Genomic DNA, 71,459 nt, shown 5'->3' with positions numbered 1-71,459 from the left:
CGCATCAAGATCCTCAACACAAGATCAGATACACTGAACCTCACAGAAGAGAAAATAGGAAGTGTGCTTGAACACTCTGGCACAGGAGACAACATCCTAAACAGAACATTGGTAGGGCAGACACTAAGAATGACAATAAATGGGACCTCATGAAACTGAAAAGCAAAGGACACCTACAAAACTGGAAAAGATTTTTCAACAACTACATATTTAATAGAAGGTTAGTATGTACTATACAGAGAATTCATAAAACTAGATATCAACAAAGCAAATTGCCCGGTTAAAAATGGAGTGCAAACCTAAATAGAGAAATCTAGGCCAAGACCCAGCTATATGACTCTCAATTCTTCCACGAGGACACTTGCCAAACTATGTTCATGACAGCTTCTTAATATCAAGAATCTGGAAACAACATAGTTACTCCTCAAATAATGGATGGGAGAAGAAAGCGTGGTACATTTACACGATAGAGTATTACTACTCAGCTCATAAAAAAATTCATCAGCAAATTTACTGGCAAATGAATATAATTAGAAAAAAAATCATCTTTGGTTACCTCAAGGCAGCCCAGACACAGAAAGACAAACATGTTATGCACTCACTTAAAATTGGCTATAGTGAATAACAATCAGACTACAAGAGAGGTGGGAAGAGCTCCACAGGCAGGTCCTGCAGAGCAGAGATGCTCAAGGCTTCGTCCTTCAGCAGGCTTCTTCTCCCCAGCTGCAGAAGCATGGGTGGGGTCTCGAAGCTTATCATGACTTTCCGGTAGGGAGATGTTGATTGGGACACTGGTGAAAGGTCTCTGAATCCAGGCAAGGAAAGGCTCTGACTCCAGGCACCAAGACTCTGAGGTATTCTCTGGATGCTGTGACTTTTTGTTCTGAAATTGTTCTCAATATGAACTGAAGCATCTGTGCTAGTCTTGGCAATGACTGCTTTCTTCACTTTTGACAATATTCCTTTGGCTAGTACTAGGCTAAGATGAAATGAGATAAAGTGATGCAATGTGCCCACTTCCCTCACTCCCATTCACACAAACTCATACTGGGTACTCAAGTCTCCTCACATCCATTCTCAAAAACTCACCATGGTGTAACAGACAAATTCACACTCCTTCTGTGTCCTTGCAGTTTGTTTAAATGATGTGGGAATAAAATCTCAGACCAAAATTTGTTCCCTCTGCCTCAGTAGGAAATAAAACTTTATCAAACAATAAAATCCCCACCCAACTCTTCAAAAAGAGCTGGTCTGCTTACACAGTGCCAGAATTTGTTTTGCTTCGGTTTTTAAAGCCTGGTGGTTAGCATGCTTGCCTGGGCCAGCCTCGTCCCTCCCCTTATCTTGCCAGGTTTTCTGTCTATGCAAGACTTTGAATACAGAACTGTGCTCTAACAGATGTGAGCCTCCCTTTATTTATCCAAGGACACAAATTCCAAAAGCAAGGCCACACGTTATACATCTACTTAGTTAAAAACAATTACTTCTGAGTTAAAAAGTGGTAATGATGTTGTGCAACAAAGACAATACCATATGACAGAGAAAAGCCTATATACTTCAAAGGCAGGGTGCTGGCATTGCCCACTCTTGTCAACTTCATACAAGCTGGCGTTATTGGAGAATACAGAACCTCAGCTGAAGAACTGTCTTCATCAGAGTGGCCTGCAGGTAAGCTTATGGTGCATGTTCTTGATTAATTATTGATGTAAAATAGCCCAGCCAACTAGGATGTGCCACTGTAGGCAGATGGTCTTGGGGTATGTAAGAAAACAGCTGAAGCAAGCCATGAGAAACAAGACAGCAAACAGTTGTTTCTCCTTGGTCTTGGCTTCAGTTCCTGCCTCTGGGTTCCTGCATTGAGTTCCTGCCCTAACTCCTTGAAAGTGTTGAATTTTTTATACACCCCCAAGTGCTGAAATTTTTAAAGGCTATGGGACTTTTAAAGTTATACAATATTTATGTTGTGATCCCAACATGAGATCTTAAGGAAAACCAAGAAAGAAGACATTGTGGTTTAATAGTGATATGTTTGTGTGTTAATTTGACAAGGGATCCATTATAGGAGTTTTTTGTTGTTGTTGTTGTTTGTTTGGTTGGTTGGTTTGGTTTGGTTTGGTTTGGTTTGGTTTGGTTTGGTTTGGTTTGGTTTGGTTTGATTTGGTTTGATTTGGTTTGGTCAACTTGACATAGGCTGGATGTATCTGGAAAAATGGAGATTCAAGCGAGAATCTGCTGCTGGTAGATCAGCCTGTGGGCAAGCCTGTGGGGCATACTCTTAATTGATGTTTGATGTGGGAAGACCCATCCCATTGTGGGCAATACCATCCCTAGGCAGGTGGTCCTTGGGTATAATAGAAAGCAGGTTGAGTATGGTGGGGAACAAGCCAGAAAACAGCATTCTTCCATGGTCTTGGTTTCAATTTCTACCTCTGGGATTCTGCCTTGAGTTCCTGTCCTGGCTTCCCTTCAGTGATGAACTGTAAGCTATAAGATGAAATCATTTCTTTTCTCACCAAATTGCTTTGGGTCCTGTTATTTATCACAACAATAGGAAGCAAACTAGGACACTATCTGTACACCTCCATAGTCCTCATCTATAAAATTCTACAATATACTTGTGATGGTTTGTATATGCTTGGCCCAGGGAGTGGCACTATTAGACACTGTGGCTTTGTTGGAGGAAGTGTGTCACCCTAGGAGTGGGCTTGGATACTTTCCTCCTAGCTGCCTGAAGATACTCAGTCTGTTCCTGGCTTCCTTTGGATGAATATGTAGAACTCTCAGCTCCTCCTGCACCATGACTGCCTGGATGCTGCCATGTTCCCACCTTGATGATACTGGACTGAACCTCTGAACCTGTAAACCTGCCCCAATTAAATGTTGTCCTTTATAAAACTTGCATTGGTCATGGTGTCTGTTCACAGCAACAAAATCCTAACTAAGACAATACTTTTAATAGAAATTAAATAATATATTGCAGGCTGAGCTCCAGACCACTACAATGAAGTGTCACAATAAAGAAAGTCACATGAGTCTTTGGTTTCCCAACACATGAATGTCATTTGGAACTTATAGTATAATCTACATAAGGTTGCATTATGTCTAAAAAGAATGTACATAGCTTAAAGATACTTTACTACCTAACAACAGTGAAGACAGTAATCTGGGCTCTCTGTGAATCATGAACTCTTTGTAAAGTGCCTCCCCTCAGTGTTGGGGTCACTGACTATCCAAATGGCAATGGCCAAATATTAGGCATGCTTGGCAATTTCTTAGAATAAGAAGCTACTGAGGAAAGCTGGGAGTTGGAGAGGTGGTCTTCCCCAGGAAAGAGCATACCAAATGGTTGTTCAGTGCCAAGCGGTCAGCCTTGAAAATAAAGACACAAAGAACACTATGTGAACCGAATAGGTTATATTTAGGATTCAATATGTATAGATATATGTGCATGAAATAACAATTATCAAAACAAGAGACCAAGAATTTGACAAGGAGTAAGGAGGGGTACATCAGAGGGTCTAGAGAAGGAAAACAGGAGGGAGGAAAGTAATTATATTATATTCTCAATATAAAAATAAAAATTAAAAGTAGGGCAACAGTGACATTTGCCACATAAGTTCCTTTCATGGACTGTCTCTCTATGGCAGCCGGTCCATCTGAGGACTGTCTTACCATGGTGGAACTGCCTCCAACGTGTGGTCCATCCTCCCTATGCCCTCCTGTCCCTTGTGATATTCTGAAGCTCTGATATCATCGATACCATCTCACTAGTGTTCAAAGAATCTCCTCCAGGCAGTTCCCATCATAGGAAACATTTCTTCTAGCTCTTTCCCTATTTCCACCACGAGTACAGCTACTTCTTCCACCGAAGTCTTGAATCCCCCATTCACCCATAAGGCCTGAGACCATCCTTTAAGGCCTTGCACAGTTGAACCTTTGAACTTCTTCCAGGAAGCTGTGGTTTTATTAATGGCATCTAGAATGGTGACTCCTTCCTAGAGAGTCTCGCCTGACTTTCCTCAGAACCATCAGAAGAATCTCATCTATGGATCCTATAACTCTGTGCACTATGATTTTCCATAATTCGGCTTGCAGCTCAGAATCCTTGCAGAGTGGGTGTGCCAGTAGCCCATGAAACCATTGTTCTCACTGGACATCTCCATCAGTGCCCTGGGTAGTAGATTCATGAATGAGAAGCGATGCTTGGAAGGATTCTTTCCTTTCTGAGCTTTGGGCCTCAACAGTAAGATTACCATGTTCAGCAGAAGACATCCTACCTAAACGTGCTGCCACCAGGCTTTGCTGCTGCATCTTCCAGCACTGGCTCCTGAATTGATTTCTGATTGGTGGGTGAGCACTGGCATCTTCTAAGCTACCTACCGGCTGTGCTGACTCCGGAAGAGAGCATGCACCTTCAGGCACTGAATGCAGGTACTGGCTCTTCCTCTGTGGTATTTAACACTAGAGGACTTTCTGAAGAGCCTTTTGAAGATTTCTTCAGTGGCTCCCTGCCCCTCAGCCCCCATCAGTGTGCTCAGCTAGATTGTCTGGATAACTTATGGCAGCTTTGACATCAGCTCTGGCTGCTTTACCTTGCACTCTGGAGATTCTCATGGACCAGCCTCTGCTATCTACAAGCCTTCCTGCTGCAGAGTCTTTATTTCTCTCTCCTTCCCAAGTGAAGAGGTAAGACCCTGTTCTGGGTTACTGGGTTAAACTTTGCCTAAGGAAATATTATGGCTGCTGTGATTTTTCTTTTCATACCATTGGAACTCTCCAATGAGATGAGTTCCTGTCATGTTATTTATATATTCCTAGGAATACTAGAACCTTCTGCTTCCTCTAAGAGACGTTCCCTTTGATTTCATAACACAGGTGTTGAGCATAGGACCAGACTGTCTTCCTCACTAGACTTAGTCATTTCTACAATTTAAAATGAGAAAGTCTTCTTTTAAGTTGAATGCTTGGAGAACATTTGAAGGCTCTCATGTGACCCGATTTCAGTCTTTCTATGTATCAGGGAAGAGGGCAAACCAAAAAGGAAAGCAGCTGGCCAGAGGCACAATGAGAACACACACGGTGCTGATCAAGTTAATCATCTTAAATAGTATAGCATTGGACTCTAGGACAACTACAATGGCCACATCAAAGACCACACTGACAGATACAACAATAATAAATAATATGGTAAGTATTGTGAAAAACACCAAATTGGAAAAGATAGGAAGTGAGCACAAGCAGTTGTTTTTTTTTTTTTAAATGACTTTATTTTGCAAAACAAAGATAAATGTAAAGATTTTAAACATTTTTTGCTTAAAATTATACATTTTTGTCAGTACTGTTTTTTCAGACATTAAAATAAATTTTACATAAAACCATGTGAATATGTTTTTTAGTCAATACTTGATTTTTTTCAAGGGCTTGACAGTATGCATTGAAAACGTACTAGTTGCAATAAGCGTAAAGTACATGCAAAACAAAACGCAACATGGAAATAGTCAAAGTCTTCTTGTTTTGTGAATATATGTATATTTTTTGTTTTCTTTATTTCTTGTACTTCATACAGTCTGTGAGTTGTTTCTGGGGGAGTGCAAGCCTCTGGGGTTAGCATCCCACTATCAGTGACTGCATATTATGTCTGTTCTTTTGTGACTGGGTTATCTCACTCAGGATGATCTTCTCTAGATGCAGCCATGTTCTTAAGAATTTGGTTAAGTCATTGTTTCTGGTGGCTGAGTAGTATTCCATTGTGTATATGTACCACAATTTTTGTATCCATTCGTCTTCTGAAGGACATCTGGGTTCCTTCCAGCTTCTGGCTATTATAAATAGAGCCGCTATGAACATTGTGGTGCATATATCTTTGTTGTGTATTAAAGTGTCTCTGGGGTATATGCCCAGAAGTGGAATAGCTGGGTCTTCAGGTAGTACTATATCCAATTTTCTGAGGTATCGCCAGACAGATTTCCAGAGTGGTTGTATTAGCTTGCAACCCCACCAACAGTGGAGAAGTGTTCCTATTTCTCCGCAGCCTCGCCAGCATCTGCTGTCATCTGAGTTTTGGATCTTGGCCAATCTGACTGGTGTGAGGTGGAATCTTAGGGTTGTTTTGATTTGCATTTCCCTGATGGCTAAGGATGTCGAAAACTTCCTCAGATGTTTTTCGGCCATTCGTTGTTCCTCAACTGAAAATGATTTGTTTAGCTCTGTACCCCATTTTTTAATAGGGTTATTTGATTCTCTGGTGTCTAGCTTTTTGAGTTCCTTGTACACCTTGGATATTAGGCCTCTATCTGATGTGGTGTTGGTAAAGATCTTTTCCCATTCTGTTGGTTGCCGTTTTCTTTTCTTGACGATGTCCTTAGCCTTACAGAAACTTTGCAATCTCATTAAGTCCCATTTGTTAATCTTTGACCTTAGAGCTTGAGCCATTGGTGTTTTGTTCAGGAAATTTTCTCCTGTGCCTATGTGTTCTAAGGTTTTCCCTACTTTCTCATCTAATAGTTCCAGTGTATCTGGTTTAATGTGGAGATCTTTAATCCACTTACACTTGAGCTTTGTACAAGGAGATAAGAACGGGTCTATTTTCATTCTTTTGCATGTTGAGTGCCAGTTGGACCAGCACCATTTGTTGAATAGGCTGTCCTTTTTCCATTGAATGTTTACTGCTCCTTTGTCAAAAATCAGGTGACCATATACATGAGGGCTCATTTCTGGATCTTCTATTCTATTCCATTGATCCACTTGCCTATTTCTGTACCAGTACCATGCAGTTTTCAGCACAATTGCCTTGTAATATAGCTTGAGGTCAGGGATAGTGATTCCCGCAGATGTTTTTTTGTTGTTGAGGATGGATTTCGCTATTCTAGGTCTTTTGTTATTCCATATGAAATTGCACATTGATCTTTCCAATTCCATGAAGAACTGGGTTGGAATTTTGATGGGGATTGCATTGAATCTGTAGATTGCTTTTGGTAGGATGGCCATTTTTAAGATGTTGATCTTTCCAATCCATGAGCATGGGAGATCTTTCCATTTTCTGAGATCCTCCTCAATTTTTTTCTTTAGAGGTTTGAAGTTCTTGTCATACAGGTCCTTCACTTCCTGAGTTAGAGTCACACCAAGGTATTTCATAGTTTTTGTAACTATTGTGAAGGGTACCTTTTCCCTAATTTCTTTCTCCACATGTTTGTCCTTTGAGTATAGGAAGGCTACTGATTTGTTTGAGTTAATTTTGTATCCGGCCACTTTGCTGAACTTGTTTATCAGCTGTAGGAGTTCTCTGGTGGAATTTTTGGGGTCACTCAAGTACACTATCATGTCATCGGCAAAGAGTGATGTTTTTATCTCTTCCTTTCCGATTTGTATCCCCTTGATCTCCTTTTGCTGTCTAATTGCTCCAGCCAGGACTTCCAGTACTATGTTGAATAGGTAGGGAGAGAGTGGGCAGCCTTGTCGAGTCCCTGATTTTAGTGGGATTGCTTCAAGTTTCTCGCCATTAAGTTTGATGTTGGCTGTTGGTTTGCTGTATATTGCTTTTATTATGTTTAAATATGGGCCTTGGATTCCTGTTCTTTCCAGGACTTTTAACATAAAGGGTTGTTAGATTTTGTCAAATGCTTTCTCAGCGTCTAGTGAGATGACCATGTGATTTTGGTCTTTAAGTTTGTTCATATGGTGGATTACATTGATGGATTTCCTGATGTTAAACCATCCCTGCATCCCAGGGATGAAGCCTACTTGGTCATGATGAATGATGGTTTTGATGTGTTCTTGGATTCGGTTTGCAAGGATTTTGTTGAGTATTTTTGCATCAATGTTCATAAGTGAGATTGGTCTGAAGTTCTCTTTCCTTGTAGGGTCTTTGTGTGGCTTAGGTACAAGGGTTATTGTAGCCTCAAAAAATGAGTTGGGTAATATTCCATCTGATTCTATCTTTTGGAATAGTTTGGCGAATATTGGTGTTATATCCCCAATAAATGTCTGATAAAATTCTGCACTGAACCCGTCTGGACCTGGGCTTTTTTTGGTTGGGAGGCTTTTGATGACTTCTTCTATTTCTTTAGGTGTTATAGGGTTATTTAGATGGTTTACTTGGTCCTGGTTAAACTTTGGGACCTTGTATCTGTCTAGGAATTCGTCCATTTCCTCCAGATTTTCCAATTTTGGAGCACAAGCAGTTGGAATGGTAATGAACTTGCTCAACTCTATAGAAATCGCCCATTAAAATGAAACACGGTGAAATACGGTATGCCTCCACTTACATTACATAGGAAGTTTCAAGAAACCAAAAACAAGGGCATCAAAATTGTACAGATGGGATAATCTCACCTATAAAGAAGAAAAATCCATAAAGACTAGAATAAAATGTCTCTAATTAAGAAAGGCATCTGAGGTAACTCATCAACTCAATTCTGGCCCTGTGAAATTGGAGTTAAGTCGAACTTCATAAGCCTCCCCCCAGTTCAGATGCCAGCCGGGAGATCCAATTCCCCCAATCTTCACTTCTGATGACTAAAATACCAGAGTTTCCACATCCCTCTGATGTTTAAAATTTATTACAATAACTCATCAGAATAAAATGTATTATAGTAACTCATAATCTAAAAGTGTACTTCTTGTGATTATACATTTGTTACACACACACATACACAAATACAAGTATATTAGGGCCAGTTGAAAGAAGGGATCTGGGCAGGTCCCAAATTCGAAGCTCCCTACGCCAGGACACATCATGCTCAAGGCTCCTTAACATGTTATCACCAACCCAGAGATCAGCTGGACTGTGGGCTAGAAGTTTGACTCAAATATCAAGTTCCAGTCATGATTGATTGTGTCTGTGGATTCCAATCTCCCTACAGGTTGAACAGATGTCACACAGCCCAATGCCATAAGTCACCATCCACTGTGTTAGACTTTCTGACATGACCAGGTCCCCAAACTGGAGCAAATGTGGGTGCTTACCATGAGCTAAGTTATTAGTACATGTTCTGATATTCTCCCAAAATAATAGAGGCACGTGTCCCTTAGAAGAGTCTTAGGCTGCTTCCCATAAACAAAACCATAAATGAGACAGAAGTTTTGTTAAACAACAGTTTCTAGAACACTGTTTCTAATTTATCCTTTCTCGGACTTTCCTCAATGTTTCACATAAGCATGAATTATCTGTAATTAGGAAAAACTAAGTGAAGCTTCAAAAAAATACATCTATAAGCATCAGATGGAACATGGTTGTAAATGACAAGGAACTGTAAAAAGCCCTCTCTGACAAATTGTGTAAGAAAATTCTAAGGTAAAAAGGAGGATCTGGAGAGACATCTCAGCAGGTTATATGCTGTTTGTACAAGCATGAAAGACTGTGTCCAATCTTCACACCCCCCAAAAAAATACATATGAAGCAGTGCACATCCATAGTCCCCGTAGCTCTGGTGAGGCAGGGACAAGAGGAGACAAGGCCTGCTGGTGAGACAATCTAGCCAAATTGGTGAATTTCAGCTCCAGAAAGAGACATTGTCTCAAAATAAAGTGCACAGCACAAGCAAGGAAGACACCTGATGCCACTCTCATGGCCACCAAATGTGTAGAGTGACAGTTGAATCATTAGCCCTAGAGAAGACACTTACATGCCACCTAAGACCCAAGGAACACAGCAGAAGAGGGAATGGAAGAAGCCTAAGAGCGAGTAGGTGGGGAGAAAGTGTTCAGTGCCATCTTCAGAGCATAACTCAGCCACAGCAAACAGAACCCAAAGCAGCCATGGTTACGTGGACAAGGCTGTACCAGACTGGGTCTATTAACAGCCAGCCATAGATGGAGGGGGGTCTCATAGGGTCCCACCCCTCCCTGTTGAATTATTGACTACAGATGGATTTTTGAGGGGAATAGTCATTGTCTTCTGTCACGTAGTGACAGGGAGCCCACCAGGCTTCAAAGGATACTTCCAAACCTGTAGTCACACACAAGGCCCTGGTTAAACTCAGTGAGTAGTCACAGAACAAGTCAGAAATGTGGGAAAGAGACTCGTAGGGAGATGATAGGAGGAGGGATAAAGGAGGTGTCAGTGACAGTACACAGAACTCAGTGCATACATATATGTCAAAGAATGAATTCAATCAATAAGGAAGAAGCAGGCAAACATTAAGGGGGATTAAATAGAATAAAACCATTTTTAAAAAAACCAAACATTAAAGCTGTAAAGAACAAAAGATCAAGGGGGGAAAAAAGAAAAACCTAAAAGGCTGGGAGGGTGGGAATAATACATCACCTAAAATGGAACACAGCTGTGAATGGTTGAGAATTTCTGGAGATGGGGGGAAGCAGGGGAATTAGAGGCAAGCAGAGGCAGGTTAGAAAGACAATCACAGATTGGAAATGCTTCCAAGCCATCCCAATGTCTGCATGCATCATGTGGAACATATTCGCCCATGGCTTGTCACTAATGGGAAAAGCAGAACTCAAAGTTATTCTGCCATAAGTATTAGAAATTAGACTTCTTCCTTGGCACTTGAAAGCCAGAGGCTTCAGATAGACAGACAGACAATATGGCTCTCTCTCGGTATGATGAAGTTAGGAGGTGAAGACTTGCATCATGAACATGTCCAGGCTGAGGCCAAGTGCCCTTCACAGGCTGTGGTCTCAAAGGAGATGGTCACGCAATCATCACTGACAACACTATCAGTCCGAGACTTTGAAGCACCAGCAGCTTTTATACTGGACACCCAGTGGCCTCTCTATAAATGTATCCTAAGACTCACTTATTGTTAGAAAGCCAAGTAGGCTACCCAAAACCCTTCTCTCTCTCTCTCTCTCTCTCTCTCTCTCTCTCTCTCTCTCTCTCTCTCTCTCTCTCTCTCTGTGTGTGTGTGTGTGTGTGTGTGTGTGTATGCTTTCCTAGATGAAATCCCTAAGTCTTGTCCCTAGTGCTACTACAGATCAAAAGCAGTACCCCCTCCCCCTGCCCATATCTTGTGACACCATGCCTTTCTAACTTCCCTCTCTCATTGCTGTATCCAAGCCTCCAACACCAGCAAGCATTCCCTGTGAGCAGCTGAGAAGGCCAGTTAAATAAGTAACACACAGCCATCACACTCCCTGAAAATGCAAAGAGGAAAAAAAAGTAAGGTACAGAATATTTACCCACAAAAAAACAACCCAGAAGTCATCACCTATACCTATAATCATCGCAAACCTGAATGCCTAGGTACCATCATAAGGCATATCAAATATCAGCCAGGGAAATATGTCTTCACTAGAGCCCAACTGTCCTACTTAAGTAGACCCTAATATATTTCAGTATAGCTGAATCACAAGAAAAATACCTCAAAACCAACTAATTATGAAGATGGTAGATCTTTCCTTATAGATGAAATGAATAAACCCCTTAAAGGAATCCAGAAAAACATAAACAAAAAATACAGAAGAAGCAAATAAATTTCTTAAATAAAACCAACAAAATACAAACAGTTGAAAGAAACGATAAAACTGTTCAATTCCTGAAAATGGCATCATAGCAAAAACAAAAAAAAAGAAAACCTGGGGGGATTCTAGGAATGAAAATTTTAGGAATGTGGACAGGAAGTGCAAAGGCAAGCTTCACCAACAGAATGCAAGAGATGGAAGAGAGAATCTCAGATGTAGAAGATACTATAGAAGAATCTACACAATAATCAAAGAAAACATTAAATCTAAAAAAAATTCCTGACACAAAATATCCAGGAAATCTGGGACATTATGAAAAGATCAAACCTAAGAATAGTAAGAGTAAAAGAAGAATCCCAGCTCAAGGCACAAAAAATATCTTCAACAAAATCCTAGGAAACCAATTTCTAACCCAAAGAAGGAGATAACTATCAAGGTAGAAAAGGCATACCCAACACCGAATAGACTGACTAGAAAAAAAAACCCACTTAATATACAGAATAAAGAAATAATATTAAAAGCTACAAAGTAGAAAGGCAAAGTAACTTATGAAAGCAGGCCAATTAGAACTGCACCCAAATTTTCCATGGAGACTCTAAAAGCCAGAAGAGATTGGACAATGTTCTACAGACTCTAAGAGAACACATATGCCAATCCAGAATACTATACTTAGAAAAACATTCAGTCAACATAGGTGAAAATAAAATAGTCCATGATAAAGCTAATCAATATCTATCTACAAATCCAGCTCTATAGAAGTTGTTAGAAATAAAGCTCCAACCTAAAGAGCCTAACTACACCCAAGAAATCACAGGAATAAATAATCCAAGAGAGGAAACACACACACACACACACACACACACACACACATACTAGCACAACATCAAAATAACAAGAATCAACAAACACTGCTCATTGACATCTCTCAACATCGATGGTCTCAACTTCTCATTAAAAAGAACCAGACTAAAAGATGAATGTAAAACCAGGATCTATCCTCTGTTGCATCCAAGAAACACACCTTAAAATCAAGGATAGACATCCCTTAGGGTAAAAAGTTAGAAAAATTATCCAACCAAATAGACCTAAGAAGCAAGCTGGTGTAGCCATTCTAATATCTGACAAAATAGACTTCAACCCAAAGTTTGTCAGAATATATAGGGAAGTACAGTAAAACTGATCAAAGGAAAAAACTAAGAAGGCATTTTGGTTCTTAACATCTATATACCAAATACAGGGTCACCCAAGTTTGTACAAGAAAAACTACTACAGCTTAAATAGTATATTGAACCTCATACACTAATTATGGTAGACTGGTAGACTTTATACCCATTCTCACCAATAGATGGGTCATCCAGACATAAATAAATAAATAAATAAATAAATAATGTATGAATGAATGAATAAATAAATAAACAAACAAACAAACAGAAAAACTCTGGACCTAACTATCATCATAAACCAAATTACTAACAGATATTTACAGAGCATTCATACAAGCACAAATGAACATGCCTTCTTTCCGGCACTTCATAGAATTTTCTTCAAAACTGATCACATACTCAGACACACAATAAAGTCTAAATAGATGCAAGAAAACTGAAATAGTACCCTTTCTCATATTTGAGCACCACAGATAAAACTGGGTATCAACAAAAACAGGGAAAAAAACAGAAAGATTTCAAATTTGTAGAAATGAGCAACTTACTGGTGAATAAAAATCAGGTCAAGAAAGAAATTTTAAAATTTCTAGAATTTGATGGAAATGAATGCAGAAAACTGGGAATTGATTTATCCCAAGACTCAGCTATACTACTCTTGGGAATATATCCAAAAGATTTTCCATCAAACCACATTTTGTTCACCCATATTCATTATTGCTTTATATATAATATCCAGAAACAACCCAGACTGATGCTAAGATAAAGGGTTGCTCTCCACAAACTGACAGTGGGGTCCCACTGCCAAAGACAATATCCACACAACTCACTGAACATGGCCTATGTAGAGCCTCCACCCCCTTTGTTCTAGTCTCTTTGGTGTGGGAAGATATTCTGTAATCTTTTGAAAAAGAAATGTAGACAGCAACCCAGCCACGAGACCTTTGACCTACAACCTGTCCTGTCTGTAATACATGCTAAGACAATACTGACACAAAACTTGTGGGAATAATAAAAAAAAAATGTCTAATTTGAATTAAGGCTCACTGAACACTGCTTGAACCAGAGAACCAAACACAACTGGTCTGAAAATTTTAATTTATTTCTCATGATATTCTGCTATACTCATAGATCAGTACCTTATCCATTCATTATCAGAGATGCACAGCTAGACGTTATGAAGAGCTAAAACCTAAATTGAAGGTTACTATCAAATCCCTTCATTCAGGGCTTAACCATCCTGCAAAAGAAAGCATAAAGATTGTAAGAGTCAGAGGGATAAAGGGTCAGGAGAACATGGTTCACTGACTCAACCAAGCCAGGCACATGTGAGTACACAGAAACTGAAGCTGCAAGCACAGAGATAACGTAGATCCATACCAGGTCCTCTGAATATGTATCATAGCTACTAGCTTTCTGTTCTTAGGGAAGCCCTGACTATGAGAACAAGTGAGTCTGTGACTCATTGGCCTGCTCTCGAGACTCTTTCCTCCTGTTGTGTTACTGTGTTCAATTTTGACATGAATGATTTTGCTTCATCTTGTTATATTTTATCTTGTGTTTGGCTGCTATCTCTTAGGAGCCTCTTCTTTTCTAGTGAGAAACAAAAAGGGAATGGATGAGGATGAGAGGGCAGGTAGGGAGGATCGGAGTAGAAGGGGGAATTAGAATATATTAGAGGAGAAAAGAATCTATTTCTAATTTTAAAAATATAACAGAAAGAAATCTCATACAGACAAACCATTTACAGGTTATTGTTACTGTTTTGATTATGAGAAAGGCTGTCACTAGAACTGTCAATGTAGCCCAGGCTGGCCTCAAATTCATAACCTTTCTGCCTCAGTGCTATGGTTACAGGTATACTCTACCACATCTGGTAGGTTATCTTTATATCTCTCTGTCTCTCTGTGTCTCTATGTCTCTGTCTGACTCTCTCTGTCTCTCTCTGTCTTTGTCTCACCCTCGCTCCTTCCCTCCCTCCCCCCTCGCAACTCTCTCCCTCTCTCTCCCTCTACAGATCAGGATGTAACTCCCAGTACCTTCTCTAGCTCCATACCTGCTGTAATGCTTCCTGCCATGAGAGCAATGAACTAAGCCTCTGAAATATCACCAATTAAATTAGAGTGGGCTTGGTCATGGTGCCTCTTCCAGCAATAAAACCGTTACTAAGACAACTGTCTGAAATAATTTTGCAATGTTCTGTGCAAAAGAGGCACGTTGAATATGTAAGTATATGCTGAAATAATGCACTATGCATAAACAACATACAACTAACAAAAAGAAGTCAACGTAGACTTACTTACTGCCATAGAGAATAGATATTAAAGCCAAAGAAGAAATAAAGATCAATATTGCTGCTTTAAAAAGACCAACAAGTTGATGAGCTGGAAAGGCACTAAATCTGTATGTATTTAATCACAGGACCTAAATATAATAAAACAAAACACATCCAAAGCTTGAGAAGCAATATGATAGCTCCAATATTAAAAATAGCTTGCTTTCTGCTGTTTTCATGATGCTGGAAATTGAACTCAGTGTCTCAAGTAAGGGAGATGAATTCTTTATCAACGAACTACAGCCCCAAACCAAGCTCTTTTATCAATAAGATAAAAAGAACATGAACATCGTATTATGTTTTTTAATTTTAAAATAAAATTAAACAACCTCTACACACTTGAAGATAAAAGATCTAGCTGATTTGGAATCACTGGGACTACTCATCTCAGCACAGCATACTTATACTAGAAATAAATAACAAATGGATATTTAGCCATGCTTCATAGTCATAAAATTTTTAAATATATTTCTAAATATCATATGGGTCAAAGAAAAAAGCATAAGGGATAAGACTGAAAGTGTGCTTTATAAAAACTTGACTACTATTTACAAGATCTCTTAGCTGGAAATGAAACTTATCTTAAATGTTTGTGTTAGAAAGAACAACTAAAAATTAACATTTCATTTTCCCTTTAAAAATTTCTGGTTAAGTCTATAAATGAACATTTTACTTTGGTATTATTTTATATATAAACTATATTGCTATACATAAAAATTAAAGTATGTTTTTAAATAAAGATAAATAAAAATTTACATTCTAGACATCTATCTCCAAAGCTTTTAAAGTACAATAAAGTAAGTTTTTTTATAAAGGAAATAGTAAAATGAGAACATAGACTAATAAAATAGCAAAAAACAACAGAACAATAGCTCACCACATCCCTAAAAAATAAATAGTTGGTCTTGGAAAAACTGACAAAACTTACGAACCACAAGCAAGACTGTTCACCAGAGAAGAGGAGAAAAAAATAACAAATGTCACAAAAAAAAAAAAAAAAAAAAAAAAAAAGGCTATAATAACAAACCTGTCCAAGGAAGATGATAAGAATATCATAAGCAAATTTATGAATGAACATGAAACTGACTCATAAGACTTTCAAAAAGTCAATTGATAACTAAAAATATTCTAACAAAACAGAATCTAAAAGTTCCTCGGTGATTTCAGAAACATTCAAATGGATCTAATGACTCTAGGCTTACACTAACTCTTGCAGACTAAATAAAAAATAAAAAGATGATACAGTCACTGATTTATTTGATGGAGCTGGCTCAAGTTTAATAAAGGTCAGCCAGTGAACCCCCTACCCAGCACCATGATAATAAGTCATGTTGATGTCATGATGTGATTTGTGATGAGGCACGAATACTCAATAAGATGCAACAAGAGGTATCCTTAACCTCACTCTACAAAAGAATCATCACATATACGTAATGCACTTCAAAACATGTGATGACTAAACAGACAAGCCAGGCTCCGTGACATGTGCATTCAGAATCAAAGATGGAATGTGCCCCATTCTCATACAATAGCAAGTGAGTGCTATATAATAAAGGGTACAGTGAGCTTTCACAATTACACTGAAAAGACAAATAGACTTAGGACATATTTGTGATCAAGGGAAAACATTCATTCTAGGTCAGGTTCAAGATGAAGCCACAGGTGTGTGCTATGATAAAGCAGGGCTATGTGAAACTGTTGCTTTGAACTTATAATGAGCTTATGAAATGAAACATTGCTTTGAACTTACTCTCAACATTTTTCCATAACTTCCCTTTTTGTGTAACATTTCATCTACGAGGTAATTTTATAAAGAACTTTTGTCTAAGAAGGTATCAAAAAGGCCATAGAGAAGAAATAAAGTGTGGCTTTTGGGGCTCTGCTCCAACCAACAAATGTATATATGTATCTGTCTGTCTATATGTATGTACATATATATGTGTGGTGGTATATGTGTATTATGTAAGTATGCATAAACATTTGTAGAAATGATGAAACAGATGGTCAGGCACAGCCAAAGTATGTGTCTAAGTATCTATATGTCTACTTTCTCTCTTTCATTATTTTCTTTTCTCTCTGGCTCACAAAGAGTTAAATAACTCCAAGCCTCTCACCTGGCCAGTGAGAGGCCCTTGAGCTAGGGAGACACCATGACCACTGCACCTCTTATAAAAAAAAACAAAAACATTTAATTGTGGCTGGCTTACAGTTCAGAGGTTTATCCATTATTCCATGGAAAAAAGCATTGTGGGATATTGGCTTAAAATAGATGTGGGAGAAGAAGCCAAGGGCTCTACATCTGGACCAACAGGCATCAGGAAAGAGAAAGAGCCACTGGGCCTGGCTTGAGCTTCTGAGACCTCAAAGCCCACCCCAAGTGACAGACATACTTCTTCCAGCAAGGCCAGACATACTCCAGCAAGCCTGTGGGGCCATTTTCTTTATTTTATTATTGCTATTATCATTATTATATTAACTTATTTATTCACCATCTGATTGTAGCTTTCTCTCCCTCTTCTCCTCCAAGTCCCTCCGTCTCACCTCACTCCTCAAATCCATCCCTCCTCCCCTTCTTCTCAGAAAAAGGGAGGCCTCCCAAGGATATCAACCTGCCTTAGCATTGCAAGTTGCAGTAAGACTGGGGGCCTCACCTACTGAGGCAGACAAGGCAGCCCAGTGGGGGAAAGGAAAACAAAGACAGGAAATGATTTCAGAGACAGCCCCTGCTCCTGCTTTAGAAATTCCACATTAAGACCCAGCTGTGGAGGCTTGAGAGATGGCCCAGTGCTTAAAGGCAATGACTGTTCTTCCAGAGGACCTGGGTTCAAATCCTGGCATACCACAATTGTCTGTAACTCTCACACAGACATATGTGCAGAAAACCACCACAACCTCCAAACTGTCAAACTGTCCCCAACCTCCTTCCAATACCACCTACTCCCAGGTACACCTGACAAGGTCAATACTGTCATGCTTCTCTATGTCCCTTCTGCTGAGGCTCAAATCCCAGCAACACTGCTCTGAAGTTTGTTCTGACCACCTGAACAGGTTTCCTCTTCCTCTGCTGGGACAGCAGCACACTCGTGAAGTGCCTCTGCTCTCTCTGTGGCTACACAACACATGATCCTTTGGTCTCTTGTTGATTTCCTCTGGACAGCCTGTATCTGGCTTTAGCGGTGCTTTTTGGGTATGTTACCTGCAGTGCTATTAACGATGACTTTTGGCAGTTAATGGTCCCTATAAAGTCTGGAATATGTAACTCTGGGAGGTTCAGTCAGCAGATGTCCTGAAGGAGGGAAGATGAAGCTCCCTGAAACCACCTTACCCTGGAGGGAAATCTTAATTAAGCTTTAGGCTGAGTCACACTGAGTCCTGGGAACTAGATCTTGAACATCACCTGCCCCTGGGAGTCTGGACCGTCTAACCAAAGGCCAGTAATGGTCAGGAGGAATAAGTCACATTCCTAGGGGTATGTGGAGCTAATGGCTGCTGTCCACAGTGCTAAGGACTTGAGGCTCTCTACTTGACTGGCCAGCTCTGAGCAGAAAAGGAAAGATCAATATGGTAAACAAAGGTGAGATTCCGACCCACTGTCATTCGTCAATTGAATGCCAAGTGCCATCATAGGGGAGCCCATCTTCCCCACTATATGTGCTACATCCATAACCACAAACACCAGTTTTAAAGTTTGACATCATTAACCATCATGTCAGCATAAAATTTATGTTTTCCTCCCATCTAAATCTTTCTTGAAATAATTATTTGGGTGGGGGGAAAGGGTGCCCTGAAGCTCTGTCAAAAGAAAGCAGCTAAAATGTTAAAGCAAAGGTCTCCTCGTGTCCGTGCCATGGGTGTACGTGGCTGGGGCAAGATTTCGTGATAAACGGGATGACAGTCGATATAAAACACAGAAACCCATCCTGTGCAACCTCTAAGACGCTAGTAAACGCTGGTGGAGGCCCGGCGCTTTGGCGCCCCCTAGGAGTCCCACCTGGAACAAGCGCCCATTTCTCAAACTGCAAAGGAAGAACAGGAAGGGCTCAGTTTATTGTGAAGAGACCCAAGGCGATTTATCTTCTCCAAGAAGCTATTCCCTCTAGACGTTCCCCAGTCTCCTAGCCTGATGATAAAGCTGAGTAAAAGTGCTAGACTGGTTCTGTGTGTAACATTGTATCGAACAGAGAAAGACCTGCCACATCTAGAATCACTTTTGATACTGAACCTTGTTCTAATTGTGGACTCAAGGCCTCTGTGGCTATTTTAAGAACAAGTGTAACCCTGGGGGATTTTTTTTTTCTTTCAGTTTTCTTTCAATTTTTCACTGAAATCCGAGGCTCCCTTTTTGAGCCTTAGTCCTTAGGAGAAAAGAAGGAACAACTGGGACACTTTCTGTGTAAACTCTAGCCACGACCTAAGCTCTATGGGGAAGAAATAATGCAAAAATGGGGGTGCTGTGCCTTGGCCGGCTACCATGTAGCCCTGGCCTTCATGTGTTTGATCTTTTTTTTTTTTTTTTTTTTCCTTTGTAAAGGTCTAAATTTTATCATTCTTATTGATAGTACCAAATAATGGAGAACTAATTTTAAGTAAAATTAAGACATAATTTTTAAAGGGAATATACTATATGGGACGAGAGCCACAGATACGGGAAGATATAAAGACACATGGGTGGATGAATGTCAGCTTCACCAGAAGCCACAGGATAGACGGAGGGATATATGGGAGGGGATCGCCTTTTTTGCTTCCTGCATAAAATTCTGAAGGTCTTCCCAAAGACAATCTCTCCGGCCCCTATGGTAACCAACAATTCAAAGATATCCAGGAAAGTCTCCTTCTAAGTTGGTCTCTCAAGTTCCCACAGCTCATCTACGAATTGTTTAAAAATGAATAAGCCACGAAGTTCAGTCAGTTCAATTCTAGACCAGCAGCGTCCTCTGTTGGTCACCAAGAGGAGGAGCGCGCAGACTTTGGAGAGATGGCACAAGAGAACTCAGCAGCGCTATTTATTGCACCTGGATTTCACCTCTTCCAGGCGTTCAGAAAGAGCAGATTTGCAAGAATTCCAGTCTACACTGGAGCGCATCAGAAGTTAGTACAGGGGTCCAACGGTGACTAAAAATGATTGTGAACAGTGTCCATGTTAGGGCTGCTTGGCTATTAATCACACTTCAGTGGCACCCTCTTCAGTGTCTCAGTAGTTATTTTAACGCAGTTGTATCCTCTAACTAAGAAGATCTACCAAACGCTAACTAGTGGAACTTCTCGCTTAAAAAAAAAAAAAAAAAAAAAAAAAAAAAAAAAAAAAAAACAAAACTGCCTTCACTGCCCGTTGCCCATTCTGCTAACTGAGAAAGGACAAGTAGTATTTAAGTATCCGAGTCCCGACCGCTTTGAAAAGCAAATCCTCTGAACCTGTATGTGTCAACGTGCGATTGAGCGGTGTGAGACTCTGGTATTTCAAGTGGCCCAAGGTGCAGATTTAAAACTCGAGCGCCAAGGTTCTCCAATGTGATCTGCGCGTTCTCGCTGGGAAATGACTGCTGCAACATACCCTACAAGAGGAATTCCATTGCAGAAACTTTGCAAAGTACACAGGAGTTGAATGGGCCCGCCACAGCTTTCCAGACTTAAACCAGCCCGGGAAAGGCCAGCTTAGCCAGGCATCCAGGGGGAGGGGCTGCAGGGTCCGGGACTCCAAGTTGGCTGGGAGTCATTAGAAGGGGGGACTAGAGCCCCTGGAGTGGCTGGGACTCCAGAGACAGCAAAATAGCCTGCAGCGCCCGCCTTTACCGGAGACGAAGAAGTGGCCCAGGGCGTGCGCGCAGGGAGCAGGTGCCCAGTGAAGACGCGCGCAGCGCGCCCCCGTCCTCCGTCCCGCTTCGCCGGGAGGCGCGGGCCCCGGAGCCTGCGCTGGCCCACCCCCCACCCGCGCCGTTCCGGGGCGTGTCCTCCGCCACCCCGGCTTCTATATATCGGCCTGCGCGCCCGAGCTGCCCAGATGCGAGCTTAGAGCTGCGACTAGGCGCTGAGGACCTGATTGCTCGCTGCTCCCATCCCGCCGCCTCGTCCCGCGTGCCTCCACTCTGCTCCCTTCCACCGAGCCCTCCGCCGAGGCGCCATGCATCCCGCGCGCCCCGCGCTCTGGGCGGCTGCGCTCACCGCCCTCACTCTGCTCCGCGGGCCGCCGGTGGCGCGGGCCGGCGCGGGCGCGGTGGGCGCGGGCCCCGTGGTGCGCTGCGAACCGTGCGACGCGCGTGCGCTGGCCCAGTGCGCGCCTCCGCCCACCGCGCCCGCGTGCACGGAGCTGGTGCGAGAGCCCGGCTGCGGCTGCTGCCTGACTTGCGCGCTGCGCGAAGGCGACGCGTGCGGCGTCTACACGGAGCGCTGTGGCTCCGGCCTCCGCTGCCAGCCGCGGCCGGCGGAGCAGTACCCTCTGAAAGCGCTGCTGAATGGCCGCGGGTTCTGCGCCAACGCCAGCGCCGCCGGTAGCCTGAGCACCTATCTCCCTTCCCAACCTGCTCCAGGTAAGCTGTCCCCTGCCACGTGCGCCGCGCGCACTCTCTGGGACTCAGCGAGGATTGGCAGGGAGTGTGTCTTCAGAGGCTTGGTGTGGCTCATCTTGAAGGTCTTAGTTGGGAAATGGACCCGGGGAGGCAGAGGAGGCACCGAAGCCATCGTTCCTCTTGCTTGGTTCTCACAGTGCAGCTTTCTTGTAAATTGCAAAATGTTCTCTGTGGAAATAGGTAGATTTCCCATAGCAGGACTAGTGGATACCAAAAGATACTGCCAGTGGACAGATCCTGGTCACTGGAGAATCTCCTCGCTGAACGGGGATACCTGGGTTTAGGGCCGTGTAGTCCAGCTGTGGACATGGGTTTTCGTTCCTCACAAACTGAGAAGGAGCATGTCTATCCCGGGGAAGCTAGTGTAGGAATCCCGGGTCCGATCGGGACCCTAAAGGTGTTTGTAGGCAGGCACACTGTTGGAAACAGTACCTGTCTTGAAACATACTAATCTGCACGGGCTGATCGGCGAAGCAGGATTGTGTTCCAGTTTAATCCAAAACCTAACGAGATGAAATTAAGAGTACTGATGTCTTTGAGATTGTAACACTTAAAGTTCAAAATGTAAGAACTGCTCAATGTCACCGGGAGCTGCAATAGAGTTTAAGCCCCGTTTGACCCCATAGGCACCATCCTATGCTCTGCAGCGCCTTCTGGGTTCAGAGACCGCAAGGAGTGCAGGCCGATTCCCTGCCAAAACAGAGACTGGAATGTCTTTTTAATCCAACCTAGGTGCAGCAGCAGCAGCAGCAGCAACGGGCGGCGGCGGGGGCAGCGCCAATGAGAAAAATGCAAACCTTTAACAGTTACCCTTCCTGGTGCAAGCCCTACCATGCAGGCGGCCACTCTAAGGGCATTCATTGTTCCTTTAAGGGGAAAAAAAGTGGATTTAAATGGATTTGGCAGCTGTTGCTCTAAATAGCCAGCATTCTTAGCCAGTCTCACTTAGTTATTTGAGTCAAGTTCTTGCCCTGAACATCTGCAGACTAGAATTCTCCAGTTTCCCCACACCCGGCTGGCAGATGGTGGCGATCGATCCCCCAGGACCAGGCTAGCTGGGTAGACAGTCCCTTTCTGATTTCTGTGGCTGCTGACCTACACTCCGGAGTACAGGCAAGTCCTGGTATGTTCATCCCTGAGGAGTGTTGGATTCCTGGCAAAGCAAGACTCCAGCTGTTTCGCTGACTCAGGCAAAGGCAAAATCATGCCGTTTGCCTGTGTGTCTTTGACTTCTAGTGCATTCTGTGGTATACCGAAAGCAATCTGAAGAAATACCAGCATTGTCATTTTGAGTTAAGCCGTAATGACCTCTGTCAGTAACCACCATTGAACGCTGTAGTAGAAACTGATCTGAGCTTTAATTATAAAAGAGTTTGGTCGATTCAATATCCTTGGAAGGAAAAATTTTAGTTCCGTGACACAATTCACTATCCCCTGTTTAATCTGAACCATAATTCTCACCTAGTCAGCAGTCTAAGGAGAACAAAAAGAGAGGGGAAAAAAGGAATTTTAAGAAATTACTTCAGCTTCTTGAAAGATAAATACAAATATGCCCATTTACATATTAGCATTTTCTTTGTCCCTGTACTTAAAACACACACACACACACACACACACACACACAAATTAAAGCAAATTGAAATCAAATCTACAAATTTAATTATGGATCTCCTCTCCCAGGTACTAGTCTAGACCCTAGGAATTTGGGGTTGGAGAAGGCACAGAATTCATTGAAGGGTTTGCATCTGAACCTCAGGGAGCTAGCTATTTGGGGGGTAAGGAACTGAGGCTTCTAAGCAAGCAGGCCTTCCTGGGACCCTGCAGGTCAGTTCCTCGAACAGGAGAATCTGCAACCCTCTGGCAGTTTCTAGAGAGTGGAGCATTTGCTCTTCTTGGCCTAGAGCCAAAGGCCCCAATCTCCCTAGTGGGTAGGAGGCCTCAGCCTGGCATTTCCTGAGAGGCCAAGTAAAGAAGAGGCCAGCTGGGGCCCTGCACTTTGCACCCAGACAAAATAAATTCAGAAGCAGAAAGATAGCTATCTAGTTCTCCATGCTAGGAAAGCTATTAAAACCCCTTTCCCAGGAGAGAAGGAATTCCGTGGCCGGCCATGACGTGAAGTGTGAACCTGAAGCTTTATAAAGTGCAGAGTTGGGAGTTGGGGGCCAGTCATCTGGCCTTGGGTCCCCCTCCCCCAGTGGGTCTTACTACAAATGGAGTGGTGAATCTGGCTTCTTGTTCAACCACAAATTTAGTCACATACTTAGATCCAAGTAATCTATTAACCTTCCAGCCTGGGTAGCAATTAGGACCGGCTCACCTGGATTATGAGAGCCAGAAGGCTTTTCTTCCAGCCTCCCCTCCCCCTACCCTTCTCTCTCCCCCTCCACTTTGGCACCTAGAGGCCTAAGCTGTGGGTGATACTTTGGTGCTATCTGTATTCTGTGTGCTCCACTGCTGAAGGAAGTCGGGGAAAATGTCCCCCCCCCCAAGAACGTGCACCCAAACACAGAGTCCAGTGAACCTAGATGCACAAGCACCTCAGAAATAAACCGAACACGCCTGGCTTCTGCATCCCAGAAGTGAGATATTTAACATGAATCCAGAGCAGGTGGATGACGGAATCCCCAGAACAGTGTGCTGCTGACAATGGGTAGAGAATGAAATACATTTTCTCGTGTTTCCCCCACCCCGCCCCCAACAACTGTGCCCAGGGCTGAAGCACATTTGGAGTCCTGTTTTCTACGCACCTCCACAGCAGCATTCTATGGGGCATGGCTGCCCCCTGCTGGTAGTAGGTGGAAACTGCTCTTTTCTCATCCATGGAAGAGCTTGACAAGCTCCAGCTTGCTTCCCTTGGAGCTATACAGTTAAAGCACTTGACGGAGTGACTTTCAAATAGAAGGTGTTCTAACATAAAGGAGCCACAGTGCAGCATACAGTACTCTAGAATTCTTTACTAAGAATTGTTAAATGGCATTGCCTTGTAGGTGTGACACCTGCGTCTGACAAGATTATTATTGTCAGTAGTAACCATTTACTTAACCCCATGTTCTTCCCCAGGAAACAACAGTGAGTCCGAGGAGGACCACAATGCTGGGAGTGTGGAAAGCCAGGTTGTCCCCAGCACACACCGAGTGACTGATTCCAAGTTCCATCCACTCCATGCAAAGATGGATGTCATCAAAAAAGGCCATGCCAGGGACAGCCAGCGCTACAAAGTTGACTATGAGTCTCAGAGCACAGACACCCAGAACTTCTCCTCCGAGTCTAAACGGGAGACAGAATATGTAAGGAATTTTCCTCTTATTTGGGGGCGAGGGGAAAAGGAAACACCCCAAGACAGTCTCCATGCAGCACGTCCCAGGGGTCCTGGTTCATAGGTGGGCAGCTTTTCCCTTCCAAGCCCCACCTGTCATTCAGAGACTCTTGGGAGGTTCAAGCTGAACTACACTAGTAAAGTGTTTGGCGGGTTCTGCAGATGAAGAAATGGATGTTCCCCAAGCTGGCTTTATTTTATTCACTAGGTTTTCCAAAGCCTCCTGGCCTATTCCTAGACCACTTTCCAGGTCCTCTGTCTACTCTGGAGAGAGCAGAAGAGACAGGGGGTGATAGTTATTATCATCCTGGGGCTTTGTGTGAGAAGGTCTCAAGTAGAATGTCCTGGAGAGGCACATCACAGAACACTCTTGGGATGGTCCTGTGGCCATAGTGAGATTGTCAAAACAATAACTGTGTCCCCAGGGTCCCTGCCGCAGAGAAATGGAGGACACACTAAATCATCTGAAGTTCCTCAATGTGCTGAGTCCCAGAGGTGTCCACATCCCAAACTGTGACAAGAAGGGGTTCTATAAGAAGAAGCAGGTAAACGGGGTCCCCGGGATATTATCTTCTGGTGTCCCCATTGGCTTGGTGGGTTTTCAGCTTCACAGATACCTCCAGGAACCACACCCAACATGACTCTCTGCTGACTGTGTCCCCTCTTCTGATGCATGTATGCGTCACTTGGTGGCTTTCTAATTAGGTAGTTCACAGCATAAATCTAGAAGACAAAAGTAAACAGTGCTCATCATAGTAAGCCCATGTCCCGGTGTTCATAGAGCCGTCTTCATCAGGAGACTGAGCTTGTCTAACCCACTGATTGGATTAGTTCAGCACACTTCCACTAAAGAGAGACTAGATGTAAGGTCTGAGAGATCTAGCCAGACACAGCACAAAGCAAGGAAAACTCAGCAAGCTCTCCAACTTCCCCAGAGAGGTCACAGCACACATAGGCGTATGGATGTACACCACCACCTAAACATGGATGGCCATCATAATATTGCCTCAGCCCAGTAGAACGATACTAGGTTACCAGTTTACCCACAGTGTCAGTAGCTTGATGTCATAGTCCACCACTGAAGAAGGTCAGGGCAGGAACTCAAGGCAGGAACTGCAGCCATGAAGAAATATTGCTTACTGGTTTGCTCCCCATGGGTTGCTCATCTTGTTTCTGTATAACACCAGGACCACCTGCCATGATAGGCTGGGCTCCTCTTCCCACATCAGTCACCATTCAAGAAATGTAGCACACGCTTGTCAACTTGTCAATCTGCTGGGAACATTTTCTCCACCAAGGTTTCCTTGTCTCAAGTGACTCTAGCTTCTGTTAACATAAAACTAGACAGTACACATGATATTCATGTCCTGGTCTTGTCTCTCTCTCCCTCAGTGCCGCCCTTCCAAAGGCAGAAAGCGGGGCTTCTGCTGGTGTGTGGACAAATATGGGCAGCCTTTGCCAGGCTATGACACCAAGGGGAAAGATGACGTACATTGCCTCAACGTGCAGAGCCAGTAGATGCTGCTGTGCCACGTAAGCCAATGGTATTGGTCCCAGGGTCAGCTCCTGCTGAAAGTGGTAGAGGCTAAGGGGAATTGCTAGGAGCAACTATGGCCACCAGGTACCCACCCTCACCCTGGCCAGGAAGAAGAAAGCTCTTAACCTAACCACACCATCAAGAACAGACACCAGAATCTGTGTAGCTTCAAAAGCACTGAGCTCTATCCTAAATAATTTAAAATATGCGCTATTTCATATGCAAGCACTGTGAAGGTTTTTAAAACTTTATCTGAAGTCGTCATGGGGACTTGGGGCACACTGTTTTCATCCAAGAGAAGCTAGGGTATTTGGTTTCTGAATTAGAAATGTCCAGAGTTTGTATTTTGTTGTAAAGAAAAATTTTAATAAGAATATTCCTTAAGTTTGTGGTTAGTATGATTTTTTAAAGAGATTATTTAAATCTTAGAAATCTAATGGTAACATTGATATTCTAAACCACCATTTTGGAGAATATTATCATATTTAGCATTCTTTTGTTCTTGCAGTAAATGAAGGAATTATGGAGAATAAATATGCTTTGCTTTCTTAAGACAATTTTCATAGGCAAAAAAAAAAAAGATTTCAGTTTTAGTTAGAGTATTTTCCTTATAAGATGGGAAAGTAATTCTAATTGTGGGTATCAGTTTTTAATGAGAAAAGTATCTGATGGTGTTCTATGATTTGTTAAGAAAGAATAGACTGATGTCTACCCCCTTTGACAATGCCGTACTGAGCATTTAGGGGCTGAGCAAAGGGGGAGCTTGGAGTTTGGAGGTCATTATTTTAATGTATGTCTTATTTCTTTCTTTCTTTTTAGTTCACGTGGAGCTCAAATACGCCTTATTTTGCACAAAAGACTGCCAACAATATGATCAGCAGCTGGCTACAGCCTTGATTTATATTTCTTTCTTTCTTTTTTTTTTTTTTTTTTTTTTTTTTTTGTGGTGGACTGAGTAAAAAACAAACAAAAACACACACACAAAAAAAAAACAAAAAAACAAAACAAAAACAAAAAAACCCAAAGTTTAGACAGATTGCTGAAATGCCTCTGGTTGTTTAAATAGTGAACTTGATCATCTTTCAACTCCCTGGTAGTCAACAAAACGCAGTTTGAATTTTCCTGTTGCTTCCTATGAAAATCACTGTGTGCTCCAGGCCATGGATGCCATCTCCCCCCTAATTCACCCACCCAGTATGGCTTCAACGCTGCTGGCCCTCTGCCTTCTTGATTTCAGAGGTTCTGTTGCTGATATAGAAAAATCCTCTTTCCAAGTAAGTGCAGGCACTGTGGAGAAGGGGAAACCTGTAACCCAGTGACCCGGACATCTGAAAGCATACTCCTGAGGCTTGTGGTCCTTGTGGTGCCATCTCTGAACCAAGGGCCTGGCCCCGTATCTGCAAGTATCTACTTGGGAACTCTTACTAAAAATGACTAAGAACGTTCTAGGGCACTCTGGGAGCCCGTAAAGACAAGGATAAGGACCTTCCTTTGTCAGGCAGCTTCCTGATGACTTGGCCCAACAGAAGGCCCCCAGTGGGAGGAGCAATATCAGACTCCACGTTCAGAGATGTCACAAATAATGGTGCACTAAGTTCTTCTGATGACTTCCAAAAAAACAGTGTTTTCTGATCCAACCTCTCAAAGTTTGTTGTGGGGTGGGGCTGAGGGGAGGCAGCTTTTCAAAAAGGAGACTTATTGTCATCTTTCTATCTAAACAGGAAAGAGGAATGGCCTGGTAAGAACATGTAGAGAATCACCTGTTTGTTGATCTTGGGGGGGGGGTTCCTTCTCAAACTTTCTTTATAATTCATGCATATATGCAGACAAAATATGTTCTTCATTGTTAACATTGTATACCACATAGCCCAAATATAATAGAATCTGTACTAGATAATCCTAGATAAAATGTTAGAGATGCTAGGTAATGTAACCACAGACACGCCCAAGGACAGGAGCCTGTGTCTGGAGGCTGGGCTGCTCCCCAAGGCCAAGGCCAAGGAGGTCTGGCAACACAGGGTGTGAGGAGACTGTACTGCATCCCACGGGGTGGACCTGTGCTGTACAGACCTATCCTTGAGAGCACAACGGAATCTCAAGACATTCTGCCTGCCTATCAGCTTTTCTTTATTTTTTTAATTAAGTGTTTGGGGAAAATGTATTTTTGAAAAGTTTGTCTTGCAATGTATTTATAAATAGTAAATAAAGTTTTTTATCATTTAAAAAAAAGCCTTTTATCTGTTTCTGGGTCTTGAGTCACTAAAGATATTGTTCATAGAGGACAAAATATTCTAGACATAGAAAAACATCAGGAACATGAATAGATACCATAGCTGATTCCATTTCTAACAAAAGAGTCTCAGTGGTACAGTTGTCTCGGTCTTTGTTGGTACCCATGCAACATGAAGCCACATGCATAGGAATATCTAGGTCCAGTAGGTTCTGTTGGCATATATTAATTGTCTACACAGATAAAGCAGGTCAGTAAGTTGTTTCCATGACACTCTGGTCCTTGCCTTTCCATGTGGTGTCCCTGGTCTTCAGAGCAGCTTCCCCATGCACATGATGTAATTGAGATTGTTTGCCTTTCTACCATTGGTGCTTGGAAAAGAGGTGTGGGCTAGGTTCAGACAAAGGGGAGAACCCCAAAGGATGCTGGGAGTGCTTCAGTCACTATGGCTTTAGAATAACAGTCCCGTGCCAAAATAATTCAAGTATGTCCTAGGACCATAACATCAATCCAATTGCCTTTTTAGAATCATGTTTAAAGTCATCCAGTAGACTTCCTAAGTACTGTGAAGCCACAGCATTTGGTTGTGTGGTAATTTGGAGATCTGGGGGTATACAGCATGACCTCAGGTAGGAGCCCATGATAGTCAGCTCAACTGTTAGTGCAGAGCAGAGACATTTTCTATCAGACCCTGTCGATATACAGGAGGGCAGGCACAAGCTAAGGCCTGTAACTGAGTGGTGAATAGGGAAGGCGGGAACAGGGTTTTGGAAAGGGGAGAGAAGCGAAGAGAGGGAGCAGGCAAGATGGAGGAAGACAATGAACCATCTCCGTGTGGTTCTAATTATCCTCAGGTGGTTAAGGGATGAGTTATTATAGGACAGTTTGTCTTATCTAAGTGGGCAGATTATATCTTATCACTTGGATCTGAGTTTACTGTGTAGATGTTTTGTGGAGCAATTTACTGAGATAAATTGCTGAGATAAATCAGATTGCTAAATTGCAAGTTTCTGGAGCTTTGATTTGGTCAGACTGGTGTGGGAGTAAAGGTAGAGTCCTCCAGAGGACAGCGCTTATGGAATCTCTAGAGTCTTGATTTTACCAGGGTGCTGGGAATGTGAGCAGAATTCCGCGGCAGAGAGCAAGGAGGGCAGCTGCCGCTGAGGCCAGAGAGTCCCTAGGGGTAGCGTGGCATGGTGCCAAGATGGAACCAGCTGCCGCTGAGATGAACGTACCCAGCTGATTCTGATGCTCAATGATGCCAGCTATAGTGAGGGTTAGTGGATATCTTTATTTTTTTACTGCTACAAGACGCCATGGTGCTTAATCCAGCCACAGCATGGGCAGTAGGAGCCTGCAGGGGTGAGCGGACATTTACAGGCTGAAAACCAAAGGGCTAGGCAGGAATAGCCTTGGGCAGCGCCAAGATGGCGGCAGTGGGAAGACTCTAGAGCGGCTCAGGTCGGCAGGTCCAAGCCAAGCAGAGGCTATGAGTAGTGCTTCTGATCACTGTGTTACGATTGCATATTGCAGGATTGAAAACGACGGTGTGTTCATAGAGGGGCCATAGAAAGCTGTTGTAGGAAAAGACCCTTGCAAGCCTGAGAATTACTCGTGTTTTGCTATCCATTACTTCATTTCAGAGACAAATCCACCTGGCCAGTCCTACAGACCCAGGGAGCTTCACTATTCCTGGATAGGACTAAGCAAAACCTGTCTGAGCCATGAATGATGCCCTATAGACCTGGAAAGTCGTGAATAAGCCTCCTGCCCACTAGCTAAGGCCTTTGACTCAAAGTCTACCCATTCTTCTCTGTTCATTGACCTGTGAGCAATTTCTCCCACCAACTTCTTATTGTCTATCTAAGAAGTAAATAAAAAATAAAGTAAAATATACCTTCAAAGCTCAACTGGCAATGTTTTGGGGGTTTTTTGTTTGTTTGTTTGTTTGTTTGGTTGGTTGGTTGGTTGGCTGGCTGGTTTGGTTTTTGTTTGTTTTGGTTTTTGTTTGGGGGTTGTTGTTGTTGTTGTTTGGTGCCACAATGCCAAGAGAGAAAGAAACTCAGTTTGGGTTAAAAATTGTTAATCATAACTGTGGCCATCAAGGACTTGAAAGATGCAGGAATGCTGGTACCCACCACTACCTCCCTTCTCCCAGCATGCATCTGTCACCTCTGACAGAGGACAAGAAGACTCGGGCCTTTTACAAACAGCCCATTTATTTCCTGTCTCCACAATGCTATCATCTGACCTAAAGATATTGGTTCCAATGATTCTACCAGGAGACCCAAAGGAGGATTCACTGAACTGGAAGGTGGGGCTGCCACATGACTATTTGGAAGTCCTCATTTCTGAGTCAACAAACACAGCAGAGAGTCCCTGGTGGGTAACAGAGATCTATTAAACATTGAGGGCATGAAAGCTCAGGTCTGGAACACCAGTATCCTGTAAAGTCTTTTTTTGTTTTGTTTTGTTTTGTTTTCCTTAAAATGCCCAGACCTCAAGATAAATAGGCCTGCGGTTCAGGCTGTCCCCTCCTCTTAAATACCCCTTATTTTGAGGAAGAATGGCTTGGGGTTGGTTCTTTGGCCTGACTGGTTCCATTTTAGAAAACTGAATCAGGATCCATTTGGGATAGAAATGCTGAGGCAATTCTCTGGATCCTGGTTTCTGCAAGTTTACAGAAGAAATCACCAGTTGCGGAGCTGCAGTGGTCTCTGAGCTGATCGGGGACACATATGGAACACCCGGGGATGTGGGGAGAGCTAGGGAGACAGCTCAGTGGGTGAAGTGTTTGCTGTTTGGACATGGAGGCTGAGTTCTGAACACAGCACCTCACTAAAAACCAGGTATGGTCATGCACATGCAGGTGTGGGACAGGGGTAGAGACAGGAGGATTGCTGACAGTGGAGTAGTGGCTTTGTATGACAGCATTAGAATGGTTTGAACTTCACACCATTTAGGCTGTATGACACCGCCGAGGCAGGTGTGGACATTGCTCGAAGTTTTGCCCCCTCTTCCAGAAAAAGGTGTTTGGTTGAAAATAAGATTATTGTATTATGACTTTGTTGTTGACTTTATTTGGAGATTAAATATACTTTAAAGTGATGAGCTGGGTGGCCAATTTTATGAATCAGCAGACAGGGCCCTGAGGTACCCAGAGATTTAATCACACACAGTTCTGAATGTATCTGTGAGGGTACACAACCTCTTCCTAACTTGGTCCTAAGGGCCTTGCTCTAGTCCTAGCACAATTTGTGTTTAAGTGACCAGAAGCCCTTGCATCTGAGAGTTTTAGGGTCTAGATTGGCTTTGTCATAGATAAGTACTGACTGTAGTTTAATGAGGACCACTGAGTTCTACAGAAGAGAGAAGCCATAGATTGGGGTTTAGATAAGGAGTTGGAAGCTCCAGAGAAGGACAGCTGCAGGGAGACCACTGGCCAGGATGTCCCATACAGATGACAGAGGACACTGTGGCATCTGGGGAAGTAACCCACAGGGAGAGGCTTCAGTGTCTCTGTCAGATATCAGTAGGCAGGGCTTTAGGCAGCCTGAGTGAGGTACTTGGGGATGGACCAAATGCTGTGGAAAGATGGGGAAAGGCCAGAAACAGTCAGCAAGGGAGGGGGGGAGGTAAAGCATCAGGAAGAAAAGCCTCCTGCGTCAGTTTTGGGAAACAGGCAATGTGGAGAGAGAAGATAGCTGTAGCCAGGGCTCTGGTCTGGAAAGTAGAGGGGAGTCCTGTGTGCTGCTAACCAGCTGGGGCAAAAGTGGATCGTGGGTCAGAGTGGGTGAGAAAACTAGAGAAAAAACGCTGTCCAACAGCTGGACATGGTGGCCGAGTAAGAGTCCGAAGCAGGGGAATTGCTGAACTTCTTGACTAACCTGGGCTACAGAGTAAGACCATGTCTCCAAAACAAACAGTCCAGTGACAACTTCCCTGAATGTGCACTTCAGCTAGAGGAAACCTGGGCTTATTAATAAGCTTAGGAGTATTAAGGAGAGGCCCTGGGAAGAAAGGGAGATGGGCCAAGGGAGAGGGAATCTCTACTCTGGCCCAAACGGAGGTCTGATACTGCCTGGAAATGAGGCCATAAAGTCACAGAGTGTCAGACCAAGATGTTCTGTAAACAAACAAGCATCTATTGCTCCATCTATCCCCAAAGCACAGACCAGGAGTCAGGTGAAGGGAAAGACTAACGGACTAGGGGAACAGGACAAAGCCAGAATTCCACAGGAACGACAGTATTTTCAGGTAGAATATTTATTCCAGATGTGTCTTTAACAATGTATCGGATGCAGCTCTCCACGTTCAGCTTTGATTACACAACCGTGCATCGGACACAGCTCTGTGGGATTCGGTGAGGAGCTCTCCCTGAGCATGGGCTATATTTCTTCCCTTAGCTCACTGGAAGCTCCCCACCTCCGATGGACCTGTGCATGTTCTAGGCAGTGCTCACTCTGCCCTTTCACAGCTGACCTACAGTATTTAGATGTATGGAGATGAGAAGAGCTTCCTGGTATATAAATTAACAAGCACAAGAAGAGTGTAGAAAAAATAAACTTATGGTGAATAAATACAAACCAACTTCATATATCAAGCAGTATGTGGAGTATAAAAACTAGTTCCTGGCTATATACATATGCACATATATAAAATGGTGTGCTCCAGACTATAAATATACTATATACTTAAATATTTTGTGTGAACAAGGAGAAAGAAAACAAACTCCCTTCAGTTTTGTACATTAAAATACTGGTGGCAGTTGGGGTCCCCTCTGGTCTCCGGAGACCCAGGGATCTTCTTCCCACTCCATGGGTAGACACACCAGCAGAGCCCAGCTTCTCCATCCAGAGATGTCTCACACTGCAAAGACAGGACCGAGGTCAGGAGCAGCAGGAGGTGAGCGCTCTGGCCACGCTGTCCCCCAGTGAGGCCAGGCACAGCACAGCTACCCACTGGCTAAGACTCAGCAATACCGATGCCTTTTCGGTTGTCATAACAATGGAGACATTAGGTGTACAGCACATGTGATAATGGCCTCCCATATCTACTTGGTGGTAATTGCTTTGACAATTATCTGCTCCGTGGTCCAGCAATAGGCCTCACTGAATAACCATCTCGATCACATAGCTAGGGCTAGCCCTCAGTTGGTCCTCAGTGAAATTCCAGAACTCACACTTCCCTGAGTTCTAAAGTTTCACCAAAACTAAGCCTTGACTTCTTCTATCTCATTTATTACTAGACAAAGTACACAACACGAATTTGTTTTTATTCGTGGGAAGAGAGAAAGCAAGACATCTGTCTCCTACACTGACTGTGTTCCTTTCCTCTAGTTGCAAGGAACTGAAACCTGAACATCAGTATATGGAGCACCCGACTCTGCTGATCTGAGTGAAGGTACTGATGCCTACTCCTCCCTACTGGCTGAAGTGCTCCTCATTCAGCACATGAATGCTTAGTCTCTCTACAGGCTAAAATGCTTCTTATTTACCACACTAGTGTTTAGTCCTCCCTACTGACTAAAGTGCTCCTCATCCATCACACTAGTGTTTAGTCCTCCCTACTTGCTGAAGTGTTCCTCGCCCATCATACTACCTCTTTCTCAGGACTAGCTTCTCCAAACTGCTACAGGGCTGGATCTCACCTAATAGAGCTACCTGTGATATGTAATTGGGGCCTATGAATCATCTGACTTTATAAAAAATAATCATGAAGTTTTACAAGGATCCGGACAAGCAGAGCTAGCCCACGAGAGAACACATAGCTGCAAAGCCACCTACCTGTTTGCTGTGATAGTATCCATTCTTGTTGCAGTTTGGCAGATAAAATTTGTAGATTTCTTCTCCTGCTTTCTGTTGAGCTGCAGCCAGCCTCTCTAGCACTTTATAGAGTTCTCGTTGGCAGGGCTCCTAAAAGGATAATTTTATATTAGCATGAGTGCAAGAGAGAGAAATTATCATTTAGACAGTGACTGAGACAGAGCAGGGGCATCCCCCACCACCAAGTCACGGTATTCTAGGGGTGTGGTCAAATAATATGCCCTCTCCAGGCCTCGAGTCCCATCTGTGAGCAAGACAGGTTGGTCTCAGGCTTGGGCTGTGTAGATAAAGGACGGGAACACTCTCATCCTCCCTCGGTGGCATTTTGTGGACACCCACGTAATGACATGATGGCAAGAGCCTGGCCAATGGTATAAAATGCTTCCTAACCCTGGCTATCTGAGCACCTGAACTGTAGTAGAAAAAGAGGGTGGGCTCGGTCTCTGCATGTGGAATTTAGCGTCATAAATACCTAGATTTTCAAACAGCCAATCTTTCATTTGACATATGTCATGCTGATTGTGGAGCAAGGCACTTATCTGGATAATTTCCAGATGAAATTCTACAGTGTCCCTAACAGTGTTTGTTTTTTCACTGCGTTGGATGTTAACAGCTTCAATGCCTCCGCGGTAGTTTCTCTCCACCTTTGGTTCTCTGTCGCCCCCAAGTGGTCAAATTGAAAACCATCCAGTAAACTAAAGGTGTTCTTGCTGCACAGCTGAAGACTAGCAAAACCGTGGAGCTGGATGGTGGTGACAGCTGCTGAATGTGACAAAGAAACCTAGACTAAAGATGGCCTATCTTCTGCTCTGTATATTTTGCCATGTTTTTAAGGAGGCAAAAAATGCACAGGGATGGGGGTAGGTATGCCCTTTAGAAGTTGTCTAGACAAACCTCTTCACTTAGATAAAGCTGAAGACCTGAGTGTAGGGTCTCACCTTCCATTTCTTGAGGTCAGCAGCATCCCGGGCCCGCATGCTGCCGTAGGTGCTAATGGCGTTCCACAGGATGGGCTGCTCCTCCTGGGATGGGGCCATCAGGTGGAAGCTATCGAGCAGCTGCTCCTCCGTCATCTCTGGGCTCTCGGTAAGCTCATCCTTGGAGGCCACAGCAGCCTTTCCCTCTGGAAAGCAAGCCGCACAGACGCATGAGGCCCCTGGAGGTAGCGCTCCTATGCCCACTCCCTTAAGACCAATCTATACTGGTCAGGTGAAATCAGACTCTTTTTTCACTAGTGACCATTTGGGAACAATTATCAAATAGCAATGCGAATCTTTTCTGCGAAAATGGTATATTTCCGAGTGAGACAAGGGAGCCCTGTGACAGAGAGAGTGAGATAGGATATAACCCCGAAGAAACCAAGAACTAAGGTCAAGGCTTGAGCCCATTACTGGTGAAACTTGGCCCCTCAGCTCTCCTTCCCATCCCACAAAAAGGATCTAGTAAGACCCCAGTAACAGGTATATTTAGTTAGAGGCAAGGTCTATAATGTAGCATCCCCACCTAGACTACTATCCTCCTCTTCTCTGGGAGCCCTGCTTTCCTACACACCAAGCACCTCCTATGCAGACCCCCACAGAGAGGACAATATCAGATCTCAAGGGTGAAGGCCCACCCCAACTTATAGGGAAGCCTGTTTCTAAGGACTATGGGATAGCTCTAATTCCATTTCCTCAAAGGGGGCAGATGCTTGCCATTCAGCTTCCCGTCAGAATATGGAACCAGGGGGCTCCTCCACCCCCACACGGGAAGTGCATGCAGCCCAGATGGGGAGATAGGGGCTGGAGCAGAGGAAGAGGCATTTCCCGAGCTTCCTACTACAAACAAACCAGTGCTTAAATTCAGGAAAGAGCCTGATTGTCGAACTCCTAGCAGGCAACATACACATCAAACACTGTTTGTCTATAGCAATGAATGGAAGTGAAGGTTTGGGCCTAAATTTTCACATTATGTTCTGTAAACATCTGGGAAACACATACGGTGTGGCAGGATATATGCTACAAAGGGCATTGCAAACCTCCTGGGGACAGCGGGAGGGCTCCCATCCTAAACCTTCCTGGACCCTCCAGCCATTGGAACTGCCAAGGGCAGGACCCACGGGAGGAGAAGGCGTGAGGTACTTACGCCAGCACCCCACCCACCTAGCAGCCCCATAGCTCTCCCCACCCCTACTGAAAGACCAAGCAAGAACAGTACTTTCTTCCCAACTCTCCACTTGGCACTGGGCGCTTGAACCACCCCTTCCGGGATGTTTCCTCAATCGAGACCGCACAATGATGGCCCTCAGTCGCTGAAAGCTCACAGTGGGCCTGGAGTGCCTCTGTCCTATCGGCTATAGGTTCCGGATAGACCTCTGTTGGCCCAGGAAGCATGTGTGTCCCGGCCAAGAGATCTAGAGGCAGAGAGGGCCTGCAGTACCTTCGTGCTGGGAGCTGGACAAGGTGCTCGTGGCGGGTGCAGCAGGTTCCGGTACACAGGCTCCCTGACCACGGGTAAGGGCATGCAGAGGACGAGGTTCCCCTGGCAGAGCACGGCAGCTGAGTCCCTGGGCACAGCGTGCAGTGGCCACACCACAGGCAGCACCCAGTGGCAAGGCACATGTCGGGCAGCAGCCACAGCCTGCAGGCCGAGAAAACTCAACGCACGAAGGAGGCACGGGTGGACAGAGCTTAAGCCTCTCAGCAGTGCAGGGAGCACAGTGCCATGGCTGGGGGGCTCCAGCGGCTACGCCAACCTGGAAGGACAGGAGGATCAGGAGCGGCCAGGAAACAACAGTTAGGAACTCGGGCATCGCAACCAGGTGCGGCAGGCGGTGGCTCAGTGGTCACGACTTTCTGAGTAGATCGTAGCAGCAATGGTGGTCACAGCTCTCTGGGCAGATGGCCGTGTGCGGTGTTCAGTGCTCGCTGGGTTGTGTGTCTCGGCGGGCAGTGGACCATGCTGGCTGGTCGTCCCCAGAGCCTTATGAAGGGCTGGCTCGACGACACAGGTTAATGATTATCAGGGCAGCGTGCTAGGATCTCAGTGTTCAAAATAAGTTTGTTTTGCTTGTGAGATCTGCACAAACCGTGGGTGGAAGGATCAGGTTCCCTACTATGTTTGTCCTGTTGTGATGGACCAGGACAGGAGCTAAAGTCCAGTTCTAACAGCAAGCTGGTAGCCAGATGGGGGAGGGCACTTGTTTTTGTTCCGGAGGAAATCAAAGAGCTAGCCGGCCAGGTTCTTCAACTGAACTCAAGTAAACCTAAGGGACTGAGGAAAAGAAAGAACAGATTAGACCAAGAAGGCTTCAGGCCCCAAAGGGAGAAAGAAAAGTGGGGCTTTCAGTGACAGTACCCACAGTTGTTTCTCCGTCCTCCCCAAGAAGCCTCTAGCCGTCAAGGAAAGAAAGCCATAGTCCACCTCTTGGCTGTACGTCCAAAAGAACAATTGTACCTCCAAAGAGGAGAAAGGTTCAGGGCCCCAGGACCTGGTCTATACCGCCAGACCCAAGCTGTCTTGGACAGTCTAACACTCTAGTTTAATTGAGATGGTTGTGAAGTCTGACAGCTTTTTCTACATCATTTTCTCATCCTTTTTATATCACAAGGAAAACTTCGGAAACGTTTGAAAACAATCAGAAATGGGACTCACCACAGAATCCCGCCCCCCCCCCCAAACCTCCCAGAGAAAACTGATGAGAGAGCGCCCTCCTTGTCTGTGAATATCTTCTATGTCCCCCAGGTCTAGATTTTCTCTTCCTCCCACCTTCATGTCTACCTCCTGACGTGGGTGTCAGCTCAGGCTAACCACCAACCTCTAGCAACAGCTTGGAGCCTCTTGTCTTGCCCTTTGTGGTATTGGTTAGGAGTGGAACCCTGAAAACTGTACTGCACCACACACAAGGCTTCCCAGCCCCCTCAGTGTCTTTAGAAGTGGCATTTCAGACCTGGAGCCTTAGAGATCTCCACCCTAGGCCCTGACTCTAGGGGAGGACATTGAAGGCAAAGGTTGCAGGAGGTTTTAGGTCAAGGTCACAGAGACTGTCCTGGAACCTCTTGGACAAGAGCACACATCCCTGTGACCCAGCAGTTTATCTCTGCACCCTGTAGCTGAGCCTTGGGGAACGGCTTCCCATGTGACTTAACTAAAGCACTTTAGACGTGTGCACTGGCGCATCACCTACCAACAGATGTTTTCTCATTCAAAGAAACCAGGATAGGTGCCCACCACAAAGCAGGTATGTTAATAGTGACTGACTGGTTTTTGTTGTTGTTGTTTGTTTTGTTTTTTGAATTCAAGGTCTAAATAAAACCCCTAACAGATAAGGACTATAGTGCCAAGATCTGAGTCATGGGCCAGTGGGCCACAGTGAGCAGTACACTTGCCAGAAGACTTGAGGAATGGGGGTGGAGAGGTAGGTTATGTCAGGTAAAGGCTGAGATAGAGTCCCCATAGGGGCAGAGAATTCAGGAACTCAGATTCATCACAAAGCAAAAGCCAACAGGTGCAGGCTGACCATTAGCATCTGACCACGGAAGCACCTTTCTTGTCTCCAGAGATGGGCAGGGGGCTGTACTGGCTCTGCTTCTGGTACTGCCCCTGCGCTGCCTGTGGCCATCGCTGAAGGAGCTGGGTGTTAAGAGAAAGGGATACTGAAGCGCAGAGGCCAGAAGTCTGAGAAAGCCCGTGGCTACAGACGATGAGACGAAGCTCACTCTAAAGCTACCCCTTACATGGCCTAAATTTCCACAGTCAGATACTGGATAAGTCCTGAAGCAGTCTCTGAAAAGCTCAGATCATAATGAGCCACACAGAACAGTTCTGTCTTTCCTAATGGAGAATCTTTACAATAAGGCATTCTTCAATTAAGTAAAACCTCCCCGCTAAGAAACGTTGGGAGGGTCTGAGATATGCTACTCGAGCAGCTGTGATTCTAAATGTGTTGAGTACCTCGAGAAGAACCCAAAACAACAGACAGGAGAGGGCATGATTCAGGAGCCTGAGACTAGATTGTTTTTTCCTGTGCCCTTTTCATAGCATTCTGGATCTGCAATGTGCTTACATAAAGAATAATCACACTGGGCTGCAGTTGTAGGTGTGGGACAGAGGACTTGCCTGACATGCACAAGGCCCCGGGTTCGATTCTCCAGGCCTGAAAAAAATACATATGGAATTATCCTGATAGCCATTCCCTAGCTCTCTGGCCTCATGAAAGTAACTGGACTTGGCAAAGCCAGATTTTACTCAACTTGGAAAGTTTCCATAAAAGGGCAGCTGAACTAACATCTGCCCCAGCAGCTGGAGTAAGGTCAAATGGCAAAGCTGCCCCCAAATACTCAGGGTCTCATGAGTGTGCCTCTGATTACTTTGTTTGAAATGGGTCTCACTGAACAGTCTAGACTAGACTCAAACACATAGCAATCCTCCTGCCTCTGCTTCTTGGAGTACCATGCCCAGCTGTGCCACTTCTTTTTTCTAACACAAGTGTCCCAAATTCAGTACCTTTTTAAGGAACTGATTGACTGATTTCCATTTTTAAACATTTTTTTATTTAAAAAAAAAATCATTTGATTTTTAAAAGAGTTTATCTTTGATCGTCTGAGTGGGAGAAGGGTTTGTGTGCAAGTGAGTGTGGTGCCCTTGGTGACCAGGAGGTGTCAGGTTTCCCTGAAGCTGGAGTTCCAGGTGGTTGTGAGCCTAACAAGAGTGCTAGGAACTGAACCCAGGTCCTCTGTAAGAACAGTGTGTCATCTCTCCAGCCCCAACATTTAACTGGAGGCTGTTTGAAATGAATAGCTCGACTGTAAGTCCCTGAATAATTTCATTTCTGGAAGTGCAATCGGACCTCTGAAGTGTCTGTCTGACAGCCTCAACCTCGCTGTCCGCACTTGAAATGTTTCCTTAATGAAATACAGGAAAGGCACGACGGTGACCAGTATTTGGGACTCTGAGCCAGATGGTAGCCAGGGCCCCAAATAGTTTACTGTGCTGCACCTTTCCCAGTGCTCATCCGACCGCCGTCCCCAATTCCTCCCTGCCACTGCACATAGTGCTTCTTCCTCCTTTCCAAAGATCAGTTTCCCAATGTTTCCACTGCTGACCTCATAGTCACACAAACCAAACAGCCACCAAACTCCCCTTTGATTCCCAACACTCGGTCAACACGAATGAGAATGAAGCCAGCTCCCCACCTCTCCCCCAGGCCTGTGTAGATGACCAGCTCACTGGTCTGTGCTGCGTGTGATGGGGTGACTGGCCCTTCTCCTGAGTCACAGCCTGACTCAGCTCCCTCTCTTGCCCATCTCTAGTCCCGAATCCGAGAGGCCCCCCTTGTTTATTCACTGCAAACAACTCAGTTCCACTTCCACACTGGCTCGCCATTGCCACGCCAGAATTTCCACTGTCCCTATAACTTTATATCTTTGTCCACAGTGATTAGTCTCCCCTAAAAGCTGTCTTCCAAGACTCCTGTGGCTTCCTCCATGTGGCAGATGACTCTTCCTCCCAGCTTCTTAGAAGTTTATTTCCTGAGCCTGACTGCTTTTTCTCACTACACAGTGGGGCAGGAAGGAGCTGTGTGCTGGGTGAAGGAGACAGAGTCAGGCATAGGAACGAGCTAACGAGATGCCCCAAACAGAGTAGCAATCACATGCTCACACCCCAGAAAGCAGGCAGTCTATCGAGGGCTCATAAGTTCATCCCGTGATGCCCTTGGCAAGAAAGAAGAGAGTATCCCAAATGTTTGGGAACCTCAAGGAAAAGGTGATGCCTCAAATAGTCTTGGGGGAAGAGTGAGATCCTTCAAGCAGCAAAGATTAGGGTGACAGGATAGAGCAGGGATAGCAGGAAGTGAGGGAACCCACCAAGATGCTCAATGTGCCCTGCGAAAAGCCACCAATGATCTCTGCCTGGAAGCATAGAATACTCAGGGTCTAAGTGTGCTGACCACAGGGAAACCTTGAAGGGCCGAAAACTTGGAATTGGAGTCATCACCAGGAAGGGACATGATATGTGTCCTGTAAGCAGCTGTGCATCCCAAGAACTAAGATTCTTGAATGTCAGGCTGGAAGCAATCAGAAACAGCAGTGGAATAGGGAAACATAGTTTTTTTTTTTTGTTTGGTTTGGTTTGGTTTGGTTTGGTTTGGTTTGGTTTGGTTTGGTTTGGTTTGGTTTGGTTTGGTTTGGTTTGGTTGGGGGGGCAATTTTGTTGTTTTATTTTGCTGGCTCAGGGTCTCTAACTGTCCAGGCTGCCCTTGAACTTAATATTCAGCCAACACTGGCCTCCAGATCCTGATCCTCCTGCCTCTACCTCCCAAGTACCATGATTACTGGCATGTGCCACCCTGCCCACCCAATGTCTTGTAGATGCTTATTACACACAGCCGGCGCTGAGAGGGAATGCCTAGCTGCTAGCAGGTCTCAGAATGAGCACTGAAGGTGAGACTCCTCCTTTCTCCCAATCAAAGTCTGTGCATTTCCTATACACTCGGGCCCTCCCTTCTGCTCCACTGTAAATTCAGCGCGCCATGAAGGAAAGGTATTAGGGGAAGTCTTCTCATATCAGCCCTAGTCTGTACTCCAGAGGGAGCTGTGTGAAAGGCCACATGCAGCATCTCACGAAGTAATTCTTCACACCTCTGCCTTTTTGTTTCGACAGCTTCTGCAGTGCTGTTAGAGATACCACATATGAAGAACTCATCTCTGACAGTTTTATTAGCACCAGAAGAGGGGGGTCATACAGGAGTAGCAGTCTGCATTTTCACCTCGGATTTCCTCACCCCAGTGTCCCATAACCGAGGCTCTAAGGAGATGAAGTGGCTTGGGAAAGCGGCTGCTAAGGAAGTGTGAGCCCACAGTACCCTGGGCTGCCTGCAGCTTCCTTCAGCTGCCATGGACGGAAGCTGTGGGGCCCGAGGATGATGAAAGCCTGGGAGATCTTCCATCACACACTGTTCCCAAGTCCTGCCCTCATGCAAGGTGCTGCTTACCCACAGACAGCTCCAGAGTTAGGCAATCTGGGCTCTGGAAAAAATGATACAAAAGTCAAGGTCAAAGGGGAGCTTTCAAAAGTGGAAAGTGCTACAATCCAGAGGAAACCTGGGGGGGGGGGTTGTTTTGAACCTGAGGAAAACAACACAAAAAGATGTTCTGCCCACAGTCCATGATCGACATGGGAATGATGTAAATCCATGCAAAGGCCTGGCCTGCTGCCCTGGGCAGATGAAAGGCACCGCTGTACAGACTGTCAGAAACGGGGTGGGGGTGGGGAATTCAGGCCTGTGCTCCAGAAGCATGTGAACAGCCCGGGCTGAAATATAGCAAGAGGAACAGGCCCAGGGCTGATGTTAGGGACCTTGCCAAAAGACCTCAGCTTCCATCTCAACATCGACAGCAAAGCCACCCCCTTCCCCAGTGTATCTGAGGAGTGTGTTGAGATTAGTTTGAGAGGACAGATATTGTCAGGAACACGGAAAGTATACAGACGTCATCATTCATTGTCCTCTTCCTGGGGCAGGCATCCCCGTTCACTCACATCTGTAATGTATGGAGGTCTAGACAGTATAAAACTACCAAGGCCAAACCCCAAAGCCTGAGTCCCAGGAAGGTGCCTGTCGCTCTGTTTTAACAAGAATTTAACAAGGGCTCTGACACATGAGCACATTCAGAGCCAACAGCCCACAAAGCCCTCAATTAAAACAACCTCTTTAGGGGAGAGAGAAGTGGAGTGTCAAGAGATGATGGATGCATCTGGTAGGAAAAAAACACCCAACAGTGGCCCAAGCTGAGTGTTGAGAGGGCATAGCATGTGCTCCCAATACAAGGCTCCTATGGCGTGTTCCTATCTATGTGCAATGTGTGGGAGTGGACGCAAATTCCAAAACTGGATAATGGAGACACAAAGAGTGGGGAGAAAGGCCAGAGCACAGGCAGAAGGACACGCGGCTTTGAGAAAGGAATGGAGAGGGATCTCAAGCTTTTTGTTTCTAGTTTCAAACACACCACAGTTCTATCTCTCTTTGTGAGGTGATATGTGACTTCAGCTTTCTCCATATTGAGATAGCTGGAACCATCCGTGTATCCCAAGAGAACCCAGGGCACGTTATCCCTTCCAGACAATGGGTGCAGAAGTCAGGATCGCTCTCTGACCTCATCAGCCGCTGATACGGTTGTGTTTGGTAGTCCCTGAGCACGTCTGCCACACTTGGCACTTTCTAAAGTGACATATTTCAATTCTGTTTAAACCACATCAAATCATTCTGTTATAGTGTTATTTAATGTTACTTGCATTTTTTAAAGATATAAAGCATGGGACCAGAGGTTAAGACTGTAAGAGTTGGGATGTGAGGGTGTTAAGCCTTGGGCTTAACTGAGAACTCTAAGGTGAGGTCTAGGACGGGTCTTTAATATCTGTACGATCTTGAAAAAATTATTTGATGTTTCTTTTCTTCAATTTCTCCCTTGGCAAATTAACTAATATCTGCTACATAAGACATATGATATTATATATATACATATATATATATATACACATGTATACATGTATGTATACATATCTTATGGTAGAAAATTATTAAAGCCTAAAAGAACATGATTACCTCCCAGGAAACAAGGTAGTTGTGGTAAATATGTTGAGTCAGTAATTTCTTTCTCAGACTGGCTTCTGGTTTGCATGGGTCTCAGGGAAAGTCCCCACATCTTCTCCTCCCCTGGGAGACTGCAGGTCCCACCTGGGTGACCTGCACAGGTGGGCTTCTCTCACCTCCAACTTCTGTCCTCTGTCCTCCAAGGGCAGCCCCAGCTCTACCATGCTAGCATGCTTGGCTGTTTTGCCCCGCTCCTTGCATCAGTGCAAAGTCCCTCTGACTGCAGAGTTTTAGCTGGAAAGACCAAGACACAGCTATCTCCAAAGGCCATTTCTGGGGCCATGTGTCACACTAGACACAACAAGGGACATATGGTCTGCTTCATCCTTGTCTTGGACTGTTAAGGCCTGTGGTGAACACCACCCCTTTTCTGAAACTCCTGTGCTATCTGGAGCTCAAGAATGTGTCCAGAAACACACTGCTCACAGTGGGTGTGATAGCAGTCACATTAGTTAACAGAGCCTGGGCAACAGGGTAACCCAGACCTGATTTACAAAGACAGGGAGCATTACTGTTTAATATAAGCGTGGGCTCATTGCGTGATCTCTTCAGGAGAGCTGAGTGATGTAGCTCCCATTCCTCCACTCAGATGAATGTGTTCTTTACTATGTTTCTCTCACTGCTCCTAACGAAAGCAGCCAAAAAAAGTTAAAATCCCTTGATGGAAACCACCCAGAAAAACACACTTAGCCAACTGCAGAACAGCATTTACATAAACATCAAATGGGATTGTGGAAAAGGGACACTAGTGACCACTAGAAGGTATTTCCAGAGGAAATACTAGTTTATTAATTTACTAGTAGTAAATCCAGAGGATTTACCTTTGACAGGTTGTTCTTAGATATTACCTGTCACCCAGCACTCTCCAGAGTTGTTCATTTGGCTCTTAGTGAGGAAAGGGGGTACACTGACTTTGTGGTCAGTGAGGTATACTACTGGACACTGATTAAGGGCATTTAGCACCAAGTTATGCCCTGTGTGGTGAGCATGCGTGTTTTGTTTTGTTTTGTTTTTAACCCTTGGTATTTAGTATTTGCTTGTTGGATGAGCTGTGCTTATCTGAGCTTCTTCACTAAGGTGCAGTGATTTTACCGACCTTTCCTCTCAGGAAAACAAAGCGGTGTGGGAGGGCTTTTCCAGCTTTCAAATCCCTATGAATGCAGGACACCAAGTGAGGGAAGGACAGCTGGGGCACATTGCATGGGGTCTGCACCTGGACAGAGCTGAGGCTGTGCTGTAAGGTGCAATCCATCTGGGACTTCATCTATGACAATAGACCAAGACCCCCTCCCCAAGACAGGTATTCCTGGGGCTTAAGAGAGCAAGAAGGAGGGTGGTAGAAGATTAGGTAGGGGGCAGCTTTCAGGTTACACAGAAGCACAGCTGGCTAACTTGCTGGTGAACACTCTCTTCTTGCTGGAGGGGGTTTTGGGGTGGGTAGCCCTCTGGGGTCCGTGTTGTCATTAATATGCTATAAGCTTCAGAGTATGCCTGACTTTGAACCAGCAATCCTACTTGCTTGACATACGAGGGGACAATCAGATTGAATTGTCTCTTAGTGCCTCCGAGTGTTATTTTTAAATGACCAACTAGATGCCATGCACACAGCCAGCAAAGGCACAGATGAAGCAAATTGGAGCAGATCTAAGGAAAAGAGTATTCAAAAGGAGATTCATACCGAATGGTATTACAAGTTTTTAATCCTAGCACTGGGGAGACCCAGGCCAGCCAAAGCTACATAGTGAGATCCTGTTCCAAAACCCCCAAAACTAAAAACTAGTTAATTAACTAATTAATTAATTAAAAAGATAGCACCAAAATAATATTGTGGGTACCTGGGAGGCTGGAGGATGGGTACTTTTAAAAACAGTTAGTTGGAACCACTGGCACATACCTGTAGTCTCAGCTCCTTGGGGCACTGGATAGCAAGAAGCTCCCTTCAAGAGTTCGAGGTGAGTCTGAGAAACAGTAAAACCCCATCGGCCATGAGGTGGCTCTACCCAGCGTAATCTTTCTGTTAATCCTTAGAAATTCGATTTGGAGACCCGCCCAGATCAGCTTAACCAGGCATTGAGCTTGTCCAGTGTTCTGGGTTCTCATGACTCAAATCTTAGAAGCACCAAAGGGAAGGGTAGAAATCCTTTGCTGCAGGCATATTTGAGATCGTAGCACTTCCGGAGGCTCTCAGATTGTCTGAATATGGTCTTTGGTCGTTACTGGTTTAGGTGACCAGACAGCCTTTCATATTGTAAGAATTCAGAGGTGCGCTAAGGTAATACTAAAGTATTCCGAGAAGACACCAGCCAGGTGAAAGCCCTCAGGGGGAGGCGAACGCTCCCGTGGCGATGCGCCCACGTGGTCATCAGGTGTGCGCATCAGGTGTGCTCTCATGCACCTGTCCGGGCCTGAGCGGGAACTATCGCCAGGGTTATTTCTAAGCTCCCTGCTTCCCAGAGAACGTCCGATTTGGAGGAAAGACGGGATGGAGTCAGAAACAGAGGTAGGCATAGAGGGGTGCTGCTGGGAGTAAGAATGTGTAAAGTGTGGCGTGTGATGGGAGATGTCCCACAGAATGCTACGAGGGGTCCTGGAGATTTTTCTCAGGCTGCCTGCCAATTAGGCCCCAAAGAATTCCTCTCTGTGAGAAGAAGCTGCTGTGGACCCTGTGTGTGCTCTGTGTTAGACAGGTCATAGCCCCACATCCTGGCCTGGCACCCCATGCCACATACTCTAGTCGTCTCTGGACTACTTCTTGTTAGTTCTTCCTAGCTAGAGTCAGACCAGAGTATTCCCATCCTGATGCTGAGAACTCAGGAACACTCCCTGTCTCTATGTAATAAAAACCCCTCTGAGTTCCTACTGATGGTTGGTATTGTCAATGGAGAGCAACGGACAACTATGTCCAATCTCAAGAAGTGTCAAAGTCATTTTCTTTTAAAAAACAAATTATATAATACAAATTATATAGTATATAAATAAATTGCATATACATATGGCATCTACTTCCTTAAGTTCCAGTTCCTCTCACTCCATGAGTGACAATGGCTTCCTGTACAGTCCAGGGATGTCAGTACCTGCAGCAGATACTGTAGCTCTCATTACAAAAACATTCCGTGCAAGAGACTGCTTTGTAAAGGTGGAGTAGGCAAAATCGGCAGAGCTGGCATTGCTGTCAAAGAGACACCGTCTGCATGCCTTTGTCTAAATCCCAAAGAGAAACAGGAAACACAGACAACAGAGTGCTAACTGCTGTGAGGTCATCCACCAACTGTGTCAAAGGGCACCAGAGGGAGGCACGCCTTATGGGTGAGCACAAGTGTGTTTAATTTCAGGCGATCAATGTCAGGACCCTCTTCAGATGTCCCAGCCTGTCCTATGCTTAAATTCCCTTTATAAAGTGCTTTAGTGTTTGTGCATTTAACCTAGGCACACCTTGCTTCCTGTATCCTGGTGTTCAAATAACATGAAGATTACCATATTGGGTTTGGAATAATAAGAAAGCCACTGTGTGTTTACATGCAAGCTGCTGCTTCGAGAATTAGCTGAATTGGACAGGTTTTATTTTTTTCTTTTCTCCCTGCACTAAATTAAATCCACTGGTGTGGGGCTAGAGATATGAAGGCTGGGCCATCCTTCACTAGTGTCTATGAAAAGGATGTGCATGCAGGGTAAGAATCTGGGTTTTATGTTGGAGGAAAAATTGGAGTTGACATGTTATAACCAAATACAGCATGTCCCATGTACCTCCAACAATCACCTCAGCAGTGGTTCCCTGCCATCTTAATGCTTGTGACCCTTTAATATAGTTCTCAGGTTGTGCTGACCCCTTCCATCCCCAACCATAAAAGTTCTTTTCGTTGCTACTTCAAAACTTTAATTTTGTTACTGTTATGAATCATTGTATAAATATATGCACTTTCTGATGGTCTTAGAATGGCCCCTTTCAACTACCCCCCCAAAGGGGTTATGATCTACAGGTTGCGAACCACTCAGCTAGAGCCACTGTCCCAACTGCCTTCCCCTGTTCATCAATTTGCCAAAAAGAGGTGTGTTTTTATGCTGAGATTTCTGTGCTAAGATTATTTCATTGATAACATTTGGCTCTCCTCCCTACCCCTGGGAAGGCAGTTTGCTAGAACATTCTCTGCACTTCAACCCTATCCTTGAGAGCCACCTTTGACTGTTGTTCATTGAACTGTCATTAACCATCAGTGCAGTGGGGGGGGGGGGGGGGCAGGGAGTAGAAATGTCCCATCATGCCTATGGTTTGAGTGTCCAGCCATGGGTGCAGACCCTTAGTGCTTAGTCTTCCTTACTGTAGGATCACTGGGTATGTGTCTCTGAGTGGGTTGTGCTTGGGTGGGAATATACTATGTTCCCAATAAAGGTGCTGCAACTATCTCGGACCCAGGTTTGTGTCTTTATCTCCAGATTCCTGAGTTCAGCTCCTCTCTAGTGACAAATAGGCCAGACTGGAAGAAACCAGCCATTCACAGCACTCCACAGGAGATGACTATGGGCTGGAGCCCAAGGCCCACAGGAAGGAACTTCCAAAGCCACTGGTCCTTGATATCTGAAGGCTCCCCCCAGCTGTCAGGGTTCAGCCCCACAGCCACCTTTAGAAAAAGGCTTTCAACTGTTCAGGATTTAGAGAGTTCCAGTGAGCCAGAGGAACCCCACTCAGACCATGTAGCTGCAGAGGAAGAACCATGCACGTCAGCCTCGTTGAACAAGGAACAGCATCAGAAGACAGAGGCTCCGCTGGTGATGAGCTGGCCAAAGAACTCAGGGATGCCTGGAATTTCGGACATCACCTGGCAGAAGAGACGAGACCCAAAGAAGCGGGCAGCTGCAGTAAGTCTCTCGCCTCCCAACCCAGCCCTGTCCCCAGGGAGCTCCATGTCCTTATAAGCTTCCCAGCTATTATCTGGGGACATTTACCTTCTCCTACTAGGTCCCTCTGACACCAAGTGTGAAGGTGTGCAGAGAATGCTCGCCTCTGCATATGAGGTCACAAGGCCTTCCAGCTTTTCTGACACCCAGTGCTCAGCTGTCTCAAGACAGCCTTTTGCTCAGAAGGAATGCTGTGGTTGCTGTTGCCTCTAAACCATAACTCCCCAGCCCTGGGCTCTGTGAGCCTAGTCCTCAGTGCAGGCTGAGTCCTCCGGCTGGTCCTTTGCCTGTTCTTTGTCCCAGGTCTCTAGCTCACAGGCATCTAGGTACCAACTGTCCTTGGCACCAAGGGGTCAATAGAGAACTTGGTAACAAGAATTGTCCCAATTATCATCTCACCACATAGGTTCTCCCAAAGGGCCATCTATGCCCTTTGCCTCTGCCTAGACACAGTAGGATGCTGCTAGTGTCTGAGAAGTTTCTGGGCCAGGGTCTGGCTGCCCTAATCCCTTCTCTAGCTACAATATACAGACAGAAATGGCTCACTCTCACACAGGGGACATACCTAAGCCAACTGTCTCTGAAGTGTGCCTCTCCTAATACCAGGGACACTAATACCAGGGACACTCTTTATCAGAGCCCTGAAGGTCAGCTGAGTATCAGAAAGGATCCTGGCAGGAGCATTGGTCAAAGCAGACAGAGCATTAAGAACATGTACCTTTAGGCCAGATGTGGTGACCATCTGTAACCCCAGACCTGGGAGGCAGAGGCCTGAGACCATCTCAAACAACAAAAGCACACTTTCTATCCAGTTTCTGGTTCCTGTCAACAGACCCTCATTCCTAACCCTCAAACCTATTAACCGACCACTGGAAGCCTGTGAGGGCCTCATTGGGAAGCTCAGGAGGAATTTTCTTCCTGATCATTTCTTCCCTGTATCCCTCCTGAGGATGCTAACTTCTAGAGTAGCAGAGGTCAGTACAAAGAGACCAGCCCCTTAACAGATTTTCTTCTCTCACTCTGAAAAGCCTCAGGGGCTAACCCTTCCTGAGACTGAGAAAGCCCGAGTCTGGGCTCCACCCCTTCTCTACACTTGGGGTAACACGGAGAAGACACACAAACCCTATAGGTTCAGCTGGTGTCTCAGACATGGACAAGGGTCCCAGGCCTGCTGGGCATTTTCCCTCAAGTGCGATGTCCAAGTTGCCCATGGTGACAGCAGTTCTGCAGATAATTGTCTGTCTTCTATGCAGATGCAACGCTTACGACAATGGGAGGCCCGCCTGCTTCAGGAAATTGAGGAGGCAGTTCATCATGAGCTTACCATCCAAGTGGGGCTCCTTAGCACTGAGCTCCCCGACCAAGCCCAAGGGTCACGTAGCATCAGTACAGTCAGGGTAGACCCCCAGGACCCAGGTGGCTTGGCATGACTTAATTATCTACACTATACACTCCAGCTGGCCCAGGTGAGTAAGGTGTGAGCTGACCTTGTTATCTGAACAGTAAAATAAGGGAAGAATTAGGCCAGGGTCAGGGTGGGATACATCAAGGCATAGTTGGCAGTTTGAAAGAAAATGAGATTCTTTGTGTTCTGTAACTTGAAAAGGTCACTGGGCCTGGTTGAGCCCTCTGCTCTCTTACTGCCTGGCTTTGAGCTCAGGGACAATCTCTCTGTTCCTCTGCACCTGTTTTCCTTATATGATAAATGACAAAAGCATATCAGGTACAGTACAAAGCCCAGCTACTGTTAGCCCAGCTCCCATTGCCCGGGGAAAGCCATGAGTACTGGTGATCCCTGATTCCCTGGGCCGAGCTCACTCAGGCTGTCAGAGATGCAGAACCAGGAGGAAATGGGCTTTGAAGGTCTGAAATACTAGGCCAAGTGCAAGTGTTGTTTGACCGGAACTTCTACAGTGGAGAGGAAGGTCATCTTCTAGGTGGGATCATGTCTGGTACAGATGGAGAGAAAGGGCTGGTGTGAGTGAGTTCCTGAGCACAGGAGAAATTAGAAAAGGTTACAGTTTAGGGTTTGGGTTTTGGTCCCCTTGGGAATGGACTGGATTGATTTCCTGTTCATCTTCAGGGCAGCAGGGTTAGAAAGTCCTGATTTCTAGATGCCTGGAAAGCTGAGTAGGGCCTAAGAGAGTGTGGGAGTAGGTGAGGTCCAGGACTGCCTGCTTGGAGGACAGGTAACAGGTCTCATTGTCTGCTTTCAGGAGCAGGGCCAGCAGTTGTGACTGTGGACGGGGAACTTCAGACTCCACCCGATGTTCTAAGTGGTCATTTCCTTTATCCTTACACATCTGCATGTCTTACAAGCTGCTTCCTATTAAGACAATTCTCTATTTTCATTTGTGTAATTATCTGGTTATAAAATCAGCCTTTGTATTAATTTTTTTTCTTCAGATAAGACAGAATACTATTTTTAAAACCTGACTAGAACTGTTAACATGGAGATAAATACATCCGAGGAAAGTTCTTCCAATCTTCATTATTAAAAATAAACTCTTTTCATGAGAACTATTTCCAAAGTTTATGCTTGAATGCAAATCCATCCGGATGCAGAGCCAAGAGAATTCTATTTCAACCTCGCTTTTCGAAGACAAATTCAAATACAGACCGAGGATGGGGAAGCAGTGTGAGGCAATACATTCTTGAAGAAATTGTAGGAAAGGCTCAGGTGACAGATAAGGACACTTGTGTGTTTTGGGTTGCTGTGTGTTTACCCAGGTAGAGTATACTTTACTCATAGGCGCTCCAACTGAAGTGATTAAAGTCTCACTCTTTGGGTAGGCAAGATGGCTGGCTCACTATGGGGTAAGGGTGCCTGCTGCCTGGTCCCTGGCGTCTGTCCAATGGAAGGAGAGAGCTGACTCCTACAAGTTGTCCTCTGACCTAATACACCTGCTCATGCTCTCACTATAAACAAAACAATGTAACAAAAAGTTATTTTAAACTTGTGGTTTAGGAGGATACCTCACCGACAAGGCCATGCAGATACTCCACACTGTTTGCAACAAGACACTGGCAGACCATCCAATACAAGGTCCCCCTTGGACTCTGACATGTCCTGGGCTGCAATTGGCCAGAAAGAAATGGAAAGCAGGAGGCCCTGGCATGCATTCCCAGAGACGTGCAAAGCTGCTGCTGCTGGCTCAGGCTATTTTTCCAACAGCAGGGTCCCTAAGTTAACAATTCTGGGATAGTTGGTGAGCAAAGGTCCTTGGGATGAAGCCAACCATGGTTTCTTAGAGATAAGCATGGATTATTTGAGTCTGCAAGACCACGTTTTACAGAACAGCAGTCCCAAACCCTGCAAGAAAAATAGAACGTGTTCTGTTCCCCCAGTTCCAACCGGAAGTGCCCTCCATCCCCCAGAGGTTTCTTCTGCCATCTAATATTTTGCAATCACACTTCTCTGCACGCAGTGCCACCATACTGGCACACATCGCACACAGAGAATGGTTAAAGAATTAATGTATAGTCTTATGACATGCCTGCCTTGTCTTTGAGCTCTCCCATGGAAGGGACATCTCCTTTGTTAATCACAGTTAGGTGAGGGCTTCCTGCTGCCTTAATCACTTCCTATGACTGAATGACAGTGATCTTCGGCACGGCGGCTCACTAGCATACCCCTTTATCATGTCCCTGCTCTGGAAGTTCAGCTGGGGTTCTCTCTGGGATCTCCTAAGATGAGATTGAGGTGACTTCTTACCTGGAATTGCTGGACAGACATTTACCTCCAGGTTTGTTCATGTTGGCTGATTCGTTTCCTCGTGTTACCGATAACTGGCTGGGCTCTTTCTATTGTGGATAGAGAGGGGGCAGTGCCTCTGATAGGGACAGGCCACCAACCAGTTCTAAGCCAAAGCCTATTGCTCCAGACTCTAGAATTCTAGTCAGCGACCACTTCCATGCACTGGGTTACTGGCTTGTTGCTAGGGCTGTTGTCTGCAGCAGTGGTTAGCTACGGTGGCAGCAGGAATGCCTACTGGTGTCATGGCTTTCAAACCAGATTTGAAGGCTGAGGCCCTCAGGCAGATAGCAGCAAAAGCATTATAACTGCATTCTGTGGGTAGTGTGAAGACAGACTTGCTTTGGGGGGTCTGTTTCCAAGGTAGTTGGGGCAACAGGGAAGATTAACAAGTTAGAATTAGGTCCTCAAAGTCTGAAGAAATAAAGACTTTTAAAAGATGTGCTATTTTGAAAACCACCGACATGAACATTGAGGGTGATTTAGGTGTAAGTCGCCTGCAGTACTAGAGCCCATCTGAGCCTCTCCTCAGAGCCCCAGGGAAAGTGAGTCCTCCTAAGCTGTGTCCTTGCAATTGTAGGCCTTAGGTCTCCTTCTGTTGCTGGCTGCCAGAAGGAGGCCACTTTGTTCTGAGATGCTGACCCTCTCCTCCTCCTTAGTCACACAGCTAACTCTCTAAGCCATTAATGACTGGACAAACCCCACCAGTCTTCAGATCTCTCTGGCCTATCCATCTGCCACCAGCCAGAGACATGGGAGGTGCATGTTTCAGACTATATAACTCCTGCCACTATCAGGAGTGATGTTTCATACAAGTGGTGAGGATGGAGTCTTAGTGGAGGGAAGTCTTAGAATGTTGCCTACCACACTGTATCCCCCATTGTTCATCATTATCAACAGCATATAGAGGCTTGAAGCATGAGACAGCCAGGACTGGTAGGATAGCTAGCCGTTGCTAGAATCCTGGGGTTTTTACCACACTAAAGGAATTGACCCCGTGGTCCCTGTGACGATGGACTCCCTGTAAGCAAGTGTGGAAATGTGAGCTCAGCACAGATTTGCTAGTGGTACATTTCATTTTCTTTCTAAAAACATCATTCTGGTGAGGATGGATGTGGCATGGTATAGCTTCCAATTTGTGTTTTTCCTTATTAATAGTTCTACTGATGACCACGTTTCTGCTAAACTGTATTTCTTAATCCCAGACTTTACATAATTTTGTATATGCCCCTTTTAAAAATATATTAGAATATTCATCCCATATCTTCAAAAAACAAAACCCTTTGACTAGGATACAAGTATATTTGACATTAAAGAGGTAGTCTTTATTTAAAAGAGGAAAACTATACATCATATATTTTGATATTAATGCTGTTATTTTATGAGGACTACACTTCAGTTGTCTGCTGTGGAGGTACTTAGATGGCTCTACTATTTGTAAAAGACGCCAGAGTAAAGCAAGTGACCGGCCACAGTGAGGATGACCTCAAGCAGTCAGACGCAAGCTGAAAATTAACTTCTTCCTTAGTCACCCAGTCTGCCCAGCTTCAGATGTGTCAACCCCAGTCACGTGAGCCAGCTCCTCAAGCTAGGTTTTGTTGTTTCACCTCTCCCTGATATCCAGGAGTACACACACAGCACACATATACACACACTCCACACACAGACACTACACATATACACACATGCCACACACACACACACACACACACACACACACTACACATATACACACATACCACACACACACACTACACATATACGCACATGCCACACACACACTACACACACACCTCCCTTCCCTCCCTTCTGTTCCTCTCCCTCCCTCCTTTCCTTCCTCTCTCTCTCTCTCTCTCTCTCTCTCTCTCTCTCTCTCTCTCTCTCTCTCTCTCTCTCTCTCTCTCTCTCTCTCTCTCCCCCCCTCTCTCCCTCTCCCTGGAGAACTTTTAAGACAGCTTACAATGGAAGAACGACTTGAAGGAAATGCCTCAGTGGCAACATGCCTGTGTGGACTTGATCCCTTGCCATTCTGTTACCTTGGGATGGGAGAATATTTCTCAGCTTTTGAAAGGAACCTGTTCCCGATTTAGTCGTGTGCTCAGGTGGCTGTTTTATCTTTAAGAGGGGCAATGGGAGCTGGGCCTATAGCACAGGGCCGGAGAGCTTGCCTAGCAGCCAGAGACTTCTGAGGAAAATGAAACCCCTTATCACGGATTCCTCAGCTACAGGGCTTCTGAAAGATCCAAGAAATGATCTTACCAGCAAGATAGCCCAGTCTAAGAAGCACGGAGAGTCCATGTTAACATTCAGATGTTGTCTGAATAGGAGAAATATCTGAACTGGGGATTCACAGAAGTCCAAGACTAAAATCCAGGTGAAAAAGTGAAGGAGTATGGTGTAAAAACGAACATGAAGTACGTCACTCGGGCCATGTGTCATGTGTGATATGTGACATTTTGAATAATAACTCCCCACCCCCAAAAAATAGTTACAAATGACTCCAGACTGTGCATATGACCACCTATCTTTCAATAAAAATGGCCAGAGTTTAGTCAAGCAATTTTTTCTCCTTTATTTTTGTTAAATAAGACCCCAGAGAGTATAGTGCAAACACTCAGTAGAAAAGTTGCAGTTAAGAAATTTACATTCACATTAACATTTCAGTTCATTCACTTTTTAAATAAAAATAGGACAAATTATTCAGTTACTCATCTCAATTTAACAATCTTGAAAAAGACTGGAAGGTGCTCTACAGAGTTGACATAAAAATAGACCCGTATTGATTATACAAATCTATTGTGAGAGGTTACCCAGTGATATTGAGTTATTGTGAATATAATCATCAAGTTCTCATAGCTACGGACACATCTGGGAAGTTTATCGTGTGGGATAAAATGCCCCCTTTGTCCATGCACCCTCTATCCCACTACAGACTCAAAGCTTTCTTGATAAACACAGGACACAGGTGCTTACATGCCTTTTTAAATTTTTTTTTAAGTAAGGAACTCCAGAAGTGGGCTTTGGGCTTACTTTACATCAAGGTGGAATTACTGCTAAGACGCAACCATAACGACATTTCCATTTGTGCAAATTGGTGAGCAATCAGCTTAAGTGGGAACATGGTGGGAAAGGGAGACACTGGACAAAAAGTGCTGGAGCCACACAGACTCCACAAAACCTGGGATTGGCTGAGGGAAACGCTGGGCTCCCAAGGAGCAGTAGAGGTGACTTGGGAACAAGCCCAAGCCCATCCATTCTTCTGTGCATGCTACATAATGTCAAATTCGAACTAAGGTGCACACAATTAGGAATTTCATAGCATGCAATTCCATAGTGCAAATGGCTTGCATATACTCAATTTTAACAGGGATGAAGGCAACAGAGCAGGCCCCTTCTCCCCAGGCATGTGTGCTCCTGGTGGCCAGTTGTGCCCACACTGCCAGTGGTGTATGCAAGAGATGCTGGGGGCTTCCTTGGGCTCCCCACAGCATGGGAATGGTCCCCTGAGACTTGTGCTTCATGTGCCTGGGGTCTGGGGCTGAGTGGAGGTTGCTGGTGGGGGATGAGAAGTTCTGGCTGCTGTCAGGCCCACTTCCCTCTGCAATGTAATGGGGGGGGTCACCACCCTCAGACAGATCTAGTGGCCTGCAAATGTTCTAGCAGGCCATTCTACAAGTTTATGAAGTCTAAGAGATTTCTGGAGTCAGTTTCAGCTAGCATCTCAATGCTAATTCTCAGCAAGTGTCTGGAAATGTTTGGAAACCAATGCATCTGAAGTGGACATTGCCTAGCATCAACAGGAACCAACGCCTGGAAAGCATGTGGGGCTCCTGTAATGGAGAGGCAGCCATATTTCTCACCACTCATCATCATCCCTTCCTTGTTTTCTACACACTCCTGGAGAACTCTCTCTAAAGTCCCCTGGAATCCCTGGGAAGGCACCCTCACTGCCCTGCTGGCTGGAAGCACGGGCTAGCACGGGTAGTAGAACATTGAAGGTAAGAGCTGTTACTGCAGCCAGGCTGTCTGAGGAGTGTGGTTTGGGCTCCACAGTTGTGCCATAGCTCTGTCCCTAGTTGATGTCAGGCCTTTCAGAAAAGACTGATTTAAGAAGATGCCACTAGACACAATGTCAGTTTGTGTTTTGACAAGTTTTAGTGTATCAAGGACACTATAAAGCTGAAGCCAGGTGTTCTAATTTCTTGCCAGGTATCTCGAACTTTGGGGGCATGCAGCTGATCAGAAAGAAATCAAATGGCTCTAATTTAGCAACAAGAAGCCAAGAATTAAAGAACCAAACAGCACTTGGCCACATGCTCCAAATATGGGGTTCAAGCAAGCCTTTCCCACAAGGACCAACCTCTATGAGGTGCCCTGTGCCACACGGAGTAAGCATGGTTGTGCAGCCAATAGCATCAACAGCAACCTGGTTCTTACAGATTTCACATGGCTTAGCAGAGACCTTAAATGCAACAGAAAGCATACAGCTTGGCCAGATCAGATGAAGAGTTGAGGCCTGGCCCCTCCCTCCCTGCCTTGCAGTCTCAGGACAAATGTGTATTGAGTATTAGGAAGCTGTTCATGGACAAGGAGCCCATAGAACGAGCCCAGGAATTGCAAAACTATATGGAAGTACTAGTAATGAGTGTTCAATCAATTTACCCCCATACCAAAGGCCCCCCCAAGTATGTTCAATGATTGCCCTCCCTTGTTTGAGTGTGGACTGAGCAGGTCTAGCAACATGCTGAAGAAAACTCAGTGCACTCACTAGATTTTAATAAATGACTGGCACTTGTCAAGACAGAGGATTGTGGCATGACGGTTGGTCAATTTTCTAAATTTTAAGAAAACAATTTTCCAGCTACTTCGGAAGCCCAACTCCAGAGCCTCCTGGGTCTTGTTCTTCCCAGTGCGTAACCCAGACAGGCAACAGCGGACACACTGGGTGGAAGGTGTGACCTCCATGTCAGGTCCTGAAACTTGGAGGACAGGGAAGGGCTAATGTACCTGAGATTTGATGCCACTTTGTCCCCTCCTTGGAGTTTGGATGGACACTCACCTGGCATGTGGAGCTGCCACACCCTCTACACAATATTCAACACACACCCAAACCCTCAATCCAAGAGGACAAAAGAAACAGGAGCAACAGAGTCTCTCCATGCACACAGACCAGAATTATAGAGGTCCTTTCTCAAGAGACTTAGCAGTGGGCTTAGTGGCTCAGCGACATGTGCCCATCCTTCCCCACTCTCCCTGGAGTGGGGGGTTTGGTAGGTGCTGCCTCCGTTTATGGGATATTAAGTGTCCAAAATACAGCTCACTATATTCAAATTTAATTGTTTTGCCTTTGGTGAATAATCGTAATCTCAGGAAGAATAATTCCATGTTGTCTTAGACATATATACACATGTTTATACACATGCACACAAGCACACATTGATTTGAATTAATGTGTGGCCTCCAGTGGAATAATATTTGTTCTCCAAACCACTGAACAGATCTGGTATGTGTGGAACAGAATGGATTAAAATGGTTAGAAAACTTAAAAACCCAAATGTCTCAGTCATTACATAATGATGTGTTGATGAGATAATTATTTAGTGGCAGGATGTAGCACTTGAAGTTGGGTCTGAAGTGTTTATGGAATGGACCAGAGAGTTACTGATCTCATCTCCTATCATTGGACCTACATTTACAAGAAATGAACTCTCAGCGCAAGGCCAGGGATCCCTCATACATTCTAAAGTGCCTCCTGAATCCTGGGAGGTGAGGCAGACCCTGGAGAGTGCCTACACCTGCCTTGCCCAACTCAGTGTGTCTATGTGAAGTTGTGCTCATGATGTACCAAATGCTGTGTAACAGCCACTAGAACCTAACAATCTTCCTTATCTCCACCTCACAGAGCATTACAGATGGACTTCTGACAGGAAGAACCCCTTGGGCAGCCAGCATCAAGACCAAGCCACCCCACGTCATCAGACCTGGCACACTCCAGAATTCTCCGACCAGTGAGCAGCAGGAGCCATCTTGAATATGCACTTCAGTACTGGGCCTACCCCACCCTTTATAAGAGAATCCTCTGGCCAGGCCACACACCTTCTGCCTTCCCCTAGGAAGGCTCCTAGGCTCTAGGCCTGTGCCTCTGGATCCACAATGGTCTTGGTCCATGTGGCACTGGTTGACCATATAGGTACCAGGAGTTGTCTAGGGTCAAAGATCCTTCATTTCACTGTGTCAGCTGTGAACATAATATGTTTTCTCACTGGTGTCAAAGGGCTCAGAAGGATTTGTGTATAAGATAGTTATCTAGGTGCCTCAGTTCCTGGACTGAGTCCTCATTCTGCCAGAGACAAGGAGGTTAGCTTCCCATCCCCAGGGCAGCTGAGGGAGGCTCCAATTTTGCCTTCTGAACTCTGAGTCCAGTGACTTCTCCAAGCAGATCCCCAAATCTAAGTCCACCCCAAGCAGCTCCTCTAACCCCTAGCCTAAGGAGTCAGGAATACAAACCAACTCTAATATTCCCTATGAAAGTATGTGAGAGAGTTCAGTGCATTTGTACATGTGTATGTGTGCAAGCACGCATGCACACACCCTTTTAACCATCAAGCTACAGCCAAGCCTGTAGTTGTAAATGTAAATGAGCTATTGGTTCAAGCCCACTATAGAAATGTTTAAAGCCAGTCACAGCCAGAGAAGCAAGATCTTCAAGGGCCCATATAATATTCAAGCTGCCAGAGTTGCATGTTATTCATTTTAACCAAGCCAAATGTACTCTTTCAAAGTTGAAGCCATTAAAAAGCATGAGCAAGTCAGTTTCTGGCAGCCATGTCAGAATGTAAGACCAGCATCTCTTCTGCACCACGGTGCTGATGGGTGAGCAGTATATGTAGCAATGTTCTTTCCCTGCACGATTATGCTCAGCAGGAGGGGTACGCACTCGCTCTAAAACACCCCTCCCACACCCATGGACCGAAGCTCTCTGTACAGGCTGTGAGTAAGATCCCCGGGACTCAGAGAGTTCTAGAACTTACCTTGCTGAGGGCAATGGTGGCTGGGAGAATGGAGTGAAACCTTCCCCAGCTCCACAGTCCAAAGTGCTTCCCTCTTCCTCATTAAAGCAAGTCATTTGCACAGTTTCTGAAGGTTGCTGTTAGAACAGCGGCGTAAGAGTCCTTCAGCTCACATGTAAGCACAATGTGAGCTCTCTGAAAGCCACCCATACCTGCCAGCCAAGCCCACATCCTGAGTCCTGTTAGCCCTTTCTAGCTCTTTCCTGTTATACCCTCAGGGGTCGCCTTCTCCCACCAGGATGGCACCGGGAAGGTGGAATGTGCCACCTTGACTATGCCACCAGTGCCTTGAAATGTTGCAACACTGAAACTGTCACTTCCCTCAGTCACATGAAGCATCTCGATTCAAGAACAGGTACAGATGCAGGATCGGATGGCTGCCCTCACCTTTATTCCTTAGCAATACTGGGGCCCAGGACTCGTGTCTGCTCATGGGGGTACCAATCCTGGCTCTAGGAACCAAGAAGCTAGAGCTAGGGAGGGATAGTGACCTGGATGTCATTCCTTGTAGCAAGCTCACACGCACAGGTAGTTTCCGAAATATCAATCTGTTTGGGCCAGACCTGTCTCTACAGTATTAGGTTCTGGTTATTGCTTCTATGACAGAAGGGGTCCGGAAGCCCTGGTGGCTTTGGAGTCTGAGAAATAACTGGATTGCTGTGTGTGAGGGGACAGGTGTGTGTAGGTACACACACCTCAGAAGTGGACTGTCCCAGGTTGGCACAGCCTGTGGAAGCATTTGGAAGCATTCTGGGGCTGTGTTCTATTCTACAGTGTCAGGCACGGGAGGCATGCTAGGGGTGTGAAGGGAACACAACAGGGTCATTTCCCAAGGGCCACAGCATTACAAGCAGGGGCTGAAGTGGGTACCAGGCTTTTCCTCATTTTTGGTACAAGTGAACAAGCACCTGTAACTGGTGCACTATTTACAGAGCATCTTAAAATAAATAATTTGGAGAGAATCCTACCTAAATGGCTCTAACATTTGTACATGAATACTGTACAAGATTAAAAATAAATAAGGCAATATAATACATTTTTATCACAAGTAAAAAGTTGTTTATCACCAAACCCCAAGGAACATATGGCTGCACGTGTGGTTCCTGACCTCACAGGAAGTAGGCGGATTTGGAATTGCTGATGATGGAGATGTGCCCCTGAAGAAGAGACCCAGCCAAGGCTCCTGTGTGGTCTACTTCAGAACAGTTCTGTGGCCAGAGAAGGCAATGTCATTCTACACAGCTGCTTTCTCCCTCTCTAACCACACCTTGAGTAGCTCTGCACATGCAGCCACGGGGTCTTGGTTTTACACACTCACACGTGATTGCAGGGTTATAGATGTAGGCTGGCTCTGTTCAAGAGCTGTATTAGGTCAGATCCAGGGGCCACTGGCTGGCCTCCTCCCTGATGGTCTGCTTGCTGCCCACTCAGGCTGTGGCCAATTTCAGCTCCTTGTGGTTGTGGGAGTGACATCCTGGCTTCTTTGCTGGCTGGAGCTGTGTTGTCCTAAGTCTCTTCAATGAGTTCCATGTCTTCATCTTCAAGTCAGCAACAGAGACTCAGTCCTGGGTACTCTCCATACCTTTCTCAGCCTGGCCATCTGTCTGTCCACTTCCGAGGGGCCAGGTGTCCGCACCAACCCCATTAGTGTAGTCTAGGCTTCGTTCTTAATCCTTCAGGCCTACCTACCCTAAGTCCCCTTGTGGAGGTTCTCTACCCTACTCAACAGTCTAGAACAGTCTAGAAGGTCAGGGATAACAGGATAGCCCTCAGAGCCAGGGCCACAATGTACTCACTTCCTCTGGGAGCTCTTGTCTGAGCTGATGGCTTCAAATCTGGTTAAAACAGACAGACAAGGTGAGAAATTCCTAGTGCAAAAGAGCTCCATGAGGAAAAGCCAGTTGTCCCAAGGATAGGAAAACACAGGGGTAGGCAGGAGGCAGGAGCCACAGAGGAAAGAATACTTGCATGCCCTAGCCAGGTTCTGGCTGAGATAAATCTGCCCCTTCTCAGAGCCCCCCCAACAACCTTATAAATGCAATCTATGATGCTTTTTAGGGCCATGGGAGAAACCAAAGGCCTCTCTCAACCCCTGCCCTCAGAACTCCTGGAACCAGCATCCCCCCAACACTGCCACACCAAAACACCAAGCCACAGGAACCAGACATGCCACTGGAGGAGGATGAGGCTACCTGCTCTCCAACCCTGAAGGCTGCAGTGGAGGGCTGAGGTCAGTCTGGCCCAGGCTCTTTGGTTCTAGCCAGAGTGGGGTGCCAGAAAGGTGGCAAGCAAGGGTCATACCATGCTACCTGATGTCATCAGCTCCAGCCCAGTCCAGAGAGAATCTTTACAATGTGTGAAATCTTCACAGCTGCCCCACCCCCACCCGAGGGCACCTGTGGTGCAGTCTCCGGGACTTGGGAGACTTTGCATGCAGCCTCCAGCTCTCCCTTGCTGGAAGTTTTCTCCCTACCCACAAGTGACCTGAGTATAGCCTCAGCTGAGCACCCCAGGGATGGGCGCTAGCTCGCCTGTAAAATTACCCAGGTACCAACAGAGCCACACACTTGAGCCAGAGCCGAGTCCAGGAACATCCCATGTGCACCCAGCCAGGGAAGATTAGGCTTTGCTCTGCCCTGTTCTAGGAAGATAGGACCCTCGGAAGTAGGAAAGCCCTTGGGGTGCCGTGAGAAAATGGGCTTCCATAGACATGATCAGGCAGGGCTTCTGCCTACCTGGCCTGTTTCAAGCTGTCTCCCTTCCTGTGAGTGACACTGAATATCTCCAGAAGCCAGGCTTCATCCCCCTATTTCCAGCAAGTTGCTTCCTATGGACTCCTCCAGAATCCTGTGACAGGGTTTCATCACAGCTGTAGTCACTGGAAAGCAGAGGTGGTCTGTCAACACGGTCACTCTTCCCCTTCACTCTGGAGCAGGGACACCACACCTAAACTCAGAAACTCTGAAACCACCAAGAGGGGGGCTGGTTATGCCAAGTAGAGAATGTCTTCCAGCCAGGAGAGCGCTCACGGTGGCTGTAGTGGGTCAATCACTCTCACCGGAAATGAAGGCTTGATTCTTGATAAACTTACAGTGTCCAAGACACCACAAAGAAGACGAGGCAGCACACACCCCTCCTCCCTGAATGTGCAGCAAAGGCACAGGGAGAGGAGGGCCCAGTGTTGTAGCAGTCAGAAACCAGCAGCCAGGTGGGGCTGGAAGAGAATGCACGAGCCAGGAGGACCAAGTGGGGCTGGAGAGCCTCCCGAGGATTCCAGAAGACCTGCCTCTGGCTGTTAGCCAAAGCCTACTCTTGAAGAAAGCCAGAAACTCCGATCTTCATGCAGTAAGAGGTGTCTTTTCAATTCTTCCTAGACTGCCCTGACCGAGACCTGACCAGCTCTTTGCTGTGCCCCTGGTATGAACAGCTCAACTGTCATGGCCCTGCCCAGCGGGGCCAACTTCCCAGTCTGACACTCATACTTGAAGCTGCTACTCAGGGTTGGAGTTACCCATAAGCCAGGACCTACCAGGGCTAGAGCCACCCATAAGCCAGGACTTGCCAGGGCTGGAGCTACCCATAAGCTAGTTGACTTGGGGCTCAGTCATGGTGGGCTCCTCTGCCAGCTGGACTTCCATAGCTTTTGCCATGACCATGGAAGATATTCCCAAGGTCCCAACACCAATGCCAACACTACCCAGGCATAACCAGGTCATTAGGAAGAGACAGAGCTCAGTATGCCCCAAGGGGTGGCTTGGGCACATCTCCCATTGGCCTCAGGCCACACTTAGACAGTGCTTCTTCTCCAGCCCAGCCACTTGGCAACTGCTTCTCTGGCTGGTCCTGGTGAGAGCCATGGTGGCTTGTGTCACCCTGGAGCATCCTTGCCTTGCATGCATCTCCAGTGGCTCATGGGCTCCGCTAGGCTTCCTTCCCTGCTGCTGAGGATGACAGGCACTGGCTAGTGGGGGCTGGAGGAAGCCCCGGTCTGATTGGGGGTCCAGCTGCAGGACACAGAGGAGGCCGTCTGGCCTGGCCTCCACCTCTCCCGTAAGGAAACATCCTTCGCTCCAAGCGAAGGGATCTGCTGTGAGAACTGTTTCCATCACTCCTGCCTTCTAGAAAGTACGTTAGCATCTCTCCCTTGCCCTTGACACTGACTTTGCCTCTGCACACAAACTGGTACGAGCACCGCTTCAGCAGCCGGTGGACTTCCTCAGTCACCTGCCAGTGGAAAGAAGCCAGCATTACTCTCAGCGATGGATGAGGGGAAATCTTCTGGAGGGTAGGAGCTGCCCAGTGTACCTTTGACCCTGCACCTCACTTCCCATCCCAGCTCCCCAATCCTGGCAGTATTTGGACAAAGTTACTTCATATCTGGGCAAGTGGGGGCAGCTGAGACTAGGGACCCAGCAGGGCTTGAGTGAACCATTGTGGTTGCTTTGTGCACCAGTCAGAGGCTGTGTGGGACCAGCCCCAGTGTTAAAGACAGAGGGGCAGTTTCTCTGGATCAGGGCTCTAGAGACCTCAGCAAGGTAGCATCTGATGCATGTACCCCACCACTGGGATTGGCACCCCAAGCTTCTGGTATTGGGGTACAGCTACTGGATTGTCCCTTTAGTAGTACAAGATACAGGAGACAAGGAAAGCTAGGAGAAAATGGGCCTCTCTTGGCTCCTTCTTTTCTCAGGCTTCAGACCTGTAAGTATACTGGCTCCAAGAATCTCTGCCTCCCCAACCAAAGAGAAGACGGAGAAATATCCCCAATCTATGGCATAATCCTAAGCCAGCAGGGAGGGCTCTATACCTCCTTGTCTCCCGGCTTCGGCTCTCCCCCCATTTTATGTTCAAACAATGAAATTGTCTCCAGCTACCTTCTCCCACTCTGGCAGACGTAGGAGGGTGGCCAGCCACGTGGACTTGAGCACCAGTGTAAAGATATCACATATGAACCTTTTTAATCAAATACTAGAAAATGTGTTTAGGACAAAGAATTTAAATCTTCTTGTCCCTCCACCTTGCCAGACTTTTATGTACACGTTTTCATCCTCACCCCCAAAAACTGTGAGCAAAAATCAAAAATAAAACTATTTCCACTGAGTCGCTTTCACTACAGCAACAAAAGCAGTGGCAGGTTGGAGTGGGGATGGGAGGGGGGCCGAGGGGGACTTCCTTGGGCATGACCAGTCTGGGGAAGGCTGTAAGGAAGTGTATGGATCTTCTTTCTCCATGGTAATATCATACTACATGTCCTATACGTGAGAGCGGCAGGAGCTTCACCGCTAAGCGGATGCTCAGTGCACAAAGCTGTGCACGTAAAAAGAGGCTGCAATCTGTGTATATTTTAACACAGCAAAAGAAATCCAGGGAAGAAAATGAAACGTCACCAATGCAAAACTGCAGAGCTTCTAAGGGACCCTAGAGCTAGGTGCTGGGAGGAGACACTGGAACACATGCTTGCACCTCACAGTGCTGCAGAATGTGGAGGCGTCACGGTGAGTTAAAGGCTCAGTAACCAGTAAGACGCAACTTCACAGTAACAGTGTCGTCAGAAAACCCTGTCTGTGGCAATGCCCTGCCCACATCAGGGGTCCTACAGGTCCTGAAACCATGGGAAATTCACAATGATAACGATGTTGCTCCAAAACCCTGGAAGGCTGCAGTTCTCAGCTAGGTGGCCAGATGCCAGGGCACCCTTCATATACCCCATTCAACCAGCAGACCTACATCTAAATGGCAGGTCTAATGCTATTCCAGGAGAAAATACTAAAAACTGGGTCTTTCCCCAACACTGATGAAGACCAGAAGCCACCTTCCAGTGGCTCCTAGAATGTATCATAGCTACCAAGTCTTGTCCTATCTGTAAAACGTGGTCTTGCAGACTCAAATAATCCATGCTTATCTCTAAGAAACCATGGTTGGCTTCATCCCAAGGACCGTTACTCACCAACTATCACAGAATTGTTAACTTAGGGACCCTGCTGTTGGAAAAATAGCCTGAAGCCAGCAGCAGCAGCTTTGCATGTCTCTGGGAATGCATGCCAGGGCCTCCTGCTTTCTGTTTCTCTCAGGCCAATTGCAGCCCAGGACATGTCAGAGTCCAAGGGGGACCTTGTATTAACTGAGTGGTCCGCCAGTGTCTTGTTGCAAACAGTGTGGAGTATCTGCATGGCCTTGTTGGTGAGGTGTCCTCCTAAGTTTAAAATAACTTTTTGTTACATTGTTTTGTTTATAGTGAGAGCATGAGCAGGTGTATTAGGTCAGAGGACAACTTGTAGGAGTCAGCTCTCTCCTTCCATTGGACAGACGCCAGTTTAATCCCTGGCTCTCTTGAGATTCCTGATGCCTCACCTGACACCTCAGTTTCCTCATCTGAGAAATGGGTGCCTGTGTCTTTTGGATTTCTGGGTGATTTACCTGGATTCTCCCCTGGACCCCAGTGCTGTCCATCCGACTGGCCACATTGACTGTGTTTCCCCAGATGTCGTACTGGGGCCTGCGAGCACCGATCACTCCAGCAACCACGGGGCCAACGTTGATGCCTGAAAAACAGCCACAGCATAGCTTGTGGGCAGCTGGAAACCGGTAACTGGAAAGCCAGTTGTTCCTAAGAAAAGGCAGGACTTTCTGAGTCTTGGTTTGAGGGCCACATAGAGTCTGGCTCCGTTCTAAAGGTGGTAGCACTCCAATCTGGTACAGAGTTCCCCAGGCAGGCAGTGGGCAGCCCCTCAGCCTTGCCCACCATACATGCAGCAGCACTGGTCTTCAGAGCAATTCCTAACCCTAAGGAAAAGCTCCAGGTCCTACTAACGCAGGAGAAACTTGAAGTAGTAAAATGGATGCATATATGTATATTAATGCATACAGTTACTAATAGGCCTGCTTAGAAGACAAGTAGGGTACTAACCGGGCTTGTAAGAAACTGGAGGAAGACAATTTTTGTGCCATAATTGAAGTTTAGAGTCATCGAGAAAATTTCTGCTATAGACTGTTCACCAAGATTGACCTCTACTTATGCTCCAAACCCGTAACAAGAGGAGACAACTCGGGCTTAAATCCAGCCATTAGGTTCATCTGCACATGGAAAAACACACCTCTAAGGGCAGCTCAGAGGTACAGAGCCAGGGGTAACAACAAATCCCCTGTGCTCCTATCAGGAAAGACAAAAATCTGCCAAGTGTGCCAGGATGAGCCAGGGCAACTGTTTGAAAACACTGGTGTACTTAAATAATTCTGGCAATATCTTTGCTGTGTGAGTCCCCCATTTGCCCAAGTGGCCAGACTTGCTATCTCCTGCCTCTGTTTAAATTGTTCAAAGTGTAACCTGGGGCCGGGATCTGGAGGAGATTTAAGGAGAACAGCATATATGGAATACATAAGCCTAAGGTCTGAATCTATTCATCCGTGGCTCCTCTTTGGGCATCAGCCAGAACTAGACACAGGTTATCATTAAAGCACTGTCTCTTTATTTTCTCTGAGTGTGTGGAGACACCAGGAATCTGGCTCTATTGTCTTTATGCCCACAGTGTACCTTGCCTCTTGGCCCCTTAAAGTCATAGTACCTTTTTAGATTTTCTTTGACATAGCCCTGAAGCTGCATTACTCAGAGTGTGGGTCCTGGCACCCAAAACAAATTCAAATGCACAAACGGGAGGACATGAATCCTGTGTCCCCCCACAGGTCAGGGTTCAGTGGACCTCAAGGACCTGGAGAGCTCTGCAGCATCCCATCTGGTTCAGGTACAGTCTGAGTTCCTGTTAGTGAGCACCTCTGTGTAGGTTTCTTTCCCCAGAAATGTGCTGTGCCATCCTGCCCTGGACTCGCCTTGGTGGAACCTCCAGGGCACTTTGATGACAGCCTATAGGTAGCTTCCCCTGCGAGTGGGGCTGCCCAGCCTGAGTAAATGCCACTTCCAGTCTGAAACATTTCTGAATTTCCTCTGTAGTCACAGGCATTAGGAACAAGACTGAAGGATCATGGGTAACCCAGGACGGTGAGAGTCACTTCTCAAATGGTATTCTAGGAGCCATCTTTGTGAATCCCAGCTGCCCATAGCCAGGTGGGGGAACCTGTGCAGGGGCTGGCCTGCTAGGAAGCAGAGCCACAAGGGAACTTCATCCATCTCATTTTGGGACCAACACAGGAGCCAGGGACAAGGGAAGAGGAATCTCCCATTAGCACTGGTATAGATCAGAGCTAGAGGCTCAGGAGGAGGCTGGCCACTAAGAAAGGAGCCAGGGCTGGTTCTGCCCCTGCTCTCAGGGGACACCACGTTGAAACAGCTTGTTTCTAAGGACACTGGCACACCACCTACTGCAAAGCTCTTCATTCCCATCACCCTTGTACCCAAGCACAACCAAGGGCCATGTATAAGGCAACTGGACATCTGTATTGAACAGATCACAAACATCCAGTTAACTGTATCCTGAGCAAGGCACAAAGATGGGAGCTGTGGGGTACGCAGGAGCAGGGAGAAATGGCAGTCAGCTAACCTCACTGCATTCTAGATAAGCTTACAGCTCAGGTGAAGACTGAATTTCAAGCACAGTTTTGCAAACATAAGAAAGAGACCTGGGTACCAGTTTCCCCTCTCAAGTCACAGCCAAGAAAGGTGCTGCCTGAGCCCTGCTAATAGACTCCCTCCCAAACCTCTTTCCAAAGAGATTTGCATTGCAGCAGCCACCAGGATGGTGATGGAGGAGCCTGTCTCCAGGTACCAAGGATGCAGAGATGGCTCTAAATGACTACAGCAGTGAATGAGGCACCTATCACACCTTTATATGAATCCTTACTCCTAAGTCCTTTCGGAAGCAGTGCATGTCCACAAGCCACCTTCAGAGACAATGCTGTCCCCATGCACTCCTGACCAACACAACCTCCTGTGAGACCACAGGCTTGCACTGACCCTGCTCCCATCAGCAACAGGAATAGATTCAGAGTCACCTACCAACTCGGAGAACAAAGTCATTGTAGGACTGGTAGTTGATTTCATCCAGAACATCAAACATGTCGATGGCAAAGTCTGCCAGTGTGCTCAGGTGGGAAGAGATGGACTTCTTAGCCTGGGTGTGAAGAGACAGAACAGTAAGTGTGCAGAGTACCAGAGCAGGAGGCATCAGACCACCCGGGCAGGTGCTGGGACTGGGATGTAATCCCAGCAGAAAAGCAGCCATGGAACTAGCAGGTGCACTTGGTACCTAGCTGGGGGATAGGTCAGTTCTCCTATTGTACAGATAGAAAATTCAGGGTGTTGCCCAAAACACAGCTTTTGAGAGACACAGGCAGAAACCACCCCAAGTCATGCAAGTCCGCACCATGTCCCTCCGGAGGTGTGGGGAACAGCCCCCGGAAGTGGGCATCAGGACAGGCACCTATTTTGGACAATGCTGTCAATACATGTTGCACATGAGCCAAACAAGGGCTAGGGACATATGTGAGGGTGGTGTGCCAGCTTCCTTCCTGCAGACTGACACTGCATCCGTATGGGTGTGACTGGGGGGACAAAGCCCTTACATTCGCAAAACACTCATGGCCAGAAGCTTTTTGATTTCTGTATTTATCCAGAAAACTTATTGTCCTCAACATCAGGGACCTAATGCTCTTAAGACAACACTGAACAGGCGTTATTATTTTTTTTAAGAACTTTAATGTATGTGCAACTGAGCAGATGACAGAGTCTCTGTGTAGTGACCTCCTCTGCATACGCCTAGCTGCTGCTGAATTCTCGTGTTCCAGTGGCACATTTGTTACTGTCGCTGAGCCAACACTGGCATATAGTTACCAACTCGCAGCTACAGTTAACATTGGAACTCACACTTGGACTGTATGTGCTGCAGGTTTGATGACTGCCTAACACCATGCAGTGTCGTGTGACACAACAGTTCCACTGTTCTATACATCCTCCCTGCTCTGCCAAGCCACTGCTCCTGCAACGCCAGGCCCAGAAGCCACTCATTCTGTCTCTGTAGTTTTGCTGTGCCTCTGTCACCTGCACTCTTGTATTTTATGACGGTAGTATTTAATCTTGTGGACATGTCAGGATGTTTTAAATCCATTTGCCCAATGAAGAGACTTTTGCTGGCTTCCGGTTGATTTGGGGTAACACCACAATGACTGTTTACGTACAGGTGTCTGTGTAGATGTAAGTTCGAATCTCATTTTTGTGAACACCAAGAACTGTAGTGGTGGGGGTGTGCAGGCATCGGTAACAGTCTGAATGGCTTTGTTAGAAGCGGCCATACTGTTTCCACAGTGACTAGAGCATTTTGCGTTCCCAGCAGTAAGGAACGAGAGTCCCTGTGGTCACACAGACTTTCAGTGTCCTGGATTTGGGCTGTTTGAACAGGTCAGTACTTTAATCTCCTCCCTAAGAACTTAAAATGTGAGGCATCTTCTCATGCCTTTCCTTGCCTCCGTAGATCATCATGGATGGACCCTACTCAGACTGCCCACTTTTTAACTAGATGGCATTTTCTGATTTTTTTTTTAAACAATCTTACAGATTTTTAAAATTTTATTTGAAGTATAGGAACTTTATCAGATAGGTGGCACATTTTCCCCAGCATGCAGACTGACTGTTCGTTCACAATATGGCTTACAACGTAGGGGTTTCATTTAATGAAGCCCAACTAAACATAATCTTTTCTTTCAGGAATCACGCTTTGGGGGTTATATTTTGGTGTTACATGTAAAAACAACCATCCTAAACTCAGGGACATCTAGATTTTCTCCCAAGTCCAGAAGTTTCTTAGATTTTTATATTACATTCAGGTCAATGGGTTGACTTGAATCCATCTTATGAACAGCAGGGCATCTTTATCTTGGGTGTGGTTTTCATGCAAATAAGCAACTAGTATATTAAAAATAGGGACCAACTAGCATCTGTGTTTCTTCCTGGGCACTCTATCCTGTTCCCTGGTCAACTTGAAATTCCCCCCAGTGCACTCCGCTGTCATGACTACCGTAGCTGTCTAGTTAGCTCTTCAGTATCGTCTTGCCTTCTTCTGGGTCCTCTGTCAGTATAAATTTAGGTTCGCTTTGTCAAGGTCACAAGACTTCCTGATACAATTTTGAGTGAGACTGAATTAATTTCATAAATCAAATTTAAAAGCACTGATATCTTGACAGGTGATGGAGTAGTCTTCCTTTTATAGATCTTGTATATATACCAAGTTATATTTATACCCAGTATCATATTTCGGTGCTAATGTAAGTGGTATTGTGACTGGAATTTCAATAGCAATTGTTCATCGCTATTATACAGAGAGCAACTGACCTTCACATGTGAACCCTGGATCCTGCAGCCTTCCAATGCTCATTCATTAGTTCACTGGTTATGAGAGTCATGCATTCATTACCCACCCGCCCATTGCTGGTTCTTTCAGGTTTTTCACATATATAATCATGTCATTCCTTCCCTCATTATATAATCATGTCATCTGCAAAGATGGCATTCCTTCCCTCAAAATCCATGTGCACTTTATCTCCTTCCCTTGTCCTAGGGCTTGAACTTCCAGAACACTGTTAAATCTAAGTAGGTCTGAGCAGAGTAAGCTGGTGTACACCTACAACCCCAGAAATCAGGAGGCAGAGGAAGAAGGATTGGGATTCATTGCCAACTTGGGCTACATAAATGGTTCAAGTCCCAAATATACTATTTAGCAAAATTCAGACTTTAATAATTACTGATACTAATATTAATACTGGTTAGAGGAGATAATCTTGTAATGT

At 45.6% G+C, this 71,459-nt stretch overlaps 4 protein-coding genes across 4 annotated transcripts in view; 2 read left to right on the top strand and 2 right to left on the bottom strand.

The window, feature by feature from the left end:
• The first annotated feature begins 20,930 nt into the window (after positions 1–20,930).
• Positions 20,931–28,549, top strand: IGFBP3 (insulin like growth factor binding protein 3). The gene is made up of 5 exons (XM_080921102.1): positions 20,931–21,437; positions 24,537–24,763; positions 25,218–25,337; positions 26,185–26,325; positions 27,149–28,549. Exons 1-4 carry the CDS (start codon positions 21,032–21,034, stop codon positions 26,308–26,310), a joined length of 879 nt encoding a protein of 292 aa, XP_080777228.1. The 5' UTR covers positions 20,931–21,031; the 3' UTR covers positions 26,311–26,325; positions 27,149–28,549.
• Positions 28,550–33,296: 4,747 nt separating this feature from the next.
• IGFBP1 (insulin like growth factor binding protein 1) lies at positions 33,297–37,175 on the bottom strand (the record flags this gene model as incomplete). Its single annotated transcript, XM_080910538.1, has 4 exons — positions 33,297–33,428; positions 34,346–34,474; positions 35,323–35,507; positions 36,803–37,175. 4 exons carry the CDS (start codon positions 37,173–37,175, stop codon positions 33,297–33,299), a joined length of 819 nt encoding a protein of 272 aa, XP_080766664.1.
• A 9,319-nt stretch (positions 37,176–46,494) lies between these two features.
• Positions 46,495–48,923, top strand: CCDC201 (coiled-coil domain containing 201; the record flags this gene model as incomplete). The annotated part of the gene is made up of 2 exons (XM_080920031.1): positions 46,495–46,512; positions 48,444–48,923. 2 exons carry the CDS (start codon positions 46,495–46,497, stop codon positions 48,921–48,923), a joined length of 498 nt encoding a protein of 165 aa, XP_080776157.1.
• Positions 48,924–63,650: 14,727 nt separating this feature from the next.
• The window catches only part of ADCY1 (adenylate cyclase 1), a gene marked incomplete at both ends in the record, with an annotated part of 106,729 nt that continues 98,920 nt past the window's right edge, over positions 63,651–71,459 (bottom strand). Inside the window, 3 exons of the mRNA XM_080937040.1 lie at positions 63,651–63,953; positions 66,147–66,271; positions 68,677–68,791. Coding sequence (XP_080793166.1) covers positions 63,651–63,953; positions 66,147–66,271; positions 68,677–68,791 — 543 coding nt within the window. The remainder of the gene's footprint in view (positions 63,954–66,146; positions 66,272–68,676; positions 68,792–71,459) is intronic.

This window comes from Micromys minutus (assembly GCF_963924665.1).
Source record: "Micromys minutus genome assembly, chromosome: 1".
Lineage (NCBI taxonomy): Eukaryota > Metazoa > Chordata > Mammalia > Rodentia > Muridae > Micromys > Micromys minutus.
The sequence above is the reverse complement of the archived record's forward strand: the minus strand, read 5'-3'. Positions and strand labels throughout refer to the sequence as shown.

Excerpts from the sequence above, each read along its gene's own strand:
- IGFBP3 (XM_080921102.1), top strand. The coding sequence starts at position 21,032 with ATGCATCCCGCGCGCCCCGCGCTCTGGGCGGCTGCGCTCACCGCCCTC. Across the intron at positions 24,764-25,217 it reads CTAAACGGGAGACAGAATAT|GGTCCCTGCCGCAGAGAAAT; the intron begins GTAAGGAATTTT and ends CTGTGTCCCCAG. Across the intron at positions 25,338-26,184 it reads GGTTCTATAAGAAGAAGCAG|TGCCGCCCTTCCAAAGGCAG; the intron begins GTAAACGGGGTC and ends TCTCTCCCTCAG.